General features: G+C 41.3%; 1 protein-coding gene, 1 long non-coding RNA gene and 1 other non-coding gene across 6 annotated transcripts; 1 reads left to right on the plus strand and 2 right to left on the minus strand.

The window, feature by feature from the left end:
- Positions 1–651: 651 nt before the first annotated feature.
- MEIOC (meiosis specific with coiled-coil domain) lies at positions 652–19321 on the minus strand. 4 transcript variants are annotated; one of them, XM_035721279.2, is made up of 8 exons: positions 19051–19321; positions 18353–18487; positions 14583–14740; positions 12308–12412; positions 9562–11428; positions 8611–8745; positions 3211–3391; positions 652–2391 (listed from the first exon to the last, which is right to left on the minus strand). In XM_035721279.2, the coding sequence occupies exons 1-8, from the start codon at positions 19114–19116 to the stop codon at positions 2162–2164; spliced, it is 2877 nt and encodes a 958-aa protein (XP_035577172.2). In that variant the 5' UTR covers positions 19117–19321; the 3' UTR covers positions 652–2161. The 4 variants fall into 4 exon arrangements, with proteins under 4 accessions (XP_035577172.2, XP_035577173.1, XP_035577175.1 ...); XM_035721280.2 differs by having other exon boundaries at positions 19111–19316; XM_035721282.2 differs by lacking the exon at positions 18353–18487 and having other exon boundaries at positions 19111–19316.
- A 141-nt stretch (positions 19322–19462) lies between these two features.
- LOC118355816 (uncharacterized) lies at positions 19463–33123 on the plus strand. The gene is made up of 3 exons (XR_004819000.2): positions 19463–19837; positions 27425–27565; positions 33017–33123. It is a non-coding gene; the product is annotated as an uncharacterized LOC118355816 (long non-coding RNA).
- Positions 33124–46382: 13259 nt separating this feature from the next.
- Positions 46383–46512, minus strand: LOC112655736 (small nucleolar RNA SNORA33). The gene has a single exon (XR_003133863.1). It is a non-coding gene; the product is annotated as a small nucleolar RNA SNORA33 (small nucleolar RNA).
- Between the last annotated feature and the right edge of the window lie 10694 nt (positions 46513–57206).

Below are 57206 nucleotides of genomic sequence, written 5' to 3' on the forward strand. Positions count from 1 at the left end.
ATTTTTTGTTGTCCTCGGTTGTAATTCAGAAGGACAATACATGTGAACCATCCTTTATTTTTTAAAAAATTTTATTTATTCATGAGAGACACACAGAAAGGCAGAGACGCAGGCAGAGGGAGAAGCAGGAAGAGAAAAGCAGGCTCCATGCAGGGAGCCAGACATGGGACTCAATCCCAGGTCTCCAGGATCACGCCCTGGGCTGAAGGCAGCACTAAACCACTGAGCCACCGGGGCTGGCTATGAACTATCCTTTAGAGAGTATACTACAGAGGGATAAACCAACTAATATGAGAATTATTTGCAGGGTGATGTGATTAACAGAATTTAAAAGAATTTTTGTGTTTGGTTTTTGTTAATGGATTAGTGTTTCATTTCTCAGCACTGTCCTGTTAAAACTCCCCCAGAACTTTTACTCTGGTTTGCCTGGATTAATATAAAGGCAGAGCAAAAACTTCATCTTTGAAGGATGTTAGGTTCAATGCAAGGATACCTGAATGGCAGTGGTTTGTCTACCAACATCCTTTCTTCTATATTAAGAACTGGCACTGAGTTTTTAATTTTATTATCAGTGAAATGAAATTTGATTGGTTTATCTGCAGGATGCTTAATGTTAGAAACTAATACAAAGATGTAAAAAAAGAAACCAAATGTTTTCAACAAAGTAATTTATTAATTTTTTCCTGAGAGACTAAATTCAGTACAATATTAGTTTTCATAACATCCAACATGTCTTATGTCAAACTTAACCACTTTCTATGCAGTGAGTGTGGTGGGGTGATCTATTTTATTTGACTACCCTCAATGTAATTCATTTGGGTAGTTCTAAAGCATATCAGTGATCAAAATGTTTCTCCCTACAGTTACTCCTGCATTCTCAATCAGTTACTTCTGCACATCATCTAAAGAAAATTTATGTGGTGTGATTACACTCTTTAATACCAAGATTTCTAAAACTAGGAAAAACACCAACATTTAAAAAATCTAGTGTTTCTAGTCAAGGATAGTTCAATTAAATTTCATCAGTACATTATATTATAGTTTAACTCATGCTAGAAATGTTAAAACCCAAGATCTTCTGAGTCACATAATACCAACATTTCATATTAATGAATAAATTACTCGGGTTTCCGACAAAGATATTAGGTGATGAGAAACAGAAAAGGCCAAGCTTTCAAGAGCTGTTTTAAAAAAATACAGAAGCAAACTAATGAACACAGCTACACAAAATATACATTAACCAATTGCAAACTAAACTAAAAACCTTAAAAAATACATTTTAGAACTTCGTGATACCCTCATAAAATGCAGCAAACTAAGGGTATTAAAACAATAGTCATTATTTTAGTTGCTATGCATCAAGTCTAAAAGATCAGATAAAGGAAATGTTTTGTTTTTGATTCAATTTAAATACTTTAAAATTGGAAATATGTAATAATTGATAGTATAAATTTTAAAGAATATACACAAATGATTGAACAGGTTTTATATTCAGTAACTTGCATGGTTTTTACACTGACACTTTTATCACTAATTTAGGAGAATCAGATGCATTTCCCTCCATATACTTAGGCACTAAGATTTCAAATTTATAAATATGGTAGTATCTTAAATATTAAATTTTTACATGAATATTGGGTTCATCCTTGTTTTCCTTTGTTTCCTAGGTATTATCCAGTTTTTTAAGGAAAACACTTTTATATCACAATCAAAACTTGTCGTGGTTACTAGACTGTAGCCTTAATTGGGTTACAGTCATTTAGATTCATTATTTGGAATTATACTTACTAAGGCAGACCTAAATGAAACTTATTTTCTAGAACAATTTCACATTTGCATTTACCTGCACTGCAGAATGGGCTTAAGCAATATTTTAGCTGTTAGGAAATATTTAATTTACTTAAACTTGTTATCTTTGGCTACTTGGAACTCCTATTAGAGTAGTCAACTTTCCCTTTGAGTTCACTTTAAACTATATCTGATTCATTCCAAATAAAAGATTTTTTAAATAGAAGTTAGACTTCATTAAGGTATTAACTTTAAATCTGAAAGAAAATTAATGTATTGAAATTTTCAAGTTTGACAAGTTCATTAAAATTTTTTAGCATGTCTTGATAAATTTACTTATCAGCTTTTTATTCTTCTTTCTGCTGGCATTTCCTTAATGTTTGTTTGCTTCACCTCTCTGGTTCATTGGATTGCTACTATTTATGTTTTCATGGACTTTGTCTTCACAGTTTACTATATCTTGTAAAGCCTTTTCCACATCTGTTTGGCCAGCTGTACTGGCTGTTTTTGGCAAGGTCATCTGCAGTGCACACCACAGGGTAGTACGTGCTTTCCGAGTAGCCACACACATCTCTTTAATTGCTGAAGCAAGGGCAAAAACATCTGTAAAAAAACCATTCAGGATCAGTTCATGTTAAACACATTTTATTTTATTTTTTTATTTTTATTTATTTACGATAGGCACACAGTGAGAGAGAGAGAGGCAGAGACACAGGCAGAGGGAGAAGCAGGCTCCATGCACCGGGAGCCCGACGTGGGATTCGATCCCCGGCCTCCAGGATCGCGCCCCGGGCCAAAGGCAGGCGCTAAACCGCTGCGCCACCCAGGGATCCCCAAACACATTTTATATATCTCTCAACTCTTAAAAAGTGCAATGTTGTGCTATTAAATGATCAAACATTATTATTTTTATAAGAGAAGGATGGCTATTGACTGGACTAAAGTATTTGACTTAATATTTAAAATTGTTCAGGGGATCCCTGGGTGGCGCAGCAGTTTAGCGCCTGCCTTTGGCCCGGGGCGCGATCCTGGAGACCCGGGATCGAATCCCACATCGGGCTCTCGGTGCGTGGAGCCTGCTTCTCCCTCTGCCTGTGTCTCTCTCTCTCTCTGTGACTCTTATAAATAAATAAAAATTAAAAAAAAAAAAGATAAAATTGTTCATACTCTATTTCTGACTTGTAGGACAATGACTATGCTTTGGGTAGAACACAGACTTACAGAACAGAGTTATAATTAAATGAGTAAAATTAACAAAACTGATCAAAGTACTTTTGGAGTAAATTATGTGGGCATCAGTTACTGATTTATTCTTTAGGAAAGTGTAAATTTTAGAATCCAACCTTTTAATTTCAGAATATGATTTTAACAATATTCAAATTATCTCACTGCCCTATCAAAAGAATATGCATTAACACATACCTCTGTCATCTTGGCATCTAGGAACTCCTTGCCTTTGTCTGTTTGAAGCATTAACAATTTCATCCTTTCTACGTGACTGTACAATGTGAATGGACCCCAAGTGTCTATCAAGAGCAGTAGAGATATTGGCATGAAGGGGAGAACTTCGAAGACGTTCCATTTTGCCTAGTAGAGTCACAACCTAAGGGAAACATTTTAAATTTTGATAAGGCATGTAACCACATTACCCTGTCTTTTAAGTAAGAACAAATCTTCAATGAAGCAGAATAGAGAGGAGAACAATAATATTCATCTAATACATAACTGAATGCATACTCTATCCTTTTACCATGCTGAGAAAAACAAAGATGTAAAGTCAGCCTTAAAAAAAAAAAAAGTCAAAAAAAAAAAAAGTCACCCTTTTGTACCTACTTGTTCAGTAATCTGTTCATGGGAATGAGCAACAGTTTAAAAAATCAAACATTCAAATATTTCCATGTCACTGGCAGTGCAAATTTAAGATCTAATATTGTTTCTGGCAAATAAGAGAACAGCCTGCAATTAGAACATTTATAGGAGGTACTGTAATCTAAAGGGGGGAAAAAGCGCTAAAAGGAAGTCCTAGATTAATTAATCCTGATCTCAGTAGGTCCTTTCTGGGCTTCCAATATTCTCCTTTTGGAAATCAGAAATATTCAAATCATACTGACTAGTGGTAGTTTTAAGGAATCCCTAATCCAATATACCAGTAAGGAGAGTATATTTTAGTTGTATACACCTAATGTCTCCATTTCTAAACTTGAAATGTATAAAAGTTAAGAGAAGTTTTTCAATAATTAGGATTTGAAAATTAAATACATACAGTAATTGCCTCTGGGAACTAAATGTTTTAAAATTCACATAGGAACTTGGTGTTTAGTGATTGGAGAGTAGAAAAATATTTCTCAATTAAGAAGCCAATGGGGGGCAGCCCGGGTGGCTCAGTGGTTTAGTGCCACTTTCAGCCCAGTGCCTGATCCTAGAGACCTGGAATCGAGTCCCACATCAGGCTTCCTGCATGGAGCCTGCTTCTCCCTCTGCCTGTATCTCTGCCTCACTCTCTCTCTCTCTTTGTGTTTCTCATGAATAAATATATAAATAATTTTTTTTTAAAGGAGCCAATAGGGGACGCCTAGATGGCTCATCAGTTAAGCTCTGCTTTCAGCTCAGGGCATAATCCTGGGGTTCAGGGATTGAGTCCCACATCAGGCTCCCTGAGGAGAGCCTGCTTCTCCCTTTGCCTGTGTCTCTGCCCCTCCCTCTCTTGTCTGTCTCTCATGAATAAATAAATAAAATCTTAAAAAAAAAAAAAGAATCCAATGGCACCTGAATGAATGCCTCTAACCTCACACTTACATCAAGTTTCTTTGGAGTAAGTCTTTGCCACCACTTCAGGTCCATGGAGAAAACCCAAGTATACAGGTATTAAATATTTTCCTCCCAACTGTACAACTCACCAGATCATTGAGGGGGAAATAAAACAACAAAACTAAACAGGAAAACTCCAGTGGCGGGGGGGGGGCGGGGCAGGGGAACCAAACCCTAGTGAACTACTAATTATGTATTTTTAAAATAAGTCAATTTGAATAAATGGTAAGTGTTGAGAAAGAAATTTGCACAGGTGCTTTTAATAAACTTAAAAGTTTTTTTTAATAATTGTATAAAACAAGCAAACTAGAAAGTAGTACATGTAAAAATATTTTAATGCTTTGTGATCTAATGTCAATTTTTTTTTAAGATTTTATTTATTTATTCATGAGAGATACAGAGAGAGAGAGGCAGAGACACAGGCAGAGGGAGAAGCAGGCTCCATGAAGGAAGCCCGATGTGGTACTTGATCCCAGGTCTCCAGGGTCACGCCCTGGGCTGAAGGCAGGCGCTAAACCGCTGAGCCATCCAGGGATCCCCTGGTCTAATGTTCTAAATATAGATAGAATTTTTACAACAGGGATCCCTGGATGGCGCAGCGGTTTAGCGCCTGCTTAGGCCCAGGGCACAATCCTGGAGACCTGGGATCGAGTCCCCATCGGGCTCCCTGCATGGAGCCTGCTTCTCCCTCTGCCTGTGTCTCTGCCTCTCTCTCTCTCTCTCTCTCTGTGACTATCATAAATTAAAAAAAAAAAAATTTTTTTTTACAACAGCTATAAACATAATCTAAATTAATGTGAAGCATAAGCAAAGCTGGAAAAAGTTTAAGTCTGCAATCCTTTGATATATTGCCTAGAAATATATTACTGGAAAAAAAAAAGAAATATATTACTGAGAAAAAGGAATTTTAACCTTGAATAGTTTTAAGAGAAAATAATATAAAATTGAAGTTTTTATTAACATTAACATCTGGCTATAATCCACGTTGGTATATGACTATATCCCGAATAAATCCATTGTACAAATTTGATAAAAGAATTTCAACTGACCAACTGAAAGCTAAGTAAAATCAATATTTTTCCATTGAAGTAGTTCATATCTATATTTTAAAGACAGCAAGGTACAAGAAACTGATGTTCAATAAAACATACTCTCTGTTGATTTTTCTAATTCCTGAAATAGCTTTTATTCAATCACAGAAGCAAGCTGTCTTCTTCACTGCATGCTTTTTCCTAGGAATCTTTTTTTTTTTTTTTAAGATTTTGTTTATTCATGAGAGACAGAGAGGCAGAGACAAGGGAGCCCCCTGTGGGGAAGAATGATGTGGGACTCAATCCCAGGGCCCTGAGGATCACAACCTGAGCCAAAGGCATACCACTGAGCCAGCCAGGCATCCCCATTTTTTTTTTTTTTTAAGATTTATTTATTCATGAGACACACAGAGAGAGAGAGAGAGAGAGGCAGAAACACAGGCAGAGGGAGAAGCAGGCTTCCTGCAGGGAGCCCGACATGGGACTTGACTCCAGATCCTGGGATCACCCAGGCATCCCTCCTTTTTTTTCTAAGTTTATTTTTTAAGTAATCTCTACACCCAGCATGGGACTCAAGCGGACAACCCTGAGATCAAGAGTCAAACACTCCTCCAACTGCACCAGCCAGGCACCCCTCCCAGATATCTTTTATCATATTTGGAAAGCAGTGTAAGTTTTTAAGAAAAGGTCAAAAAAGGGGAAACTTTACCCTAATCTATCAAATGCTAGAAAATTCAGGGGTGCCTAGGTGACAGATTCAGTTGGTTAAGCATCTGCCTTTGGCTCAGGTCATGATCCCAGAGTCCTAGGATTGAGCCACATATTGGGCTCTCTGCTCAGCAGGGAGCATGCTCCTCCCTTTCCCACTTCCTCTGCCTGCCACTCTGCCTACTTGTGCTCTGTCAAATAAATAAAATCTTAAAAAAAAAATTATAGAAAATTCTCAAATTACAAAGGAAATAATAGGAATAACACATTTGCAATTTAAATTACAAAATGACCTATCAGGATTCTTTACATTTGAAGTGATATACTAATTTTCTAAAACAAGACTATTTTCTTTTTTTAAAGATTTTTTTTTAAGATTTTATTTATTTATTTGAGAGAGTGACAGAGCAAGCATGAACAAGGTGGTGGGGGGATGGGCAGAGGGAGAGGGAGAAGCAGATTCCCCTCTGAGCAAGGAGCTGATGCGGGGCTTGATCGCAGGACCCTGGGATCATGACCTGAGCCCAAGGCAGATGCATAACCACCTGAGCCACCCAGTCGCCCCTTTTCTTAAGATTTTATTTATTTATTCATGAGAGAGAGAGAGACACAGACACAGGCAGAGGGAGAAGCAGGCTCCATGCAGGGAGCCCGACGTGAGACTCAATCCCAGGTCTCCAGGATCACGCACGCCCTGGGCTGAAAGCAGCGCTAAACCGCTGAGTCACCTGGGCTGTCCTCATTTTCTTTCTTTTTTTTTTTTTTAATTTTTATTTATTTATGATAGTCACACACACACACAGAGAGAGAGAGAGAGAGAGAGGCAGAGACATAGGCAGAGGGAGAAGCAGGCTCCATGCACCGGGAGCCCAATGTGGGATTGGATCCTGGGTCTCCAGGATCGCGCCCTGGGCCAAAGGCAGGCGCTAAACCGCTGCGCCACCCAGGGATCCCCTTATTTTATTTTCTTAAAGATTTATTCATTTATGACAGACATAGAGAGAGAAGAAGGACGTAGGCAGAGGAGAACGAGGCTCCCTGCGAGGAGCTGGATGTGGGACTCGATTAGGGATCCAGGATCCAGGATCATGACCTGAGCCAAAGGCAGATACTCTACCACTGAGCCACCCAGGCATCCTTGTTTTGTTTTTTAAAGATTTTATTTATTATTTGGGAGAGAGAGAGAGACAGAGAGAGAGAGAGCGCGCACAAGCAGGGGGAGCAGCAGCGGGAGAAACAGGCTCCCCACTGGGCAGGGAGCCCAACATGGAGCTCACTCCCAGGACCCTGGGGTCATATCCTGAGCCAAAGGCAGGTGCTTAACTGACTGAGCCACCCAGGCGCCCCTAATTTGGGTTTCTTAAAGAGGAGCTATTTAAATGACTAAACCTACTTTTAAAATGATTAAGTGTGGGGGTGTGGCTCAGCAGTTGAGCATCTGCCTTTGGCTCAGGGCATGATCCCAGGGTCCAGGATGGAGTCCGTCATCAGGCTCCTTGCTGGAAGCCTGCTTCTCCCTCTGCCTGTGTCTCTGCCTCTCTCTGTGTGTGTCTCTCATGAATAAATAAATAAAATCTTAAAATAAAATAAAATAAAATAAAATAAAATAAAATAAAATAAAATAAAATAAAATAAAACCAAACCAAACCAAACCAAAACAAAATAAAATAAAATAAAACAAAACAAAACAAAATAAAATAAGGGGGGATGTTATTTCCCTTTTCCTAAGTATTACTCATAGTTCTAGGACCAAACATGGAAAAGAATATATTTCAGAGTTGTGTATAAATGTGATTTAAAAATCCTTCAGGAGGGGATCCCTGGGTGGCTCCCCGGTTTGGTGCCTGCCTTTGGCCCAGGGCGCGATCCTGGAGTCCCGGGATCAAGTCCCACGTTGGGCTCCCGGCATGGAGCCTGCTTCTCCCTCTGCCTGTGTTCTGCCTCTCTCTCTATATATATATGTCTATCTGAATAAATAAATAAAATCTTTAAAAAAAAAATCCTTCAGGAGGATCCCTGGATGGCTCAGCGGTTTAGTGCCTGCCGTCGGCCCAGGGCATGGTCCTGAGGTCCCAGGATGGAGTCCCACATCAGGCTCCCTGCGTGGAGCCTGTTTTCTCTTTGCCTATGTCTCTGCCTCTCTCTCTCTGTATCTCTCATGGATAAATAAATAAAAACATTAAAAAAATAAAGGTTAAAAAAATCCTTCTGACTTGTTTTAAAATTTTATCAAGCAATTAAAAAAAATCCATTATTGGGTGTTTTTGCAGCTTACTCTGGCTTGTTCCCGTAGTTCATCCACAATTAAGCGATCAACTCGAGATGGGTTGGAGGTCAGCCTTGGAATTGGAGTGTTGTTAGTACTGGATACTTTTTTTCCTGGGTAATTCTTGGCCAGAGCCAATTCAGTCTGTAAAAAATTATATAATTTTTAGATGCCGAATTTTCTAAATATGATTCAATCCTGAATAACATTTCTCTTAGGCCTAAGAAATAAATTGAAAATCACTACTTTAAAAATTTTTCACTTTCAAAAGGTAACAAATACAAACCAAATACCACCATATTTTTCTATCATATTTAATGCATATAATATATGTGAAGGCACCAACAGTTTAATACTTAATTAAAAGAGCTTTTTTTTTTTTATGATAGTCACAGAGAGAGAGAGAGAGAGGCAGAGACACAGGCAGAGGGAGAAGCAGGCTCCATGCACCGGGAGCCCGATGTGGGATTCGATCCCAGGTCTCCAGGGTCGCGCCCTGGGCCAAAGGCAGGCGCCAAACCGCTGCGCCACCCAGGGATCCCCTTAAAAGAACTTTAAAAGAAAATTTTGTTTTTAGGTAGTCTCTACACCCAACGTGGGGCTCCAACTCACAACCCTGAGATCAAGAGTCACATGCTCTTCCAAATGAGCCAGCCAGGCACCCCAAAAGAATTAAAATTTTAACCCATTAAGAAGAGTCTACTTCAAAAAAAAAAAGAAAAAAGAAAAAAAAAGAAAGAAGAGTCTACTTCATAGGCAAAATAAACTTTACATAAATAGCAATTTTAAGTTTCAAATTTTTTAAGTTATCTAATTCCTTACAGTCATGGACTTAAAAACTGTACATTATAGAAGAATTAAGCTTAGAAATAAGGTGAGTACTCTTAAACTACACTAACAAAATAAAGATACGCAGAGGGAACATCCTAAGTTACTTCTAAATGGATAGCTCTGTGTTACCTTTTTTCTCTCCTTTTCTAATGCTCTCCATTGTTCATAGCATTCTTCTAGTCGAATATGAAGTTCACTGGCTGGTCCACTACGGGTTTTAATTGGTCTTTGAAATCCAAAAGTTGGCACGAAACCAGAAAAGGAATTATCACCATACATCATATCATTAAAATAAGGGTATAAATGGCTTAAGTCATCATAAGAAAACAAATCATAAGAATCCAACAGTGGAACAACTGAATGGCCAAATGGGTGAGTGGATCTTAGGGGAAACCCATTTGAGCCAAGTGGTTGAAAACTTTGATTATGCCTTAAATCTCCCATCATATAATTATTAGAAAAGCATGATGCCTGTGTGCGATTCACACGGCTATTAATATTGTTGTCTCCACTTCCCTGACTGTGGCTATTAAAATGACCCTGTGACTCCAACAGATCTTGATATGTATTTTGAGATAAGCCATCTAAATGCTTTGGACCTTCTTCAGGATCATAATGTCCATTCTTAGCTTGAAAATTATGTTTGTTTACATTTTCAATGATCCCATACTGCTGAGCTGAATAGTTATCACAAAATCCATTTGGTTGCTTTATTTTTTTATCAGTAACTGATTCAAAGAGATTTTCTTCTCCAGTCTTTGTCAGTCCTTCCATGTGATTGACAGATTGAATTCTTTCTGCACCATTGTAACTGAAATCAAAACTAGAAAATGCTGAAGGGTTTTCTTGGCAATACTTCTGAAATAAACTGCTATTTGGGGTTAAATTTATGGATAACAGTTGGGGGAAATCTGAAGGATGGTTAGAACCTTTTGAAGCTACACTTACGTGACTATTTAATTTCATCAAGTTACCTTGATTCCGATAAGGAATAGGAGTGTTACTTTTTGTTTGAACGTTCATCCACGTTGGTCTACTTAAGTTGATACCTCCTGAAAATGTTGCTGAGCTTGATAATAAATTCATGGATTTAAAATACTCTGAATTTGGGGGGTCAGGTTTAGTAAACTGTTGTTTTTCTGTGACATTAGCAAAATCATTATTAGCTGGACAAGCTGTGTGAGGTTTTAGTCCATATTCTGATTTTATGCCAAAATCAGCAGTGAATCCTGCTTCCTTTGCAAACTGTTTTTCTGTCAGATGTGGTGTGGTTTTTGGAAATGTGAAATTCTGCTGGTCAGGTATTGTCTCCTCCATTTTTTTCTGATTTGCTGGTTTAACCTGAAATAACTTGGTATAGGTGTCTGCTTCTAGAGTTGGTGTTTCAGGTGTACCATTAGCTAATTTTTTACTATCTTGGACACTAAAATTCGAACACTTATTAAGCTTAGCCTTATTAGGATGAACATATTCTGGGTATCTACAATAATCTGCATTTTCACTGTATCTATTAAATTGAGAAAGAAACATTTCTGCCCTTTTTTGCTGTAATGGTACTTCAAGACCTTTAGCACATATTTTCTCTCTTCCATAAGAGTAAGTATCAACTCCTGATTCTTTCATGATGTCAGACAGACCAGTTTGTGATGTAAAACAGTTTTTGATAAATGGATAATCTTGGAATGTTGTCTTAGCTGTATCATTTGTCTGGATATTGTAACAGTTAGAATGATCACTTCGTGAGGGGTACATCCATTGTTCTTCAAGGTCTAAACCAGTAAATCCATGATAAAGTTCATCTACTTTTTGTTGTGGTATTAGATTACTATTATGCAGGTATTGCTTTTCCACTGCTGACACAGATTCACCACTATAAAAAGCTTGCTGAGAGATGGCTGTATCTATTGGCCTTTTGGTTTCTGTTAAGAGGTCATGGTGATCTGCAAATCTGCTTGTGTTCATTGGCCAAACTGACTTTAAATTGGAGGAGCAGGTCCTAGAACAAGTAAATATATTTAATTACAACTTAGGTTTTAAATGACTTTATTTCCTCATTGGAGAAGTTAGGTTTTCAAAATACTTATACTGCCTCATTGTCCCTTTCTAACTCTGCCTTATAAACTACTATTACATACAAATAATTTTCTATTGCTTGAAATGTGTCACATGCTACATAAATATGCATTTTAATCTTAAAATGTCTTCAGTATACTTTCCCAAGAAATCTTAACTAAGGTCTGAGGCTGGTGACTGCATGGTCTTGCATGAATTGTTTATCTATAGAAAGCAGAAAACAAAATAAGTTTTTCCTTTAATTAGGTTATTATATAGGTGATTATAAAAATGTTGTTGACTGCAATTTTTTAAATGAAAAAGATATACTTTGCTGAAAGTATTACTGAAATTAAAATATTTTAATTGGTTACATGTGTACTGCATATTTCCCTATCTAGGAAATAAGACATTTGGGTAAAATGGCTTCCACACCCCCAATAATCACAGTATATTAATTTTTTTTTACCACATGAATAAACTCCATACGTATTTCTGTATAGCAGTAATGATAGTTTTATTCTTTGGGATATATCTATAAAAGCTCTTTGGAATTTATACTCTTTAAGCCAAACTTTAGCTCATGAACTCAAGGGAAATAGCTCTGAATTATGCAAGAATAATTTTCCAAATTAAAGTTCTTAATAGCAAATTAAACTTTAGTATGAAACTTGCAATTAGATGACAAGTACCTCATCAAAATCAAGTAAATCTATTTAAGTAAAATCTATTTAAGTAAAAATAAAAGCTAATAAATACTGTAATTTAGTATACGTGAACTTAAAAGCTTACTATATACTATATGGCTTATAAATATACTAACCCCTCAGCAAAATACGGCTGTGACTTATCTTGTTCTTCCAAAATATTAGACACAAGTCCATATAAGTCTGTTTCACTGCCATAGTCATTTCTTTCCGTTTGAATCCTAAAAATAAATGAATATCACGTGTAAATTCTTTTCCTCCTACTGAAATATATTGATTTATATTTCCAGACTTATTATACCATTACTTCTGTATAAAATATTTGGATTGGATTTATAACATCATTTCATCATGAATAAATAAATTTTTTTTTAAATGTAAAAACCACAAGGAGATGGAAAATTAGTGTTTTACCTCCTATGTATTTAAAGTAATTTGTTCCTAGAAGTAGTATGTTGCTTTAAGTTAAAACTTCTTGTTTTCTCATATTTTATAGTATTAGGACATTAAAAAAATATATATCTTATATTTGCATAACATTCAAACATTTCATTGATCTTCATAACATAGGATGGGCAGGTATTAGTAATCATTCAGATATTGAAGAATGAGCATTTGAGATTTTAAGAAACTTGTATTTTGCAAAGCATATGTAATTTGCCAAACTACACTTGCTGAACAAGTGGTCTGCCTACAAGTCTAGTGCTTTTTCCACTATGTTGTGTTATTTCAAAAAGATGCAATGTAAAGTTTTTTTGGATAATAATTTATTAGTATATATCTAAAAAAATTCAATGTAATATATACTAAACCTTTAATAGTTGTTATTGGGAAGTGTTAAAGGTTAAAGTGAAATTCTGCTTTCTCTTGTATATTGCTGTAGAATCTAAATTTCTTCAATGAACATATATCAAATTATTTTAAAATATTAAAAATATTCTGAAAAAAATAAAAAAAATAAAAATATTCTGTAGAATTATATATTAGTCTAATAAAATCACTATTTTATAGAACTTACCAAAATTTTCAAATTTTTAAGTAATCTCTAGGGGCATCTGGATGGTACAGTATGTTAAGCAACCAACTCTTGGTTTCAGCTCAAGTCATGATCTCAGGGTGGTATGAGACTGACCCCCACAATGGGTTCTGCATTCAGTACAGTCTGCTCGAGATTCTTTCCCTCTCCCCCTCCTGCTTATGCTCTAAAAAACTAATAAATCTTATTAATAGTATTATTATTAATAATAAAATCTCTCTAAAAAAATAATAAAAAAGTAATCTCTACACCCAACATGAAGCTTGAACTCACAACCCTGAGATCAAGAGTCACGTACTCTACCAAATGAACCAGCCAGGCACCCCTCTTAAAAATCTTATTAATTGAAAAATGTTAAAAATTGGGGAGCCTGGCTGGCTCAGTCAGTGAAGCATGCAACTCTTGATCTCAGGGTCCTGAGTTGAGCCCTACATTAGACACAGAATTTACTTTAAAAAAAAAAAAGGAGGGGATCCCTGGGTGGCGCAGTGGTTTAGCGCCTGCCTTTGGCCCAGGGCGTGATCCTGGAGACCCGGGATCGAGTCCCACATCGGGCTCCCGGTGCATGGGGCCTGCTTCTCCCTCTGCCTATGTCTCTGCCTCTCTCTCTCTCTCTCTGTGACTATCATAAATAAATAAAAATTTTAAAAAAATGTTTAAAAAAAAGGAGTAAACATAAGATTTTTAAAATAATTATTTTCCAATTAAACTAAAGATGCATCAACCTCTATCAACTGATCCCTTTTATATAATTAAAATAAAGGTAGATGTCACACCCTTAGGCTTCTCTTTGTGACAGGCTCCCACAATATCCTATATTTCATTCTTTAAACCTACTATACTTGTGCTCAGCAAGTCCATCATCATCATTATTGTAAGATCTATAATGGTAGAGATAATATTGGCATGTTAATTCTAATATCCCCCGTAAGAGAGATCTGGCATAAGAGTAGGCCTTTATTATTAATGGAATTGAAAAATATCTAAAACTATCTTATATTTGATAAAATTCTGTTTATTGTATACTTGTGAAGAAAATAATTACTGAAAATTTAGAACTAGATGAAAAAATATCAAATTGTAACTCATTTCCATAAGTTATCCTTAGAAAGAGGAACTTAAGATTTATTCAGTAAGGGTTGCCTCTAATGAATAAAAAAAAAGTAATGAGCTAAAAATTATATATACATAACTGCTAGTTTAAGGTTTCTAAAAATTTGATAAACATCAAATTGTAATGCCATGACATTAAAATGCTGATATAGGGAACAAAGAGCTAATATAATTGGGTTCCCATGTAATCAAACTTAAAAAATAACTTCATTTAGCCTGGAAAATCTGATTTATTAATTTACCTGTTCTTTACATTGATCTGAGAATTAGAAGGCTGTTTAATATCGTCTCCATAAGTAGACCATGGTGCATAAAAAAGTGAAGAATCTACAGAACTTGAATATTCTGTTGATGAAGAAAGTGGAGTATAGGTCTGCCTTAGGTCAACACTGTCTTCACTCTGCAATTTTAAAGACATGTTTGCATATCAGACACATCTAAATTACATTTACTATAGAATATTAGTGAAATAATAATAGAGGAAATAACAGGGCAGCCCGGGTGGCTCAGCAGTTTAGCGCCGCCGTCAGCCCACGGCCTGATCCTGGAGACCCAGGATCAAGTTCCATGTCAGGCTCCCTTCATGGAGCCTGCTTCTCCCTCTGCCTGTGTCTCTGCCTCTCTCTCTGTATCTCATGAATAAATAAAATCTTAAAAAAAAAAATAGAGGAAATAACACATGTGTGTAAGAGTTGGGAGATTTAAAATCTAGACTTAGGGGATCCCTGGGTGGTGCAGCGGTTTGGCGCCTGCCTTTGGCCCAGGGCGCAATCCTGGAGACCCGGGATCGAGTCCCACGTGGGGCTCCCGGTGCATGGAGCCTGCTTCTCCCTCTGCCTGTGTCTCTGCCTCTCTCTCTCTCTCTGTGTGACTATCATAAATAAATAAAAACAAAAATTAAAATCTAGACTTAGCCACTTAAGCTTGTTTTCTACTAGGGGTTGGCGAATTTTTTCTGTAAAGGGCCAGATAATAAATATTTTAGGGTTTTCTGGCTGTTAAGCCCTCTGTTGACCTCAGCTCTGCCATTCTAGCATCAAAGCAAATCACAGACAATATATAAGGGGCATAGCTGTGTTCCAATAAAATTTTGTTTACACAATCAGGCAGATCTGATCTTTACTTATTGCTCATCCCTGGTGTGAAACACTTACAATTACTGCACTTTTTTCTGAACAGATAAATGCTGTTTGGACACTATCAGTGTTATTTTCAAGAGATCATTTACAAAATTCAGTCTTAATGCCCCCACTCTGTGTAAAACAGTGAATGTCATTTATACAGATTTTTTAAAAAAAATTTTATTCATTTATGATAGTCACACACACACACACAGAGAGAGAGAGAGAGAGAGAGAGAGGCAGAGACACAGGCAGAGGGAGAAGCAGGCTCCATGCATCAGGAGCCCGTTGTGGGATTCGATCCCGGATCTCCAGGATTGCGCCCTGGGCCAAAGGCAGGCGCTAGACCGCTGCGCCACCCAGGGATCCCTATACAGAATTTTCAAAGAAATTCCACAGAACATTATATTCATCTAACCTTGTGACATGAGTACTCTATTTTAAAAAGAAGAAAACTGAGGCTACAAGTTACTGAGCTGATAGGTGACAAAACTAACCCCAAACTCAAGACCTTACTCCTACTGTAGGACCTTTTAAATAATATCTTCAATTTTCAGCCTAGCTTCTAGTTCCAAGAGATATTATAAAAATGACATTGATATATAAAATTTTATGATCTCTTCAGAAATTTAAAAGTTATTATTACTATATTATTACAATTAGAAAAAAACCAAGCTAATTGAGTAAATAAGGCAAAAAGTCTGAATTTAAAATTTTAATGATTTAAAATACTGTCTCTTGGGATGCCTGGGTGGTTCAGCTGTTGAATGTCTGCCTTTGGCTCAGGGCATGATCCCTGGGTCTGGGATCGAGTCCCATATCAGGCTCCTTGCAGAGAACCTGCAGCTCTGTCTGTCTCTCTCTGTGTCTCTCATGAATAAATAAATAAAATCTTTAAAATAAAATATAAAATAAAATATAAAATAAAAAATAAAATAAAATATAAAATAAAATTAAATACTGCCTCTTTCCAAAAGGGATTGATGTTCAGTGAAAATAATTTTAGATACTTAAAATAGAATGAATTTAACACATGATAAAGATTAAACTGAAATATATTTTATTCTAGAAAATGCTTCTTTAAAGAAGTCTGAAATATAGATTCATAATTTTTAACTCTCTAAATGAAACCTGATGTAAAAACTATAAATATCTGGACACAGAAGTGGTTATTTTCTTATAAATACAAAGGAAATATAATCATGACTAAAAATATTTTCTAATTGCTTTTATTCTATTAAAATTTACATTGAGAAGACAAGAATACTTAGGTCAAAGTATTCTTAAATTTATGTTCATCATAGACATAATTAAAATACAACTCTTTAAACAATAACAGAATTTATATACTATATGAATAAAATATGAAAATCTCTTCCAATCACCCACCTTTAGGAATCTCAAATATTTTACAACCATTTATTTAAATTCTGGTTATGAAAAAAAATAAATAAATAAATTCTGGTTATGACTGCTATTTGAAAACTACACATTATAATTTTAGATATCATGTGGACTATTCTGAAGCCGTGGAAACCGAGGCACCAAAGTAATTTTGCTAAGTGTGTCACTAAAGACTACTTTTCCAGAATTTCTTAGTTAGCAGTAACTAAGTTAACTAAGCAAAGGGTTTTTTCTTGAGAACCTTTCATAATTTTATTCCTTTAGTTCTGAAGTTTTTATCATAAGCCCACCTTAACTGTCTTTTAGGTGTGAAACATCCAGAAATGATATAATTGTTCATCTTTTTGAGATAGTGACTTAAAAGAAGTATTTTCAGGTTATGCAATATCAAACAAGATATACAGCATTTGAAACTAACTGCATTTTAGGAGCATTCTTTCGAGTTTAATTTACATTTTAAAGTAAAATTTGAGGATTAGAAAAATTAACTCCTTTTATAAGATTGATTTCAATTTTGTATTCTAGGATAAAATAAAAGCTAAAGTAACACGGTGGATTCAAATGATTATACTTTAAATATCTGGATCCTTTTCAGTTAAAACATTTGTGGGAATGAAGTATGCAGATGATTGGGGCTGGTATATTAATCAGTCTAGATAACTGCAAAATGTATCACTTTTATCCTTGATATACTTAGTTGACTGAAATTAAATCCAAGTAAATTTTAGGAGGTGTATAAACATTATAGAGAGCAGTGGAATACTAGTCTTGGCGGTGAAATGACCTGCATTCCCCTTGGGCTTTGTCACTTAAAGCATTAACCAAGCTCTCTGAGCCTCAGTTTCTCAGTCTGTACGCTGGATGTAATACTATACAAAGTTGTAGTGTGGATTAAATAAAATGATTTATTTGGGGATATTGTTATAATTCAAAGTATAACAATATCAACACTGATGTCCTGGTTAAATAATTTCAAATGGAAATGCCTCACACCACCCTAAGCCCAAATTTAATACGATTGATAAAACTAAATGTTTTAGGTGGGGTAAAAGGTAGCATGTAACCTAAGACACTGCTGAGGCCAGAAAAATGAAGGAATACAGAAAAGCTTCACTTTCAAGTTATCAAAAAAGTAATGTTTGTGCTGACTTGCAATAAATGCTTTTGAAGGAAAAACTATTTTAAGATTTTACTAAGCAAAGTGGGTTTTCTTACATGTCTGACCTCATGTTACACTGAAGACAAAATGATAACAAGAATCGATGAAAAATCTTCCTCGACTTGTTTTTGAAAGTATGTGCGGTGCAGACTCTACTGAAAATGTGACTGGCTTAAGAAAGAGAGAAAGAGAAAGAAAGGAAAGGAAGAAAAAATAGGCTTTCTGGTCCTAAACTTGGAGCAATCTAAACTCTTAAGTGAATGAGCTCCGGGTAAACGACTTTGATTTAAAAACAAACAAAACAACAACCCTCTAACAAAGGATGGACCTGTGATTTGTAGCAATCATAGAAGGAAGTGGAGCCAGTCAGCATCACGCTGTTGAACACATCCGTTAGTCTACTGCTGGGGTCGGCACGGAGGTTCCAGCAGCGATTCGCACCTCCACGGAACGCTACCTTGGGCTGCGCATGACAGGGAGAGGAAGCGGGAGAGGCATCACGCACGGCAAAGCCGGGCTGGAACTGCGGGCGGCTGTTGCACCGCCACTGTTCGCGCAGCTCAACTCGGAATCCACCCCGAGGGCACCGATCACCGGGCCCGCGCTTCGGTCCCCGGGATTCCCTCTCTGCCGACCCCGAGGCGCGGTCCTCGACGGCCCTGACAGGCCCACGCCGGCGGCCACTACCTCAGCGCCGCCGCCGCCCGAGGTGGTGGAAAAGGCGGCGGCGCATCCCCGGCGTCGCGGCTACTGCAGCCCCGGCCGGTCCGTCCTGTCAAGCCCGCGCCGCGCCCCACAAGCCGGGGCCTGCGGGCCGCCGCGCCGCCACCACCCCCGTCCGCCCCCGCCCCGCGGCCCGGGTGCCCCGTCGGGAACGGTTCCTCCCTGGCGACCTGCCCTCTCCCGCCCGGCCGCGGCCTCCTCAGAGAACCGGTCTGGGGACTCGCCGGCTCCTCAGCGGCTCCTCACCGTCGCCGTCCTCCAAGCCCTGCCGCCACCCGGACCTAGACGGTCCCCACCGGTTACCTCAAGTCCCTCCCTCAGGCCTGGGGGGCGAGGGAGCGGGCAGGTGTCTCCGCCTCTCACCTCCATGGGGGCCCGCAGCCCCTCCTGGACTAGGTACAGTTCCTGGGGCACGGGAGTGAGGGGGGGCGTCGAGGCCCGGCTCCCTCAGCCCGCACCCCGTCGCTGCTGCTGCCTCCGCCGCCGCCGCCGCCGCCCCGGGCGCTGCCTGGAGCGGGTCTGTGGGTCGCGGGGCCGGAGCGGGGAGGGAGGGGCTGGGGGAGAGGCCGTTACAGTGCCTACCCCTAGCTCGCGACCCCGCACGCGACCCCGCACCGGCCCGCTCCGCCCCACCCCACTCCCTCGTGTGAGGCCCACCCCCCGCTTCGCACCCCGTCATTGGCCCGCTGACCAGCCAATAGGCAACCGCCCCCGGGCCTGTTACCCCCTAGAGACAAGGCCAAGAAGAGGCCGTTAGCGGACCTCGCTCTTCCTTAGCTTCTGAGCCTTTCCCGCTCAAAGTAAGCCTGTTCGGGATTGGCCCTGACTGGCAAGCAGCAGCCCGGTGACTGGCTAATAGGGCAGCAGAGGGGCGGGGCATGGAAGGTGGGGAAGGAGCGCGGGCCTACCGGATGGGAGAAGTGATCGGAAGATTTGAGGAGTCGCTCAGCAACTGGCTGATTATACTAAACCTATCACTGCGCACCTTTTTGTCACCTGTGCATTTCCTTTTTGCCCCTTGGTCCCTCCCATAACTCCCAGAATCCTTTGGAGACGCCAAGAGAATAATAGACGTACCCATTTACGGAAGGTGAGGATCCCGTTGTGGAGTTGAGATTTGTTGGAACGTGTCCTTCCGAGGGAGAGACGCCCTCTGTTTTAGACTCCAGGCCACCATGGGGATGAAGGCGTTTTGGTGTTAATGCAACCCTTGAACAAGGTGCACGCTGATCTGCACCAGACAAGCCATTTACGTGGGCAGGGCCATTTGGAGAGATGATAGTGGTTGGAGCATTGCTAAATGTTGTGGGCATTGAAATATTGAAGATGAGAATCATAAATGCTGCAAACGCCTTTAAGTTGTTTATATTTAAAAATCAAAGCTTGAGAAGAGCTCAATAAAGTGGAAGATGTTCCTTAATTCAAAAGCAAATGGGGGGGGGAAGCAAATGGAGATAGTATAGGGGCACAAATTTTATTGGCCCATATTGTCCCGATAGTTATTTTGGATCTCTTCTGTTCGGCTCTTTTCTTTCTTTTTCGAAAGATCTCATTTTGAATGTGTATGTTGTGGGGGGCGGGGGGTGCACAATCTTACCCAAAGATATACACAAACCTCAGATTAAAATGAGAAGGGGTTATGGGGCGCCTGGGTAGCCTACTCGGTTGGTTGTCAGAGTGTTGGTTTCCGCTCAGGTCATGAACTCAGGTAGCGATATCAAGCCCCACATTGGGCCGTGCGGCTACACAAGTCGTCTGCTGGAGATTCTCCCTCTTCCGCTTCTCTCTCTAAAATAAATATTAAAAAAAAAAAAATGAGAAGGATGAGATGCCTGGGTGGCTCAGTCGGTTGAGGGTCCTGAGACTGAGCCCCACATCAGGCTTCCTGCTCAGAGGGGAGCCTGCTTTTTCTGTCCCTCTGCCGCTCCCCCTGCTTGTGCTCGCTGTCTCTTTCCCTCTGTCTCTCCATCTCTGTCAAGGAAATAAAATCTTTTTAAAAATAATAAATTAGATTTAGAAATATGTAATTGTTTTATGTATTCTCTGCCTTCGTCTGAATTTAAAGTTTTTTTGGGAAGTGGTGACCTTCTTTCTCCATTTATTGCCTATTCCTATATAGGAGCAACTATAAAAGAGTTTGATGTCATAAGATTGATCACATTTCAGTAACTTTGGCCCATCTCAGAATGGTGCCCTCAAGTAACAAACTCCTTTTTTTTCCTTGCTATTTTGGGGATATTCAAAGATTCATTTTCAGATTCAAAGATTCACTTTCATATTCAAAGATTCAAAGATTCATTCAGTGAATCTGAATTTATGATTGGATTAAAAAATATTTAAGAACATTCTTTTATATAACTAGAAACAATTTAAACCTATTCCATCCTGGGGCAGCCCCGGTGGCGCAGAGGTTTGGCGCCGCATGCAGCCTGGGGTGTGATCCTGGAGACCGGGGATCGAGTCCCACTTCGGGCTTCCTGCATGGAGTCGGCTTCTCCCTCTGCCTGTGTCTCTGCCTCTCTCGCTGTGTCAATAAATAAAATCTTAAAAAAATAATAATAATAAACCTATTCCATCCTTAAAAATTAGTGCAGAGTAAAAAAAAAAAATTAGTGCAGAGTGAACACTTCTCCAAAATATATAAGGTTATTTTTTGTTTTTATTTTTGTTTTGCAACTCTGGAAGACAATGTACAATGTGGTACTCTTCAGTTACATTAGTGAATTCCTTTTTATACTTTTACACATACTTAAAAATTTTGTTTTGTATCAAAAATATTCAGTTTCATTGAAAAAAAAAGTCAGCCTGCCCCCTAGAAATGTTTTGTGTGATAGAATAATAGGATATTATTTTTCTCCCAACTAAAACTTCAACTTCAAAAAAAAAATACATATTTTTAAAAGTTCAAAGTGTATCAGGAACAATCTCTCTTTTTGAAAATTTATTTTTTTATTCGTGAGAGACACAGAGAGAGAGAGGCAGAGACATAGGCAGAGGGAGAAGCAGGCTTCCCACAGGAATCCTGATGCAGGAGTCGATCCTGGATCCCAAGAGCCGAGGGCAGATGCTCAACTGCTAAGCCACCAGTCATCCCATCAGGAACAATCTCCATGCCAGAGAGAACTCTGAATTAATTATTCATAGACAGCAATCCTGTAGGGGATCCCTGGGTGGCTCGGCGGTTCAGCACCTGCCTTTGGCCCAGGGCATGATCCTGGAGTCCCAGGATCGAGTCTCGAGTCCAGCTCCCGGCATGGAGCCTGCTTCTCCCTCTGCCTGTGTCTCTGCCTCTCTCTCTCTCTCTCTCTCTGTCTATCATGAATAAATAAATAAATAAAATTTAAAGAAAGCAATCCTGTAGAGACACCTGGGTGGCACAGTAGGTTAAGCATCTGCCTTCAAAAAAAAAAAAAAAAAAAAGCATCTGCCTTCAGCACGGGTCATGATCTTAGGGTCCTGGGATCGAACCCCCATCAGGCTCCCTGCTCAGTAGGGAGCCTGCTTCTCCCTCTGCCCACTTTCTCTCTCTCTCTGTCAAATAAATAAACAAAATCTTAAAAAAAAAAAAAAACAAAGCAGTCATATAATCCCAAATCAGTATATCATTAAATCACTGCAGGATTATTGTATACGCTCATCTGTGTTAAATGAATTGCTTTTCTAGTTTCCTAATGGACTAGTGGTCCAATAACTTGAATGGGCTGCAAACCTACCTTGATTCAAACCATGCAATTCTTTATGGGCTTCTCTGACTTGAGGTCTTAAATTATCTTAATTATACCTTCTGGAATTAACTGGACTTCCATATACGGTTTCTCAACCTCTAAAAGGTTGTTGGAAGAGTGGAAATGTATTAAGGAAACTTAACTCAAAATTACAGTTGGAAAAACATGAAGGGGAGGCTTTCTTTCGCACCTGTACTACACTCCTGGCTTGCCTAGTTCAGCAAGAAGGAAGATTTCTTCTCAGCCCGGTAACAGCAAGCTGCCCTCATCTACAGCCAGTGAGAGGCTGCCACCGCTTTGAACTCTCATTTTCCTCCAATGAACTTTTGTTCAAAACATACCTCCCAACTGGGTGCCTGGGTGGCTCAGTCAGTTAACTGTATGACTTTGGCTCAGGTCATGATCTGGGATCCTGGGGTGGAGCTCTGCATCTGGCTCTGTGCTCAGTGGGGAGTCTGCTTCTCCCTTTCCTTCTGCCCCTACCCCTGCTCATGCTCTTTCTCTCAAATAAATAAATAAATAAATAAAATCTTTAAAAAAATAACATCCCTCCAAATTTCTTCCTTACCTCTGTAGAAGGACCTCTCCCATTTTGTTCCCAGGATTTGCCTGTGGTTGGCCATTGTTTACTTGTCCTGAATTGCAATTTTTCTTCTATTCCTCCCAAAACTCTATTTTCCTGGCTGAATCACTTACCTTTTTCTTTTAAAAGGGTTGACAGAAGCCTTACAAACAGCTCTTTATTAGAGCTGTTTGAAACTACTCCCTTTTTTTTCAGTACTCAAAGTAGTGTTTTTCTGACTGTCTAACATTATATTTGCAGCCTTTTTTTTTTTTTTTTTTTTTTTTTTGGTAGGAAGTAAGCTAGCTTCTGCTTTAACTTTTCTGTTTGATGGATTTCCAGGTCATTCTCTCTTAATCTGTGTTCCAGGAAACTTGTAGGGTTCCACTTATCTTGAGATGAGACCCTGAAAAAATCATGCATTTACCTTTGCTGAAGAAATGTTTCTGCTTGGGGTGTGGGGAAATTCTTGAGTTGATTAATATTTACAAAATATAATATTAATGTGCATTTCCTATGGCAAGCTCTTCCATATCTTCAAAGATAACATTCTTCCTCATCTTTTAATATATTGATCTTTTTCTATGTATGACTTTATTTCTTGATTAGAATAGAGTGTATATTTGATATTTAAACTTATGCATTGACATTGAACTAGGGCTTTCACTGTAAAATGAAAAGTTCTGAATAACTGTTTCACTGCCCTCCAAAACTGAGTTTCTATTTCTCATTATTTGATTGGAACCAGATGTTAGAAAAGTTTCTTAGAAGAGTGCCACCAGAAAAAGACATATTTTAGAGATGTCTTTGTAAATTTCCTTTAGGATTTTAAATTTCTCCTGAATTTGAGGGGTCCCCAGACTATATAATGAAGTCTTCTGACACAATGAACCAGAAAAGAGCTTCTGAAAAAAAAAATTAAGAGCCAGAGTTTTAATTTAGGCCACAGAGCACAAGAAGTTATGACAGGGTCCATTTTTAAAGTTCTATCAAAGCTTTGTGTATTATGATGTACCACTAAAAGTAAGATTCCTGGGCAGCCCCGGTGGCGCAGCGGTTTGGCGCCGCGTGCAGCCTGGGGTGTGATCCTGGAAGCCAGGGATCGAGTCCCGCGACGGGCTCCCTGCATGGAGCCTGCTTCTCCCTCTCCCTCTGCCTGTGTCTCTGCCTCTCTCTCTCTCTCTCTGTGTGTGTCTATGAATAGATAAATAGAATCTTTAAAAATAAAAAAATAAAAATAAAAGTAAGACTCCTTCCCAAGGATAATTAAATTGAAAGAACATTCATGAAACGTATGATTTCCAATAGTATGATTATATACCCATAAGGTGGGAAATAAATTCTGTATTTATAGGATCTTCCTGAAAATTCACAGCTCACTTAATTGTTGAAATCTTTAACCAGCCCAAATTTCTATATTATTTTATCTACCTTTCTTTCTATTTGAGCAGTCTTAAGATATTGTGAGAGGACCTACCTATAGGTTCACTCTGAAAGTTAGGTTGTTTTATAATCGTTGTATTAAATAATGGGACTCTGTATCTTTATCAGATTGTCAGAGCCTGGAGGAAGCTGTTCTATTGCAAAAGCCTGCTTAGGTTCTGAGCTGGCCCCTAATCATGCAGGGTTCTTATAGGCTATATCTATCCCCAGGGCACCTATGAAGTTAAAACCTGGAGAAGCTACTTCATTAACCCTTGGAGAGCAGAATATGGAAGCCTTACCTAGTTGTAAGGCTCTACCTCTCTTTCCAGGTCCTTACCTCTGATCTGGAGCCCTACTGCTTGTCTGGCCAGATGATATGGTGCTTGCTCTTCTTCTTTTTCTTCTTTTTTTTAATTGACTTTATTTTTTAGATCAGTTTTAGATTCATAACAAAATTAAATGGAAAGTACAGAGAGTTCCCATATACTCCCTGCCCCCACACATGTACAACTTTCCCTATTATCAGTATCCTGCACCAGAGTGGTACATTTGTTACAATTAATAAACCTACATTGACACATTATCAGTCAAAATCCATGGTTACAGGAGGGTTCACTCTTTACAGTGGGCTTTGACAAATGTATAATGATGTGTATCTACTATGATAGTGCCATACAGAAAGGTTTCGCTGCCCTAAAAATACTCTGTGCTCCCACTCATTCATCCTTCCCTCTCCCCTAATCCCTGGTGACCACTGGTGTTTTTACTGTCTCCATATTTTGCCTTTTCCACAATGTCATATTGTTGAAATCATTCAATAGGTAGCCTTTTCAGATTAGCTTCTTTCACTTAGTTATATGTATTTAGATTACTCCATGTCTTTTCATGACTTGATAGCTCGTTTCTTTTTAGCACTGAATAATATTACATGTCTGGATGTACCATACATAGTTTATACATTCATCTACTGAAGACATCTTGGTCACTTCTAAGTTCTGGCAATTATGAATAAAGCTACTGTAAACACTCGTGTACAGTTTTTTGTGTACAACTGTATAAAAAATATCAAGGAGCATGGTTGCTGGATTATACAGTAAAAGTATGTTTAGTTTTATAAGAAATAGCCAAACTGTCTTCCAAAGTGGCTGTGCCATTTTGCATTCCCACCAGTAATGAATGGGAGTTCCTGTTGCTCCATCTCCTCAACAGTATTTAGTGTTGTCAGTGTTTTTAATTTTGTCCATTCTAATAGATGTGTAATGGTATCTCACTGTTTTAAGGGTTTTTTTTTACCTCTTGCTTGTACATATTCTTGGTTCCTAATTCCTTCTCTACTTTTTCTTACTGCTCAGTTTCTAGATAAGCTGTTCTCAAAGTGTGGTCCCCAGATCAACAACATCAACACCACCTAGGAACTTGTTAGAAATGAAGTTTGGGGGATGCCTATGTGGCTCAGTGAGTTAAGCATCTGCCTTTGGCTCAGGTCATAATCCCAGGGTCCTGGGATGGAGCCCTGCATTAGGCTCCCTGCTCAGCAGGGAGTTTGCTTCAACCTCTCCCTCTCCCTCTCCCCCACCTCTGCTCTCTCTCTTGCTTGCTTTCTCTGTCTCAAATAAATAAAATCTTTTTTTCTAATTAAAAAAAAAAAAGGAATGGAGTTTGGGGGCCTTGCCCAAACCTATTGAATAAAAAAAAAACTACATTTTAACAGCCTCGTAAGTGATTATGATGTAAGCTAAAATTTGAAAACACTGTTCTAGACCTCGACTCTTCAACATGATAGCCTTCAGACATATGTAGGTATGGAACTCTTGGAATACGGCTAGAATGAATCAAGATGCCCTATAAGTGTAAAATACACCCCAGATTTTTTTTTAAAGATTTATTTATTTATGATAGAGAGGCAGAGACACAGGAGGAGGGAGAAGTAGGCTCCATGCCAGGAGCCCCATGCGGGACTCAATCCCAGGACTCCAGGATCGTGCCCTGGGCCAAAGGCAGGCGCTAAACCGCTGAACCACCCAGGGATCCCCTACACCCCAAATTTTTAAAACTTAGTGTGAAAAAAGAAAAGGTAAAATACTTCATTGGTAATTTTTATGTTGACAGCACTGAAATTAAAATCTTTTGGATATATTGGGTTAAAGAAAATACATTATTAAAATTAATTTCACCTGTTTCTTTTTAGTTTTGACATAGGGTTACTAAAAGATTTTGAGTTACATTCATAGCTGTCATTATATTTCTGTTAAGACAGCATCATTCTAGACTATGAGTCTGAAAACTATAGCTCCTGGGCTACATCTGGCCTACTGCCTGTTTATATATATATATAACCCATGAGTTAAGAATGGTTTTAAATTTTTAAATGGGGGCGGCCACAGTGGCGCAGCGGTTTAGCGCCGCCTGCAGCCAGGGGTGTGATCCTGGGGACCTGGGTTCGAGTTCCGTGTCGGGCTCCCTGCATGGAGCCTGCTTCTCCCTCTGCCTGTCTGTCTCTCTGTCTTTATGAATAAATAAATTAAAAATTTTTTAAATGGCTGAAAATAAATTTTACAAAAAAATGATATTCCATGATACGTGAAAATTATATAAAATTTAAGTTTCATTATCCATAAATAAAGTTTTATCAGGACATGGGCACACTCATTTATTTTTATTTATCTATGGTTGTTGTTCCTCTATAGTAGCAAAAAACTAGCTATGGCAAGAACACTATGGCTTTTAAGTCTGAAGTATTTACTATCTGGCACTTTACAGAAAATATTGGCTAAGCCTTGTTCTAGACTATCAGCTTCCACATACTCTCTGGGAGAGGACTCTGCTTTTAATTTGCCCCTACTCTTTGTTCCCAACCTCTGCTTTGCTATTAGGCCCAATTCCTTGACCCCTACTACTCAAATCTCAGTGGTATTTTGGAGTTGCAAGATTTGGCACAGAAATCTTCTTTTTCTTTTTTTCTTAGCTCAACGCAGGGCTTGAATTCATGACCCTGAGATCAAGACTTGAGCTGTTATCAAGAGTCACATGCTGAACAGACTGAGCCACCTAGGCACCCCCTGGAATTGCAAGATTTGATCTATGCATTATTTAGGCTATGAAAGAGGTAGGCCCAAAATGTTCTTGCCTTCCAGAACTGCATAAGGAACTCTGAACCCAGCAAAAAGGAATAGATAAATGTTCAATAGCTTCTTTTTCCAAACATGGCGCCTTCTTTCTTTTATTCATTCATTAAAATATTTAATTAATTATTTATTCATGAGAGACACAGAGAGAGAGGCAGAGAGACAGACAGGGAGAAGCAGACTCCTCACAGGGAGCCTGATGTGGGACTCCATCCCTGGATGGGGAGCCCCACGCCCTGAGCCAAAGGCAGACAGACTCTCAACTGCTGAGCCACCCAGGCATCTTATTTTTCTTTCTTTCTTTCTTTCTTTCTTTCTTTCTTTCTTTCTTCTTTCTTTCTTTCTTTCTTTCTTTCTTTCTTTCTTCTTTCTTTCTTTCTTTCTTTCTTTCTTTCTTTCTCTTTCTTCTTCTTTCTTTCTTCTTTCTTTCTCTTTCTTTCTTTCTTTCTTTCTTTCTTTCTTCTTTCTTTCTTTCTTTCAAGATTTTATTTATTTATTCATGAGAGAGAGCGAGAGAGAGAGAGGCAGAGACACAGGCAGAGGAAGAAGCAGGCTCCATATAGGAAGCCCGACACGGGACTCGATCCAGGGACTCCAGGATCATGCCCTAGGCTGAAGGCAAGTGCTAAACCACTGAGCCACCAGACGTCCCTTTATTTATTTTTTTAAGAATTTTTATTCATTTATTGGAGGAGAGAGAGCATGGGCTGGGGGAGGGGCAGAGGAGAAGCAGGCTCCCGAGGAGCAGGGAGCCTGATGCAGGGTTTGATCCCAGGATCCTGAGATCATGACCTGAGCCAAAACCAACAGTCAGAGGCTCAACCAACTGAGCCATCCAGGCACCCCTATTTTATTTATATTTATTTTTTAGTTAAGATTTAATCTATTTACTTGAGACAGAGAATGATGTGGGGGCAAAGAGGGAGAGGGAGAAGCAGACTCCCTGCTGAGTGATACCAGGACCTTGAGATCATAATCTGAGCTGAAGGCAGACACTCAAAAGGCACTCCATTCTTCTTTTTTTTTTTTTTTTTAAGATTTTATTTATTGGGGTGCCTAGGTGACTCAGTCAGTTGAGCATCTGCCTTCGGCTGAGGTCATGATCTCAGGGTCCTGGGATCCATCCCTACATGGGGCTCCTTGCTCCTCTGGGAGCCTGCTTGTCCCTCTCCCTCTGCCCCTGCAGCCCTGCCCCTCCACACTCGTGGGCTCTCTCTCTCAAATGAATAAATACATAAATAAATGTATAAGTGCATATTTATTTATTTAAATATTTTATTATTTATTTGAGAGAACGAGCAGGGGGAAGGGTGGCAGAAGGAGAGGGAGAGAGAATTTCAAGCAGATTCCGCACTGAGTGCAGAGCCCAACTTTCCACAAGAGATCATGACCTGAGCCGAAACCAGGAGTTGGACACTTAACCCACTGAGCCATTCAGGCGCCCCTGGGGCCATCATTCTTAAGAACAACAGAACCAGGATTAATAGTTCCATCAAATTGAGAAGTAAGCTCTGATTTAGGATTGGTCCCTTTCTTTCATAACTCAGCAACACCTCTTGAATTAAAACTCTCACTCTGTGCAGCTTATGCCTAGTCTCAGCCTGTTTAGTTAGCTTCTACAACACTTTCTTGTTCTGCCAGATATATGGTGGAAATCGTTATGATTATTTTTTCCACTCTAGTGAAGCAGAGGTCTGGATCCCTTTGGGAGCCTCTTGATCCTTCTTCCCTACCACCCGCACCAATCTGCAACCAAAGTCTTGTTGGCTCAGTGAATCTTTATGGTCTCATTTTATAGGATCCCCAAAGAAGAGAAATATGGCTGTGGTCTCCAGAATGTTAATTGATAGCAGTTCTTGGCAACAGTGCTCTTCCTGGCTTTCCCTCTTTAGCCTGCTCCTTCCACCCGTAATAACATCATTCCTTAGTAGATTGGCACCAGTCTGGAGTTCTCTCTCTCTCTGTCTCTCTCTCCCTCTCCCTCCCTCCCTCCCTCCCTCTCTCTCCCCTCTTCACCCCACACCCACAGGCCCTTCATTCCTTCTTTCCTTGCTGTACTGATTATACCTAGGACTATTTAACTTTCTAATATAAACTAATTTGTTGCAAACTCCCTGAACATTGTAATGATGTGAATATTAGAGACTAAAAGGGGCCTCACTAAGAGGTGTTGTTCCCCATTTCAACCACACATCATTGTCAAAGTTAAGGAGAGGTCTTGGGCAGCCTGGTAGCGCAGTGGTTTAGCGCCACATGCAGCCCAGGGTGTGATCCTGGAGACCCGGGATCGAGTCCCACGTCAGGCTCCCTGCATGGAGCCTGCTTCTCCCTCTCCCTGTGTCTCTGCCTCTCTCTATCTCTCTCTCTGTGTGTCTCAAATAAATAAATAAAATTTAAAAAAAAAAAGGGAGAGGTCTTGCATCTTTTTTCATTTAAGAACTCTCTCCTCTGGACAGTTGTCTTTAGACTCCATGGTTGAATTGAATTTAGACCCTAGGCTGGGAGTGGGAAGAGGCAGGAACCCTTTCGCATAGGTAAACCCTAAACAAACCTGGCTTTCCTGTCGCACTCATCTTAAATATTGGGCACTCAGAGGGAAATCTATCAGGGATTTCTCTTGGGAAATATGCTGGGGGATCAAGTGACATAGTGTTTTATTCCAGTTCTTCTCCAAATGATTTCCAGATTTCTGGCCTTTACCTTCCTGGGCTTCACTTTTCTCTGTGAAATAAAGGGTCTGACAGGTCAACCTGTAAAGTTCCTTCCAATTCTGAATTTTTCTGATTTAAAATATGGAAAAACTCAGGATGCCTGGGTGGCTCAGTGGTTAAGCGTCTGCCTTTGGCTCAGGGCATAATCCCGGAGTGCCAGGATGGAGTCCCACATCAGGCTCCCTGCATGGAACCTGCTTCTCCCTCTGCCTATGTCTCTGCCTCTCTCTCTGTGTCTCTCATGAATAAATAAATAATATTTTTTTAAATGTGGAAAGACTCAAGTTAGTAGAACTGTCGAATTGAAGAATTTCTTTATCTAGAAGTACCAATGGGGATCATTTGGCCCAATCCTCAAATGTCCAGATAAGTCTGAGGCTCCGAGAAGTGCAGATGGAAGCTGGTGGTGCCAGAGCTGGCTCTAAAACTGATAGTTCCCGCAAGAATTGCCTCTTAGTTAAAGGGCCATTCCTAGGATCACAATCACTTTGTTTGCAGCTCCCAGTCTGTAGTAAGGCGTCCTCTTCTCATATTATCATCATAATCACTGACCACCGAGATAACTTGCTACAACCCAGGACAGTGCTGATGTCTTTTGGAAATAATCAGTAAAATGTGGGGCAGCCACATTAGTGCTATTTTTTAAAAGGGATAGCATTTAAGTTTTTTGAGACCAAAATTTTATTTATTTATTTATTTATTTATTTATTTATTTATTTATTTATTATTAGAGCAAGAGAGGGCATGCACTCAAGTGGGGGGGTGCGGCAGAGAGAAAGAGAATCTGAAGCAGAGTCCCTGCTGAACTAGGAGCCCAACTCAGTGCTTGATCTCATGACCTGAGATCATGACCCGAGCTGAAATGAATAGTCAGATGCTCAACCAACTGAGCCAAGTAGGCACTCCAAAACCAAAATTTTAAAGCTTAGATGGCAAATATTTTATTTGCAGAAAATTTCATATTTTACCTGGATGTTTTGGCATCATGTAGATCAGACTCCCTGACAAGTTAGTAGTAAGGTATTTCCTCATAAATTTAGAAGCAAATCCTGGGTTTGCCCCACTTTCTTTAGTGGGAAGGAAAATATAATATACAATAATGCTTTATCTATATATATGTGTGGTGTGTGTGTGTGTGTGTATTCTTTTTGGGTAATAAGCCACCTGACTGGCTTCAGCCATCAGTTGAAGAGTTTCAACTATGCCAATGGTTCTCACACTTCAGCCTACGGTGGAAATTCCAAGAGGATGTGCGAAAAAACAAAATGGCCCCACTCCTGAGCCTCCAATTAAATAGATCTGGGATGTAGCCCCATAACTTGCATTTTTTGAAACAAGTCCAGGGATGGCGGTGATGTCTCTGGTCTCAAGATTATATTTTGAGAACTACTGCTTTACCTATGCCTTTTGGCCAAAAGCTTGGAGGTGAATACTGAATGGTGAATTCAGCGAAAGGTGTAGGTGATGGTGAGTTTGGTTGTTGTTATTTTTGGTCTCTGTGAGACACGCCAAGAACAGCTTGACCATTCTGTGTCACATTAAATGCTAAACTCAGCTGAGATCAGGGATTCCCAAAGCTTTTGGCAGGGAAGTTTGAGACTATCTGGGCCATCCCCTGTCTTTGCAAAGAAAGTATATTATTCCCCTCTTACCCCAAGACATGGAGAGGGGATTTGTCTTGTTCACAATTGTGTAGCTGTTAAGGGCACCACAAGGACCAGAATCTTGACTGCCAGCCTCCCCATGCTTTCCATGACACTGAAATTAACATTGATAGTGATTACTTCCCTTGCAGAACAACTTTCTCAGCAAATGTCTACCTGATTTCAAAAGGACATTTTCCAGTGGTCATTTGGCTGAAAGGACTAGAACTTTCCATGAATGTCACTCCTCTTCAACCACAATGTGTCCTCATAATGTCAGCCAGCTATTTTTCAGTTCGAAGTGTAAGATGAGAGAGCATAGACAGAGCAACGCGAATTTGTCTATACTTCTAGAAAACAAGTGTATATTTCACCTAGTATTATCATCATATTGAAAAGACAAACCGTTATGTGATTTACTTCTTCTGGTATAAATATGAAAAGCTAGGAAATATCTTGATGGAACTTGTTCATCTGGTAGTAAAGGCAATAAAAATTTTTAACCCATAGATTGAATCCCAAGATTGCTGGCTAGAAATAAAAGAACAGACTTCTCAGCCTCCTGCCTAGCACAATAATTTCTTCTGCCTTCTACATCTTAAACACAGAGAAGCCTGGCTTCCTACAACCTTTCAGTTAAGAGGGATAGATCAGGGGCTATTCTCTACTAGCAGCAGTCATGGGAACTACATAACCAGAAACCTATTTCATAACTGTGTTGTGGATAAATTTTTTTTAAAGATTTTATTTATTTATTCATGAGAGACAGAGAGGCATAGACACAGGCAGAGGGAGAAGCAGGCTCCATGCAGGGAGCCTGATGTGGGACTTGATCCCGAGTCTCCAGGATCACACCCCCGGCTGCAGGCGACACTAAACCACTGAGCCACCCACGGGGCTGCCCGTGGATAAATTTTTTTATTTAGTTATTTGAGAGAGAGTGCATGAGAGGTGGCATAACTTTGAGGCTGAGTGGATTTGGGTGGAATAGGGATTGAGAATAGACCAAAGGTTTATATGTGCAGACAATATGGTTAACAGTGGAGTCTCCCACCTGTTTTTTTGTTTTTGTTTTTAGATTTGCTGGAGATCATACCTGCTCCTCCCTCTGCCTATGTCTCTGCCTCTCTCTCTGTCTCTCATGAATAAATAAATAAAATCTTGAAAGAAAAGGAAAGAAAGAAAGAAAGAAAGAGAAAGAAAGAGAGAGAGAGGAGAGAAAGAAAGAAAGAAAGAAAGAAAGAAAGAAAGAAAGAAAGAAAGAAAGAAAGAAAGAAAGAAAGAAAGAAGGGAGGAAAGAGGAAAGAAAAGAAAAGGAGAAAGGAAAGAAAGAAAAGGAAAGACAGAAAGACAACGAAAGAAAGAAAGAAAGAAGCAGGAAAGAAAAGAAAGCAAGAAAGAAAGAAAGAAAGAAAAGGAAGAAAGAAAGAAAGAAAGAAAGAAAGAAAGAAAGAAGGAAAGAAGAAAGAAAGAAAGAAACTTTGTGCAATCTGAAGAGAAACCAGAGTGTGGAGATCATACTTTCTAATGCAGTACGGCTCAATGGTGACCAATGCTCACAAGAGCCATTTCACACCACTAAACCATGAGTATGACTCTGCAACAACATATTTTCCTATAAACTATAGGTTTTTTTTGTCCCCACTAAATGAATGTGCATGTAATATAAATAGCAACTGTTTGATCTAGAAAACCTAATTAAAGGGGCACCTGGGTGGCTCAGTTGGTTAAGCATCTGCCTTTGGCTCAGGTCATGATCCCAGGGTCCTGAGATCAAGCCCCAGGTTGGGCTCCCTGCTTGACAGGACATCTGCTTCTCCCTCTGCCCCTCCCCTGCTTATGCTCTCTTTCTGTCAAATAAATAAAATATTTTTAAAATTTCTGTTGGAAACCTAATTAGATTTACTAGAAGAAGAAAAATAACAGTCTCTCAAACTGTAAATCAAAGTTGTTATTTGGTATTATGTAGCATAGACCAAGACACTGGTATCGAAATTTTCCACTTTTTTTTAAAGTTGAACATTCTCTCTTCTCCTCCCCAATGGTTTTCATTCTCCTTCATTGTCCCTGAAACTTTCCACTTTTTAATGGGTTGTGTTGATATTTTATTGACATACTTAACTAACTTAATTTTTGTCAGTTGAGTAAATTCTACCAATTATGGAGTTGTTTTGGTGTTGTACAGATAAAATCCCCAAATAAAGAATAGTTGGTGGGGACTTCTGGGTCTGGTTTTGTCTGGACCTGTGTATGGTTTTTGCACTTCTCTAATTGAGGCGAAAGGAGGTTTCTATCTGATTAGCCCTGATGGGAAACTATATTCTTTTTTTTTTTTTAAGATTTTATTTATTTATTCCTGAGAGACCCAGAGAGAGGCAGAGACATAGGCAGAGGGAGAAGCAGGCTCCCTATGACGAGCCTGGGATCATTCCCTGAGCTGAAGATAGACATTCAACCACTGAGCCACCCAGGCGTCTCCCGGAACTGTATTTTGTACTAGTCAGAGATGCTACATGATCTTCAAAAGGAGTTACAGAGATTGTGGTGATGTAGTTTGCAGGTCACGTCACTGGATATGAAGATCAAACCATGCCTGGAGAGTTGTACTGTTTGTTTACCCAGCATTCCCAGCCTCATACACCCCCCATCTTGAGTATTTATTTTTTGTTGTCTGGGCTTTCTTTTTGGCTTTAGGAAAATGTCAAATGTTGAGGGAAGGGGTGTTGCTTGGGTCATGACTTTGACATAATCTTTGACCAGTGTGCTATTAGAAAACATTTTCAGGAATTCCTCATGCTGGGAACAGTTACTAAAAAAACTCAAGTTAAAAAAATATATACATTTTATGTTAATTTTCACTTCTTAAATATTTTTTTTCAGTTTGCAAAGATAATACTGCTTGTGGAGAGGTTAAACAATATAGAATAAGTTAAAGAAAAAAGAAAAAGTCCCTAGAGATCCCACCATGCTCTCAAAGACTTTAGTCTCTCTCCTTCCATGTATATGTATATACACATGCATGAGCATAATGGAAAGCACATGTCATACTAATTTTCCTCTCCACATCACAAACAGAAACACTGGGCATTATTATAATTATTACCATATTATTATGGTCTTGGTAAATACTAAATGCTGCTCAAAGATTTTTAGTTTTAATTTCTGTCCTCACAGTTGTGAAATTATAGTTATATAGATGAGTTCATGCACTATCACACTCATGTACATCTTTGTGTGTCTGTCTTTTATTACATTTAGGGTAGTTGTAAAAATTTCCCCCCTTTTGGGGCTTCTGGTTATTATGTTGTTTTTTTAAGGAAACATTATAAAAGAGATGGGGGATACGTTGTGATGTGTACCTGCCATCTTCACCAGACAATAGATTTTTTAAAGATTTGGGATCCTTGGGTGGCGCGGTGGTTTGGTGCCTGCCTTTGGCCCGGGGCGTGATCCTGGGGACCCGGGATCGAATCCCACGTCGGGCTTCCAGTGCATGGAGCCTGCTTCTCCCTCTGCCTGTGTCTCTGCCTCTCTCTCTCTCTCTGTGTGTGTGTGACTATCATAAATAAATTTAAAAAATTAAAAAAAAAAAGATTTAAAGATTTATTTATTTATTTATTTATTTATTTATTTATTTATTTATTATAGACACAGAGAGAGAGAGGCAGAGACACAGGAGGAGGGAGAAGCAGGCTTCATGCCGGGAGCCTGATGTGGAACTCGATCCTGGGACTCCAGGATCTGCTGAGCCACCCAGGGATCCCCCACCAGACAATATTTTATGGAAATCTCTCTATCCATAAACTTAGAAGGAGATTTTTTTACATAGATGTGTATATATACTAATATATAATATATACTAATATATATCACATATACTAATACTAATACATACATATTAGTATATGATATGTATTCCTTTGAAGTATTCCCTTATGCAAATATTCTATAATTTATAATTAATCCTCCAATTTGTCTTGATTGTAAAAGTAATATATGCTTTCTTTAAAGCATTTTTTTTCCTAAAGATTTTATTTATTTATTCATGAGACACAGAAAGAGAGAGGCAGAAACATAGGCAGAGGGAGAAGCAAGCTCCCTGTGGGAAACCCGATGTGGGACTTGATCTTAGGACCCTGGGATCACAACCTGAGCCAAAGGCAGACACTCAACCACTGAGCCACCTAGCCACCTAGCCCCACTTTAAAGCATTTTAAACCACTACACAATGTACAAAGTAAAATGTAAGTTTCTTCCTCCTATTTTCTCCACCCTCTTCTAAGAGTATCTACTATTAATAGTTTGGTATATGACCTCCAGACTTACTAACTTTTGATACAAACAAAAATAAGCAATATGATTTTTTATTTTTTTTTTACAAAATGAGGTCATACACTTACACTGTTGGTGGGAATGTGAACTGGTGCAGCCACTCTGGAAAACTGTGTGGAGGTTCCTCAAAGAGTTAAAAAATAGATCTGCCCTAGGACCCAGCAATTGCACTGCTGGGGATTTACCCCAAAGATACAGATGCAGTGAAACGCCGGCACACCTGCACCCCGATGTTTCTAGCAGCAATGTCCACAATAGCCAAACTGTGGAAGGAGCCTCGGTGTCCATCGAAAGATGAATGGATAAAGAAGATGTGGTGTATGTATACAATGGAATATTACTCAGCCATTAGAAACGACAAATACCCACCATTTGCTTCGACGTGGTTGGAACTGGAGGGTATTATGCTGAGTGAAGTAAGTCAGTCAGAGAAGGACAAACATTATATGGTCTCATTCATTTGGGGAATATAAAAAACAGTGAAAGGGAATAAAGGGGAAAGGAGAAAAAATGAGTGGGAAATATCAGAAAGGGAGACAGAACATGAGAGACTCCTAACTCTGGGAAACAAACAAGGGATGGTAGAAAGGGGGTGGGGGGTGGGGGTGACAGGGTGATGGGCACTGAGGGGGGCACTTGATGGGATGAGCACTGGGTGTTTTTCTATATGTTGGCAAATTGAACACCAATAAAAAATAAATTTTAAAAAATGAGGTCATACTGCAGTGTAATATGATTCTGCAACACTTCCAACCAACAATATATTATGATGCATTATCAAAGTATGCTTTTTTTTTAGAGGAGGGGAGGGGCAGAGATAGAATCTTAAGCAGACTCCATACCAGTACAGAGGAGACCCAGGGCTCAATCTCACAACCCTGAGTTCATGACCTGAGCTGAAACCAGAGCCACCCAGGTGCTCTCAAAGTATGTAATTTTTACTAACTGTATAATATTTCAGTAGTATAGACCTATCTTCTATTGATTAACATTTAAGGATTTTCCCCTAATTTTTACCTATTATTTTTGTTTACTTATCTTATGAAGAGTAAGTTCATTTAATATTTTGATACGTGAGACAAAATGCCTTCCAGAAAAGTTATACTATTTTACACCTTTACTAAAGGTGCTGAGAGGATCTATTATCTGGGTATTCTATATATATTTTTCTTCATCAATTTGGTAAGCAATAAATACAATCTCCTTGTTGGTTTTACTTATATTTCTTTAATTGCTAATTCAGTTAAACATATTCTCATATGTCTATTGACTGTTAAGCTTTTCTTTTATAAATCATCCATTCTTATGCTCATGTTCAATAGAAGTAATTGACTTTTTCTTACTAACTTGTAAATGTTCTTTCTCCAATTTGGAGAAATCCTTTATCTATCATAAGAGTTGCCAGTATTTTTCCAATTTATTTGTCTTACAACTTTGTTTAAGGTAATTTTTACCATACAGAATATATAGAAGTTGCTTCTGTTTGTGTTTTATGTGTGTAGTCAAATTTATCAATCTTTTCCTTTTTGGTTCCAGGGCTTCATTCATGTCAAACCTAAAAAAACAAAAATCCCTCATCACCCCAGGATTATACAAAGTACTACCATATTTTCTTTCTAGAACTCTTATCCTTCTACATTTAATTCTAAACTTAATTCTTTAATTAATTCTACACTTAATTCTTTAATCCATCTGGAATTCATTTTGGTGTAAACTGTGAGGTATAGGTCTAACTTTATTTTTTTCCCAAATAGCTAGCCACCTGTCCTAACCACCTTTATTGAAAAAGCCATCTTGCCCCCATTGATTTTAACTGTCTAATTTAGTGTATACTAATTTCCCAAATACACTTGAGTCTACTTTTGGACTCCATTGTGTCCCCTTGATGTCCCCTTGATCTATTCCTGTGCTGATAACATATTGTTTTAATTTCTGTAGCTTCAAGATATTTTTTAATATCTGGTAGGATTACTCCTTTAAAAATATTTTTATAAAAAAAATTAAAATATTTTTATTTCCAAAATATTTGAAGATTTATTTATTTGAGAGAGTAGGGGGAAAGGACAGAGGGAGAGAGATAATTTTTTTAAGATTTATTTATTTGAGAGAGAGAAAATGAGCCAGAGTTGTGGAGGAAGAGAGAGAGAGAATCTGAAGCAGACTCCATGATGAGTGTGAGACTGATGTGGGACTTAGTCTCACAAACCTGAGATCATGACCTGAGCTAAAATCAAGAGTCAGATGCTTAACAGACTGAGCCACCCTGGTGCCCTTGCACACAAAATCTTAACACAAAAACCTGTACTTTTATTATAAAATCCCAGACTTCAGGTCTACCATGCATTAAGGAAGCTTAAAATTCAAGTCCAAGTTCAGAATTCTAGAGAAGCCTTTCCTGATTAAGATTATTCTCCGTCTTACCCCTGTGTCCCCCATGCTTACTTCTGCATCCCCAGTAGCCCAAAACTCATCTTGGATTCTTTTAATCTGCTGAATTGCTTTGTGATGTTTCTCAAGCATCTGCAACTTGTGTTATGTCTCCTCAACAACTTTGTAAACCTGCTACTTTTTTTTCTCCAGTCCATCCTCATAACATCTGGCACTGGCTTTACAATCACAGGCTCATTAAATTATTGTTGACTGATTGTTATCAAAACTTCCATATTGGACTCAGTGGGGTGTCAGAGACTGCCTGGAGTGTGACTTAAATGGGAATTAAGAGAGAATTCAACATACAGCATTTTACTTTCAGATAATACACTATGACCTGCCATTTATTAAGGGCGTATTAATTGTCCTGTCATACACATCGCCTCATTGAAAATTCTTAGGACCATCTTCTGGGGTGGAGGTTTTCTGGTGATATTTACTGAGGTTAAGTAATTTGCCCAAAGTCTCTGGGCTTAATGTCAGATCCAAGCTTTGAACCCAGATTTGGGTTCTACACAGCACCTTCTACCATGTTTCATTGTCCCCATTTAGTCTCTCCATCAAAGGCTACCCATCATGTTATCCCAGTTCATGTTTTTACTTTTATTGTTATAGTCAGGTTTGCCTTGAGGGAATATCTAAGCCCTTCTGCTGAGGTATAAGATTAAATACTTAGGAAGAGGGACACCTGGGTGGTTCAGCAGTTGAGCACCTGCCTTTGGCTCCGGACGTGATCCTGGGGTCCCGGGACCGAGTTCCACATAGGCTCCCTGTGAGGAGCCTGCTTCTCCCTGTGCCTGTGTCTCTGCCTTCTCTCGGTCTCTCATGAATAAAAAAAAAATTTTTTTTTTTAAATCAATACTCAGGTCAAAGAGTCATTGCTTGTCTCACAACCTTACATCATGTCCTGGCCAACCTATCAAGGATCAAATTCATTCCTTCCTTTTTTATATTCTGTATTCTGGATGGGGTCCCATGCTGACTAGTCCAGGTATTATAACTGTCACCTTGGCTAGAGCTGGAGCTGGTATGTGGGGTTGAAGCCAGGCACAGCAACCACCATAAGGATGAGAGATGTCATTTTCCTAAAGGGGAGAATCCCAGTGGGTGCCTGGAAGCTCCATCTCTTCCCAGTCTTCTCACATGTGAGGTCTCTCTCTTTTCTTCTAGAAAATGTGTGAAGCTCAGGGATATCAGAGAGTACTTTGGAGAAATTTAGTGTAAATGAAATCAGAAACATACAGATTGGGGATCCCTGGGTGGCTTAGCAGTTTAGCACCTGCCTTCAGCCCAGGGCATGATCCTGGAGTCCTGGGATCAAGTCCCACATCGGGCTCCCTGTGAGGAGCCTGCTCTCCCTCTGCCTGTATCTCTGCCTCTCTCTCTCTCTCTCTCTCTCTCTCTCTCTCTCTGTCTCTCATGAATAATAAAATCTTAAAAAAAAGAGTAAAAGAAACATATGGATTGGCTTTACCTCAGTGGAGACTCACATTTTAAATTAGAATGGAAAGTATATGGGACAAAGACTAGGTGGGCTTTTAAAAAGTATGGCATGGCGGGGTAGGGAGATTTCAGCAGATTCTAATCAGTTGGGCACACCAGCCCAATCTGCCTCTCACGGCTCCAGAAAGCCAGCCACTTCTGGGATGGTGTAGTCCTGGATCTGTGTTCTTGCAAGACAGAGGCCGCACATATGGAAATGGAAGGTGTGCATTTGAGTTGTAGCCAGGCCACTTAGCAGCTCCTACAACCTTTCTGACTGGACAAAACACTTGTTTCTAGTAACTTTTTTCATGTAGTTTTTATTTTTTTAAATTTATTTATGATAGGCACGCAGTGAGAGAGAGAGAGAGAGAGAGAGGGGGGGGGGGGCAGAGACACAGGCAGAGGGAGAAGCAGGCTCCATGCACCGGGAGCCCGACATGGGATTCGATCCCGGGTCTCCAGGATCGCGCCCTGGGCCAAAGGCAGGTGCCAAACCGCTGCGCCACCCAGGGATCCCTCATCTAGTTTTTAAAAAGTTGGGGCTTATTTAATGATAGCATCTTTGCTACCTGCTTATATGGCTTTGTGACATCATGGTTCTAATTTGCTAGAAACTACCAAGCCGTTATCATCATTTAGATGCTTAATAAAGACTTTAGAGAGATAATAAGTGATGATAATGAACAACTTAGGTCAAGTGGACTGACAATTTTTAAAATTGCTGTAAGACTTCTTCAAAAGAGGGATCCCTGGGTGGTGCATCGGTTTGGCACCTGCCTTTGGCCCAGGGCGCGATCCTGGAGATCCAGGATCGAATCCCACGTCGGGCTCCCGGTGCATGGAGCCTGCTTCTCCCTCTGCCTGTGTCTCTGCCTCTCTCTATATATGTCTTTCATGCATAAATAAATAAAATATTTTAAAAATAAAAATAACTATTTTTATCAAATGACCCTTTCTCAGCCTGGATTCCTAGGTGATACAGTCATTCATTTAGTAATAGCAGGACCCAGTTCTCCATGCTGAGTTTGAGTGTGCTCTAGGGGGTGAGTGTATGTGTGGAGCACTGGGAATAATGATGAGCTAAAAGCCCTTCATGCTGGAAGGAAGCTTAGGAATCATGAATTTGAATTTCCTCGTTTTCCAAATAAGCAGAATGAGGGCCAGAGAGGCGAGGTAATTTGCCTGAGGCCACTCAACTAATGGCCTAGCTGGGGTTCAACATTAGCTTTTGGTTGTTGCACTCTAGCAACATGATAAAAAAATAAATGAAAATAAACTAATTGAAGAATGCTTTGGAACCATTATCAAATAGGTCACATTGCACCTATTTTAATTCTGTTCTCAGGGAATGCAGAGTGGCTGAGGCCTGATTGGCAAGTTAGGGAAGAACTGGCTCCCACAAAATCCGCATCATCCCTCTTTAAAACTTCCATTTGTCTTGCTTGCATGGAGGTGTTTCTCAGATCTCAAGCTTTTGATCACAAGGGGGTGGAACTGGTTATCTGCAGTGAGCCACCAGCCTGGGTAGCTCCAAATGTCTCTTCCCCATCCTCTCACCCTGGAAGATATGCAGGCTGATTTCATTCCCAGAGGAATGACTAGCAGATCCTTGGGCTCAGACAAGCATAGGGATAAGTACTAAGGATATGTTCATGGTTATTTCCGGGCAGCCTCAAAAACATCCCTGGCCAGGCAAAAGATAGGATGATAATGGAAAAATCATTGTCAAGTTATAAGAAACTCACACCCTAAAATGGGTCTGTTCCTAATTGGGAAATCGAGACCCCTTGCCCCTCTTGACTTAGAATGGTTTTAGCTGCATTCTTGCTGCTCTTTTCTTTTGGAGTGACCTCTTGACTGTTGAGGTACAACTCTCTGCCTGGTGGTGCCTTACCTGTTACTGTCCAGTTTCCCAGCCTGAACTACTACTCCCTGACACTTGATTCCTCAGACTATACTTGGTTGATCTACCCATACTCTGCTACCTGCTTTTTTCTTTCTGCCCTAGAACCCCCTGGATTTGACCTCTTTGATTGTTTAACCCATGGCTCATTCTTGCTGGCTCCTTCCATCCTTAACTCTCTACTCAGGATATGATTTTTTTTTGTCCCCACAACTCAGCTGCCTTCTGTGCCTGACCCTAACTCTGACCCCTTCTACCCTGAAGCCTTGATACCACTCCATTTCTGGGGTGACTCTTTCCCTCCCACAACCTCATCTTACATTCCCATGTCTAAGTCCCAAACTGACAATAATGTGAGATAACTATTAACCAGATACCCTGCCTTCATTGTCATTCCCCAGGGTCTTGTGGTGTTCTTACTGGGCTGCGACTACAGGACACTGCACATTGCTCATGGCCTGTGTCCCCTCCACAATAGCAAATCATCAGAGAGTTTCAGGCCAGTTATCTTGAGTGCAACAAAGCTCCTCAGTCCTCCCAACACTCCTGGATTCAGTGCATGGTGTGGGGGAACACAGAACCTCATATTGCTGACTTCAGTTCCTTCATGTGGATTTTGTGGCCAGAGCTCTGGGTTTGAATTTTGATTCACCCATTTATGAAGAGTGACCATAAGTGAGTTACTTCTTTGATTCTCAATATCCCTCACGTATAAAATGGGGAGAGAGATAAGCACTCACAAGTGGTGGTGAGGATCCAGGATGGTTCTTCTCCCCAGCCATCCACAACGGCAGCAAGAAAAGCAAAGGCATAATAAGCCATGCTGTACATTTAGAACAATTATTTAACACCCCCCCCCCCACCATGACCCTCCTTGCTTTGCAGAAGCAGATGACTGTGAGAGGGCACCAGCTAGAGTTTATTGGAAAAACCTGAGGTAGAAGGACAAGAACTTGGAGCACCTGGGGGGCTCAGTGGTTGAGCATCTGCCTTTGGCTCAGGTTGTGATCCTGGGGTCCTGGGATCAAGTTCTGCATGGGACTCCCTGCAGGGAGCCTGCTTCTCCCTCTGCTATGCTTCTGCCTCTCTGTGTCTCTCATGAATAAAGAGATGAAATCTTAAAAAAAAAAAAAAAAAAGACAAGAACCTGAACTGGAGACATGGCAGTAAGGTAAGCATGAAGAGAAAGCAAGAGACAGATTGGAGATATTTTTAGGAGATAGAGCAATAGGACTTGGTGACTATGTGGATATAGGGAATAGAGAGAAGGATCAGTTAATGCCAAGGCCATTGCCGGAACTAACTAGGCCCCCTGAGCACCTGCAACTAACTGGTCTAAAATCTAATGCTTTTCCTTCCCAAGCCACTTCTTTCCTCTGGTTCTCCACATTCAATTCAGTAGATCTAACAACACTCTCTTCACTCTCCACATTCGAAATTTTTTAAGTTCTTTGACTCCACCCACAAGGTCTTCCTTCGAGCCAGTATGCCATAAATTCTGCTGATATTTCCTCTTTAATGTTTCTTCAAACCCACCCCACCCTTTTATTCCTAGTGCCCCCCACGCTGAATTGGGGTCCCAGGCTCCTAGCCAGGACTTGCCTTTGTTCTACCTTCAGTCTCCCTGTTTCAGTCCATGCCACATTCAGCTGCCACATAAACTTTCCAAACCACCACATTAAACATGCTCTCTTTCTGAAAAAAAAAAAAAAGAAAGAAAGAAAGAAAGAAGAAAGAAAGAAAGAAAGAAAGAAAGAAAGAAAGAAAGAAAGAAGAAAGGAAGGAAGGAAGGAAGGAAGGAAGGAAGGAAGAAAGAAAGAAAGAAAGAAAGAAAGAAAGAAAGAAAGAAAGAAAGAAAGAAAAAAGAAAAAGAAAGAAGAAAGAAAGAAAAGAAAAGAAAGAAATGCTCATGACTTCTATTGGGTGGGAAATCCACTGTTACCATACTGTGATGTTAGCCTCCATGTTCACGATCAGGTGAGCTATCCCTAAGGTCGCAGTATAGAAAGAATCTTGCTTAATGTTCAAATCACATGGTTTATGAAGTCAAATTAAAACCCATAGCAAGGGTTTTGGGTGGCGCAGCGGTTTGGCACCTGCCTTTGGCCCAGGGCGCGATCCTGGAGACCTGGGATGGAATCCCACGTCGGGCTCCCGGTGCATGGAGCCTGCTTCTCCCTCTGCCTGTGTCTCTGCCCCTCTCTCTCTCTCTCTCTCTCTCTCTCTCTGACTATCCTAAATTTAAGAAAAAAATTAAAAAAAAAAAAACCCATAGCAAGAAGCAAGGGGAGAGGGAGGGGTCTTCTTTATCAACTCAGAGTAGGGTACAACAGGGTGGAAGGAGCACACTACCTAATCGGGGGTTTACAATGTAAATGTATTCTGTATTTCTCCCTGCTGCATCAGCTTTCTCCGCTCAAATTACAAAGGACCAGAGTTGCCGTTCAAGCAAGGGTACCCACAGATGGCAAGGTGCACTGGGCCGACGACAGGCACGTGAACAAGTACTCAGGGCCGTAGCTGTAACTCACTAATTAGCCTCCTGAGCAGCCATGAGTATATTTGTGTATCTTGGGCAGAGTACACAGGGAACATTGGTGTGTCGCCAAAGGTCATACGGCATGACAAAGATGTCACCAAAGTATCATATTAAAACATCATGGTCGTTGAGTCCCCAGGTACATTTAGTCTATGCTGAATATTAGTGCCTTTGGTATATTTAGCACCTTGAGTGTCTTATGCATGTTTAGGATATCATAAATATTTAATACCTTTTATACATTTGGCATGCCATGACTACTTAGTATGCAGGTGCCTTGTGAATATTAGGTATCCCTTAGTCCTATCCACACATGCTCTACTTGCTATTTAACACATTCTATGACCTCTATATCTAACATTTTGCTTACTAGCTCGTCACCTATAATTAAAACATCTTAGGGGCGGGATCCCTGGGTGGCGCAGCGGTTTGGCGCCTGCCTTTGGCCCAGGGCGCGATCCTGGAGACCCGGGATCGAATCCCACGTCGGGCTCCCGGTGCATGGAGCCTGCTTCTCCCTCTGCCTGTGTCTCTGCCTCTCTCTCTCTCTGTGACTATCATAAATAAATAAAAATTAAAAAAAAAAAAAAACATCTTAGGGGCGCCTGGGTGGCTCAGTTGGTTGAGTGTCTGCCTTCAGATCAGGTCATGATCCCGGGGTACCCAGGTCCTGGGATCAAGCCTGATGTTGGGCTCCCTGCTCAGCAGAGAATATGCTTCTTCCTCTGCCCCTCCCCCTGCTCGTGGTTTCACCCGTGTGCTTTCTCTCCCCCAAATAAATGAAATCTTAAAAAAAAAAAAAATCTTTAAATGTTTTACTTGTATTTTATAAACTACCAACTTTAAAAAAAAAAAAAATCATTCTTGGGCGTGATCCTGGAGACCCGGGATCGAGTCCCACGTCGGGCTCCCTGCATGGAGCCTGCTTCTCCCTCTGCCTGTGTCTCTGCCTCTCTCTCTGTGTGTCACTATGAATAAATAAATAAAATCTTAAAAAAAAAAAATCATTCTTCAGGGCAACCCCAGTGGCACGGCGGTTTAGCGCTGCCTGCAGCCCAGGGTGTGACCCTGGAGACTTGGGATTGAGTCCCATGTCAGACACCCTGCATGGAGCCTGCTTCTCCCTCTGCCTGTGTCTCTGCCTCTCTCTGTGTGTCTCTCGTGAATAAATAAAAATTTTTTTTAAAAAATCTAAAAATTAGGGATCCCTGGGTGGCGCAGCGGTTTAGCGCCTGCCTTTGGCCCAGGGCGCCATCCTGGAGACTCGGGATCGGATCCCACATCGGGCTCCCAGTGCATGGAGCCTGCTTCTCCCTCTGCCTGTGTCTCTGCCTCTCTCTCTCTCTCTCTCTCTCTCTCTCTCTCTCTGTGACTATCATAAATAAAGTTTTAAAAAAATCTAAAAATCATTCTTCAGGTTTTTTTTAAGATTATTTATTTATTCATGAGAGACACAGAGAGAGAGGCAGAAACATACGCAGAGGGAGAAGCAGGCTCCTCACAGGGAGCCGGCGGTGGGACTCAATCCCTAGACCAGGATCATGCCCTGAGCAGACGGCAGACACTCAACCCTGAGCCACTCAGGTGTCCCAACAAACTACCAACTTATTTCTGTTTTATAAAAGGATTGAATATTTTCAATTTTTTTCCATTTTTTAAACATTTAGAAATTATACCAAGTTGTTAGCACTGGTTATGGTGAAGTTTTACAAAGTTTGCTCATGTCTTAGGGAAATGTTTCCCAACATTAAAATTTCTTATAGCCATTTTCAGGGACCTTAAGGACTTCAATGTCTTTAAGGTTTGTGGCATGGCATTACTATTGCCAGCGATTTTTAAATTTCCACAGAAACACATTCAGGTAAGCAGATTCATTGGCTGGCTTAGAGTTGAATATTTTCAAATCATATTCCCACCTTCCCTGTGCCCACAGTCCTGTAAACTCCTGGCCCACTCCCTGCTGTCCCAAATCTACGCCTCCTCCAGACTTCCCTACCTCTAGAATTACATCTTCAGACCTCAGAGTGAACTTTGCAAAAACCCTCCTTACCCTCCTCATATCCACTTCATTCTCAGTACCTCACCTCAAGACACACTTCCATCCCCATCCAAGCCACCGCCAGCCTTCCAAGGTGACTGCAGTTCGCTGCTGCTTCCGCTCTTGGCCTCTTCTATCCTCTTCCACACAGCATCCCAGAATGATTTTTCTCAGACATCAGTTGGATTATGTCACTCTCCTGCTTAAAACCCATCACTGGTTTCTCAGTGCACTGAGGATCCAGTCCAAAGTTCCTAATGTGGTGTATGTGGATCTGTGTTATATGGCCTGTGCCACACCCCCCAGCCTCCCCTCAGCACCCTCCTGCCTTTACAACACTCCTCCAAACAGTCTCTAGTTTCTTCCTGTGGGCCTTTGCATTTTCTATTTCTTTTACCTGGAATGCTCCTCTGACTTGGGACTCCATCTCCCTCACCACCCCCAGCCAATTCTACTCATTCTTCAAGCTTCCACCTAAATGTGACTTCCTCAGAGAGGCTTGTGCTGACTCCCCAGCCTACCAAGGACCTGTATTATTCTCTCATAGTACGCTCTCATTTTGTGTCCCTCATAGCACTTATTTGGCTGTAGATCTTTTTAAAATCTGCCAGCCTTCCATGCTAGCCTTGTTAGAGCAGGGATCTGTTTTGTTCATGGTGGCCCAGACAGCACTTAGCACAATGCCTAGCACATAGCAAACACTCACTAAATAGTAGTTGAATGAACGAATGAGTGTAACACATAGATTTCCTTAGCCTCATATTGCTGACTTTAGTTCCTTCATGTGGATTTTGTGGCCAGAGCTCTGGGTTTGAATTTTGATTCACCCATTTGTGAAGAGTGATCATAAGTGAGTTACTTAACTTCTTTGACTCTCAATATCCCTCATGTATAAAACGGGGAGAGAGATAAGCACTCACAAGTGGTGGTGAGGATCCAGGAAGGTTAGGTCTGGGAAAGCCCAAGGCAAAGTGCACGATCTGGCGCAGGCACTCAGTAAGCACTAGTTCTGCTCACTGCTTTCTCATCCTGTAGGTTTACTCTGTTTTCCACCTGGGACACACCTCCTTCTTCTCAACTGAATTAGGTCCCCTAAGGTCTCACTCATATGTCTTCAGGGAGCCTCCTTCAGCAGCTCAGCCCTTGGTGGGGTGCTCATTCCTCAAACTGTTCAGCTACTCATTTCCAGTCCTTGGAATGTAAAATGGTGACTTTCATTTGGTTTTGTCTTTAAACCTTTTATGTGTCCTGTCTGTTCAACTAGACTTCAAGCCTGCCCGTTGGCCGCAGTATTCTCATCTCGGGCTTCTTCTTTAAAAAAAAAAAAAAAAAAAAGATTGTATTTCTTTATTCATGAGAGATACAGAGAGAGGCAGAAACATAGGGATAGGGAGAAACAGACTCCCTGCTGGGAACCCTATGTGGGACTCGATCCCAGGACCCCAGGATCACAACCTGAGCCAAAGGCAGATGCGCAACCACTGAACCACCCAGGCGCCCCATCATCTTGTGCTTCTTGTCTCCTTCATAGTACCTGGCTCAGTGCCATATACAGGGATGCTCCATTCAACATTTGTGAGTGCCCTCAGGATACCAGGCACCGTGATGGCTCTCACATCCATTGTTGCCTAACTTCATCTTCCATGAGAGTGCCATCAGGGATTACTATGCCTGTTGTGAAAACAGAAGCTCAGAAGTTATAGAAAACTGCCCAGGGGCCCCCGATTAGCAAAGAGCAGTCTTTTACCTCCATGCATTTGATCACCTGGCACATCATAGATGATCAAAACATTCTTTTTTTAAAAAAAAAAAACATTCTTATTAGTGCTCTTTCCACTATACCATCTTGCCCGTCTCAGGAAATAACTGTTCAACAGTGAGGATGGTCATTATCATCATGATCTCAGTTCCTCCCTACCAAGAACTTGGCTGAAAATCCCCTGAAAATCCCCTGGCCTGAATCTCACCCCTAAGTTCTTCAGTGTCCCAGATCCCCAATTCCCACTCGGTTTCCTGGTCATGCCACATCTCTTTGCCAAATTCTCCTAGACTCTGACACAGCATGCCTCTCATCTCCCCACAAGCCTAGTCTCCATATCTTCCCCCATGACAGCTTCTCTTCCTCGTGCCCCCCGCTTCTCCCACCTTCTTCCATCCCCCATCCAGTCCAGTTTTTCTTCAGGTTGCGGGGAGTAAGAAATACACTCCCACCTGGGAATGCCCTCTGAACTAGAGTGCTAACGTCCAGGAAATGCCTAAGGTTCTTTGGAAGGAGAATTATTAGTACTCATTAGTTGGGTGGCTTGGGCAAGTCACATCCCCTTTCCATGCTTCAATTTCTTCACCTATAAAATGGTAAGACTCGCTCATATGTGTCAAGGTCCTACATAAGGTACATAAGCATTGTAGATCTTATAAGGAATCAATAATAGCAGATGCTTACTCAGCACTTCATGTGTGCCAGACACTATACCAAATGCTTTATTTGTTTGTATTTATTCCCTTAATCCTCACAACAACGTATGAAAATGTCATTATTAGCCCTATTTCATAGATGAAAAATGAAAGTCTCCAAATTAATTTACCCTAGATCATCCCAGCCCATGAGTGGTAAAACTAGGCTTCCAAGTCCAGCAGTTCTGGCTGCAGAATCTTTGTCTTAACCACTGCCCTATACTACCTCTTATTTCCTCATAAAATGAGAGGGGTAGTTAAAAATAATCCCCTAGATTTTATAGCTTTTTTCTGATTCTAAAGCACTGTTTACACTCTGTGCCCTATTGGATCCTCAAAACAACCCTAGAGGTAAATATTATTAGAGCAATTTATGGGGTAAGAGCTGAGACTTATTAAGAGGGTCATGAATCCAAGAGCACACAGCCAGGGAGGGCAGGGTCGGGACTCGAACCCAGGACTGTTCATTCCCAGCGCCCAGCTTGCTACACCTCTGATGCCACAGGGCACATCCTGTCCTGTCTGAATCTCCTCCAGCTCCAATATTGCATGCCATCCTTTCCACTTTCTTTGCTTATTTTTTTTCCACTTTCTTTGTTTAAAGAGACCCCAGTGCTCCCTCAAAGAATCCCCTGCTCTGTCACCCCCACACCCACATTGCGCTGAGAGTGCTCACAAGCAGCAGCAGGGGGTGCTGTAGACCAGCACACAGGGACAGGACTGCTCAGGGAGCCCCTGTTGGAGGAAACAACCATAAGCCTCCTTGACCAGTTCTCTCCTTTTTAATTTGCTTGTACTAAAAATGTTTTTGGTAAGTACTACTTGTACCTAACACAAAATTTTAAAGGTACAAATGAGTATACAATGTTCCCGCTCCGCAGTTAACCCAGTTCATCATCCTGGGGGGCAAACCCAAGTTTTCTAGTGTTTCTTTCTAGACATAGTCTATGCTTTTATAAGCAAATATGTATTTTTCTTCCTATACTCACGACAGCATACAAACATGCATATGTTGTTTTTTATTGTTCACACAAATCGTGCGTACTATACACGCAATTTTTCCTGTAGTTTTTTTGGACAATTGATCTTACAGATCAGTCCATGTCATAATTCATAATACCTGTGTTTAATTGAGGATAAGCCATAATCAATTTTACCAGCCCCGATTATTTTATTTTCTAGTCGTACCTTACAAGCAAAGCTGCAAATAAATACACTGTATATAGGTCACTTTGCACATGTGCATATCTGCTTGATAAATTCCCAGAAGTGAGATTGCTTGCCTGCAAATTACACACATTTGTAATGTTGATCCATACTACTAAATTGCCTTGCACTGAAGCTATCCACTTATGGCTGCATCAGCAGGGCATTGGAGGGGATGTTTCCTACACCCTCACTGACACAGAATCTTACCAAGCCTCCTGATCTTTGCCTATCCAATAGGTGAAAGGTGGTTTCTTGCTGCCATTTTAGTTGCATTTCTCCTAAAATGAGTGCCCCCTGACCTCTGGGGCTGATTCATGCAATCTGTAAAATAATTAGCAGAGGCCTCCTCTGTGCCAGGCACCACCTTGGGGCATCCTCCCCAGCTGTCCCTGGTCTGACTTTCCCTCTCTCTTCCTGCCTGCCCTTTGCTGGCCTGCCTTATGACATCTCCCAAAAAGCCATTTTCCTTGCTTGGCCATCCTCATCAGGTCAAGCAGGGGCGACCTCACTTGACCTCTTCTTTAGAGGCTTAAGAGTGAGGAGAATGTGGTTTCTTGCCTTTTCTCTGTTCTCAAGACTAATTCCTGTAACCCAATTAAGCAAAGCTGAGAGGTGGGGACATGTGTCTTCAGGTCAGAATTAACACTGGGTCCTTGGGCTTCTCAAACCACTCAGTCCAGTGGGTTAGTCCCTGCTTGGGTTTTCCCATCCCTCCCCCTCTAAGTGTTAGGAGGGTGAACAGAGAACCTGGACATTTGTCTGTGTTCAGTGGGGTCATTTGCCCTATGATTGGCTTGGCGAAACTTCTTCAGATTAGATGCCAGCTAAACACAAATACATCTATGAGCAGCACTATTTAGACTAAATCAGGGAAGAAAAAATGTGAGAGTCAGTGTTCTTTTCTACATGGGAAACCTCTGAACCATTTCTCAAATCCCCCCTTTTTTTGCAGTCCCTGAGTACTTGACCCTGTTGTGCACTTGACCCTATTGCAGGATAACTGCTCCTTTATTGCCTTCTCCACAAGGCTATATATGAATCAGCTAGAGCTTGTGTCTTTGTTCATCTCTGTATCTGTCCTCAGAATAAAGATAGAATCAAGACATGGGAGCTTTGGATAAGTATCTTCCTGCCTTCCAGTTCCCAAGAATGGCGTCCATATGAAGGCCCACATCATTCTCTAGTCGCTTAACTAATGGGACCTCTACCTCTAGTTCATCCCACGCATGGCTGCTGGAGTTTTCCTCCTAAAGCACACTTGTAATCCAGTCACTTGTGGAGGTTCCCTGTGGCCTACTAAATGAAGTGCAAATTCCTTAGCTTGGAATTTAGGGGCCCCCGTGGTGATATGGCTCTGGTCTACCTTTCCAGTTCTTCTTTCCACTACCTCATGCCCAATCAAACTGAATTACTCAATGCTTCCCAAGTGGGCCCACATTCCATCCCTGTGCCTTTGCCCCTGCCAGGCCTCCTGTGCCTAGAACACCTTCCTCTTTGCTCCCCTTCCATCAATGATGCCCGCTTCTCTCTCTCTCTTCCCACCCCACCCTTTGTTTAAAAAGTAAGGGTAATAAATTTTTATAAAGAAGAAAGAAGATGAATTTTACATATCCTTCTGGGTCCTTCCCAAATGTAATTGACCCGAGAGCCTCTGTTCAGATCCCCCAGATTTCCCACTTAGTTCCCTAGTCTGGCTTCGTCGTGTATACTTCTTTCATGACTCATGTCTGCTGTATCTTGCATCCTCATTCCTGTGGCACCTCAGCCTGAAGACTGGGAAGCAGAGACTGTGTGACCCATCCTTGTGTCACCTATAGTTGATCCATGTTTGTTAACAAAGAGGCTCTCCTGACTGTGTGGCCTGTTTTCTTTCCCCGCTTTAAGTTTGGAAAATGGGAAGAATTGGGGACCCACGGCCACCACCACTGCAATCACCCCTGTGGACTCTCCTCTGAAAGGGGTCTTAAGGCAGAGCTGCCCCAGTGAAGTCAGGAGATCCCATCAGCCTTCCAGAAAACAGTAGGAACCTGTGCCTAAGGCTTGGGAGAAAAGTGTCCTGTTTGCCCTTTTGCTGAGAAAGGGTACCATGGTTAACGTGTCTAATGACTGGAAGGAGGAGCATTTGTTCACTTTGAGTTCTTGGAAGGAGAAATGGAAAGCCATCTCTCTCCTTCCCCTGCGGCTCTGGTCTCCCACATTGAGCAGATGGGCACAGACACTTCTCCATTAAAGGCCTGTCTGCATTGTTGGGTGGTGATGTGTACACTGGCAAGACAGCAGGAAGACAACCTGGTCCTTCTCCAGGGCTTGCTTCTGGTGCCTTCTGCAGAGGAAGGTGGCATATCTCAGGGTTTGGATATGAGTTTTGGTTCCCACTGCACTGTTCAATAGCCAGGTGACCTTAACTGAGTCCCTTAATTTCTCTCGGCCTCAAAATAGAAATACCTTTACCTTTACCTTCCACGTGGGCTGTTCTGAGCACCAAAAGAAAAAATGCATATGAGAGTGTTTTGCAAATGATATTTTTAAAATGTTATTTAGGGGTGCCTGGGTGGCTCAGTGGTTGAGCATCTACCTTTGGCCCAGATAGGGAAGTGGGGAGCCCACTTCTCCCTCTGCCTATGTTTCTGCCTCTTTCTGTGTGTCTCTCATGGGTAAATAAATAAATATGGCAAAAAATAAAAAATGTTATTTATATCCTGTCTTGTTGTGCAATGGAAATCAAAAGTGAGAATTAAAAACATCAGATGAAAAGAGTGAAAACATAAGAGCCCTGAATGAGACTAGATGCATCCCTTGTTTGCCTTGTTTTCTGTGGGTGGGTCTCAAGGTTGTTGGGAAATGTACACTGTTAACTGAATCAGTGGAAGGGGTCATTTGGGTGGTGGTGTTTCAGGGTGTCCAATGTGGACATTGAGGCTCATAGCAGGGCCAACAAGTTCTGGATGGGCCTTGGATGAGAAAGGGTACCATGGTTAACGTGTCTAATGACTGGAAGGAGGAGCATTTGTTCACTTTGAGTTCTTGGAAGGAGAAATGGAAAGCCATCTCTCTCCTTCCCCTGTGGCTCTGGATGAGTCTCACCTGGATCTCCATGGACAGGGGCTTGTCCCAACCCCACCATCCACATAGGTGCCATTGCTCTAGTCTAACCAGATCCACTCAAACCTAGAGGCAGCCGGGTCCTTGTAAACATCTTCTCCTTCACCCCTACCTACCCCATAAGGCCAACATGAATGACCTCCTTGTGGGAACACACTCACCTACAGCCCACTCAGACACTTGTCTTTTAAAAAACACAAACCAGGGGCACCTGGGTGGCTCAGTTGATTAAGCATCTGGCTTCACTTCAGCTCAGGTCCTGATCCCAGGACGTTGGGCTCCCTGCAGACCCTCTGCCTGCCGCTCTCCCTACTTGTTCTCTCTTTCTGTCCAATAAATAAAATCTTTTTTAAGATATAAAAAAAACCTACAAACCAGCTTAGTTGATATTTATAATACACATATCAGAAAGTTCACCCTTTTAAAGTATACTGTTCAGGGACACCTGGGTGGCTCAGTGGTTGAGTGCCTGCCTTTGGCCCAGGGCACGATCCTGGAGTCTCTCTGTGTCTCTCAAGAATGAGTAAATAAAATATTTTTTTAAAAGATTTTATTTATTTATTCATGATAGTCACACACACACACACACACACACTCACACACAGAGGCAGAGACACAGGCAGAGAGAGAAGCAGGCTCCATGTACCGGGAGCCCGACGTGGGACTCGATCCCAGGTCTCCAGGATCTATATATATAATATATATATAATATATAATATATATAATATATATAGTTCAAAGTTTGGGGTACATACCCACTCTTGACCTCCTGTACTGAATACCATGCTCATCTGAATCTTTGCCACACAGACCTCAGTTTCTTTCCCTTTGCTCTCCCTCGGCCCTAACTCTTCACTCTCTGAGTCTGGACTCAACTCCTGGGAAAGGTGCCCCATAGTTCTGGCATTTTCCACCTTGGACCATCTCTCTGGCTGGGGGCCCTCATCAGGTCTGCTGTACTATAAAAGTCAACTGGCGCTGGGGTTGGCGGGGAGTGCACAGAAAAGCTGCCAGCGTGAGCTCCACATTTGGTGAGATTGAGGAACGCCCAGGGAGAACCCAGGCGGCAAGAGGCTGTGGGCAAGACCAGCCCAGGGAGCTGCAGCACTTGACAGATCACATTGTTAGACCGTGACTCACTCCTGCCGCAGTCTGGAAAGCTGAACCGCTCCGCCTGGCCTTCAAAGGAGGGCCGCTCGGACTGTGGGTGGACTCTGAGCAATCCTCTGAGGGCCAGGTTGGACAGGCCGAGCAGGGACCTGTGAATTCCAGAGCTGGACTGTTTCATGGCCCTTGACCCCACGTTGGGAATCCCTGTTAAAAAGTCATATGGTGGGGGCCTGAAAGGGGGAAGATAAGGTGTCTTCTTCGTGCTTTCCAAGAGAGAAGAGGGGGTCATCTGAGTTTCTGACCCTGCTCTGGGATCTGGGCTCTGCTGACTGGCAGTGGAGACCCAAGCCCCAGCTCCACTGTTGATGAGTGTCAAGCAGGCCCCCCTAAGGGACCCTCTCATTACCCTCCAGCCCCCTTGTGTAAAGCTGTTCCTGACCAAGTGGCATTCACATATTCCCCTCTTCTCATTCCCTTCTCCTTCTCCCCATATTTCTGCTTTTCCCCATCCACCCTGTCAGCCCCCAGATCTTTCACATATAAAGAAGAGAAGGGGGACTCTTCCTTTCCAGCTTACTCTATGGGTTTAGCATCCCTTTGTTTCAAGTGCCCATGAGAGTCTGGATTAAACCTGTCCCTTTCCACAGGCTGGGGAGGGGCTGCCCAGTCGAGACCCGCTGCCCTCCCAGCACAGCACACAGTCCTGCTCTCCAGGTGTGCTTGGGCCAATACCTGACTGGAGTGTTGAGAGCATGACCCAGAACTCCCCGTCTGATGGGGGAGACAGAGTTTGGTCTCTGGGAACCCCTGTCTGGTGGAGGAACTTAGACTAAAACAGTTAAATACTATTTCATAGAGCAGTAGGTTCCCAACTGCAAATTCTATGAAGTGCTGAAGCCACAGAGAAGGACTAGGGTTGTGTCAAGAGTCTTTCTGAAGCTCCTTCCTTAAAGCCCTTGAGAACCATGCCATATAATGGTCACAATCTGTTTTTTAATTTTTAAGATTTTATTTTTTAAAAAATGTTATTTATTATTTGAAAGAGAGAAAGAGACTGAGCACTGGGTGGGGGGCTGGGGCAGAGGGAGAGGGAGAAGGAGGCTCTCCCCCTGAGCACAGAGCCTGATGCAGGGCTCCACTTGGAGCTCCATCCCAGAACTACGAGCTCAGGACCCAAGCCCAAGTCTGACGCCTAACCACCTGAGCCATCCAGGCCCCTCCTTAAGATTTTATTTTTAAGTAATCTCTACCCTTAACACGGGGCCTCGAACCCACAACCCTGAGATCAAGAGTCGCTCATTCTTCTGACCCAGCTAGCCAGGCGCCCCTGCAGTCACAATCTCTAACACTCCCTCAAACAAAGCCAGGTGGAGTGCCTATTGCCCGTGGAAGTTAAGGCTGGGCTGAATTAGGGGTAGCTGCCTTTAAAAACAGGAAAGACCCCCAAATGCAGTGGTCTTTCCACCACCCCACGCTACTTCCATTGACATAAGGAACTTCAGGAATGGGCATGTCGGGGGGTGGGCTGTGCAGCCAAGTGGGAAAGCTGCAAGACGGTGAGAGCTGCTCCATCTGCTAAGGGAAGGAGGATGAAGGAGTGGACCCAAAGTATCTCAAAACAATATTCTCTCTCTCTCTCTCTTTGAGGGGGGTATGAAGTAAGAGAGGGAAAGAATCCCAAGCAGGCTGCAATGCAAGGCTCGATCTCACAACCCTGAGATCATGACGTGAGCCAAAATCAAGGGTCAGATGCTTAACCTACTGAGACACCTAGGCACTCCCAGTATTTTCTCTTCTGTGGGAATAGCAAGTGCATCTGAAGGAGACCAGGAGAGCTCCCAGTTTTAGGGGGAACTTGGCTGATTGGGAGACCATCCCACAGCCAGGAAGGACCTTCATGGTTACTTTCCCCAGCTACACTAGTGCTGGGCCCACCTCACATCCTCTAAGGGTGTGTCACTGGTACCACCACCATTCTCTAAGTGGGGCTTTGAGAAGTGAGATCACTGGCAGCTGGCTCACTGCAGATCTGGGACCCGAGCCCAGTCTGATTGCAAATCTGGTGGTGGTTCCACGGTGCTGCATTGTCACATTACGAGCTGGTATCTAGGATCATTACTGCTTCCAAGGTCCCTGCCGAAGGCGCCTATTCTCCACCAGAGCCACTGCCCTCTTCAGTCTTTGGGACAAAGGTTGAAAGGCTCACTCTCAGGGCTCAGAGACCCCTGGCCCCTTTCCCAGGCTCCTTAAGCAGTTCTTAGTCAAGCTGTTCTTAGGCTCCATGTTACACCCCCTCCGGCCCCCACCCACACCCTTCTAGCCCCAGCTGACTTGGACGCAGAGAGAAGGACTTGAGGCCAGAAGGCTTTTGTTTTTCAACGATGGAGAAATGGCTGAAATCCCGGCATCTCCCCCAGAAGACAGAGGCAGCTCTGGATTTCCTGTTGCTCCCAACACGGGCCAGATAATTGGAGACAGATTTTTGTGCTTGAGTTGGGAGGTGAAGCTGGAAGTACAGTCATCAGGCCTCCCGTGAGTCCCTGTACGCGTGCGCCACTTTGTTGGGGTTTCTTTGTTGGTGCTTAATGTGTGTGTGTGTGTGTAGACACTTGTGTTGGAGACAGTATGTGTGTATATCTAAGTGTGTCCATATGTGTGTGCGGCAC

Source organism: Canis lupus, chromosome 9 (genome assembly GCF_003254725.2).
Source record: "Canis lupus dingo isolate Sandy chromosome 9, ASM325472v2, whole genome shotgun sequence".
NCBI lineage: Eukaryota > Metazoa > Chordata > Mammalia > Carnivora > Canidae > Canis > Canis lupus.

What these genes read in the sequence shown, in the direction of transcription:
- MEIOC (XM_035721279.2), bottom strand. Translation starts at nt 19,116, where the DNA reads ATGGAGGTGAGAGGCGGAGACACCTGCCCGCTCCCTCGCCCCCCAGGC. An exon ending in ATGATTGCTACAAATCACAG is followed by an intron (nt 14,741 to 18,352) that starts GTCCATCCTTTG and finishes TTAAAATTGCAG; the next exon opens with AGTGAAGACAGTGTTGACCT. An exon ending in TAGATGCCAAGATGACAGAG is followed by an intron (nt 2,392 to 3,210) that starts GTATGTGTTAAT and finishes GTTTTTTTACAG; the next exon opens with ATGTTTTTGCCCTTGCTTCA.